The 53,646-nt window shown below is 56.8% G+C and overlaps 5 protein-coding genes across 8 annotated transcripts; 4 read left to right on the forward strand and 1 right to left on the reverse strand.

Moving 5' to 3' along the window:
• Positions 1-902: 902 nt before the first annotated feature.
• On the reverse strand, positions 903-8,493 carry CKS1B (CDC28 protein kinase regulatory subunit 1B). Its single transcript, XM_055140929.1, has 3 exons — positions 8,201-8,493; positions 4,834-4,961; positions 903-2,547 (listed from the first exon to the last, which is right to left on the reverse strand). The coding sequence occupies exons 1-3, from the start codon at positions 8,257-8,259 to the stop codon at positions 2,495-2,497; spliced, it is 240 nt and encodes a 79-aa protein (XP_054996904.1). The 5' UTR covers positions 8,260-8,493; the 3' UTR covers positions 903-2,494.
• Positions 8,494-8,608: 115 nt separating this feature from the next.
• Positions 8,609-17,833, forward strand: SHC1 (SHC adaptor protein 1). Of its 2 annotated transcripts, XM_055140927.1 has the most exons (13): positions 8,609-8,758; positions 11,745-11,912; positions 12,425-12,495; positions 12,888-12,951; positions 13,077-13,196; positions 13,381-13,434; positions 13,548-13,599; positions 13,722-13,848; positions 14,550-14,748; positions 14,824-14,893; positions 14,974-15,102; positions 15,225-15,487; positions 16,202-17,833. In XM_055140927.1, exons 2-13 carry the CDS (start codon positions 11,748-11,750, stop codon positions 16,328-16,330), a joined length of 1,443 nt encoding a protein of 480 aa, XP_054996902.1. In that variant the 5' UTR covers positions 8,609-8,758; positions 11,745-11,747; the 3' UTR covers positions 16,331-17,833. The 2 variants fall into 2 exon arrangements, with proteins under 2 accessions (XP_054996902.1, XP_004619324.1); XM_004619267.2 differs by lacking the exon at positions 8,609-8,758 and having other exon boundaries at positions 9,244-11,912.
• Positions 17,834-18,124: 291 nt separating this feature from the next.
• On the forward strand, positions 18,125-21,930 carry PYGO2 (pygopus family PHD finger 2). Its single transcript, XM_055140928.1, has 3 exons — positions 18,125-18,412; positions 18,684-18,733; positions 19,364-21,930. Exons 1-3 carry the CDS (start codon positions 18,310-18,312, stop codon positions 20,429-20,431), a joined length of 1,221 nt encoding a protein of 406 aa, XP_054996903.1. The 5' UTR covers positions 18,125-18,309; the 3' UTR covers positions 20,432-21,930.
• Positions 18,684-33,629, forward strand: PBXIP1 (PBX homeobox interacting protein 1). Of its 3 annotated transcripts, none has more exons than XM_055140926.1 (11): positions 18,684-18,733; positions 25,488-25,578; positions 27,552-27,693; positions 27,895-27,959; positions 28,028-28,232; positions 29,147-29,380; positions 29,463-29,486; positions 29,929-30,002; positions 30,084-30,209; positions 31,318-32,495; positions 32,849-33,629. In XM_055140926.1, the coding sequence occupies exons 2-11, from the start codon at positions 25,528-25,530 to the stop codon at positions 32,928-32,930; spliced, it is 2,181 nt and encodes a 726-aa protein (XP_054996901.1). In that variant the 5' UTR covers positions 18,684-18,733; positions 25,488-25,527; the 3' UTR covers positions 32,931-33,629. The 3 variants fall into 3 exon arrangements, with proteins under 3 accessions (XP_054996901.1, XP_054996900.1, XP_004619246.2); XM_055140925.1 differs by lacking the exon at positions 18,684-18,733 and adding an exon at positions 22,731-22,797; XM_004619189.2 differs by lacking the exon at positions 18,684-18,733 and adding an exon at positions 22,731-22,797 and having other exon boundaries at positions 27,552-27,672.
• Positions 33,630-42,139: 8,510 nt separating this feature from the next.
• Positions 42,140-51,504, forward strand: PMVK (phosphomevalonate kinase). The gene is made up of 5 exons (XM_004619188.2): positions 42,140-42,317; positions 43,628-43,691; positions 45,769-45,921; positions 50,333-50,462; positions 51,083-51,504. Exons 1-5 carry the CDS (start codon positions 42,223-42,225, stop codon positions 51,226-51,228), a joined length of 588 nt encoding a protein of 195 aa, XP_004619245.1. The 5' UTR covers positions 42,140-42,222; the 3' UTR covers positions 51,229-51,504.
• The last annotated feature ends 2,142 nt before the right edge of the window (positions 51,505-53,646 follow it).

Raw genomic sequence — 53,646 nt, forward strand, 5'->3', positions numbered from 1 at the left:
AGTCTCCCACACACAAGCATTCCAGTTCACTGAGCCATGGCTTTGGCCCCCAAAAATTTACTTCAACAGCCATGATTTGCATTTGTTTTTGCAAAGGTTGTGTAAGTACTTGCATAAAAATACAAAAAAATCTCCACAACAAAGCCACACCCCTTATCAATTAAGTCTGCAGGCTATGTTTAGTATCACTGATTTAGTATCACTGTAGCACTGTCTTCCCTTTGTTCATCATTGATTTGCTCTAGTGGGCACCAGTAACGTGTCCATTGTGAGGGTTGTTACTGGTGGTTTTTTTTTTTGCTTTTTGGGTCACACCCAGCAATGCACAGGGGTCACTCCTGGCTCATGCACTCAGGAATCACCCCTAGTGGTGCTCAGGGGACCATATGGGATGCTGGGATTTGAACCCAGGTTGGCCGCGTGCAAGGCAAACGCCCTACCCACTATGCTATCACTCCAGCCCCAAGTTGTTACTGTTTTTGGCATATTAAATATGCCACGGGTAGCTTGTCAGGCTCTGCCGTGCAGGCGGGATACTCTTGGTAGCTTGCCGGGCTCTGAGAGGGATGGAGGAATCGAACCCGGGTTGGCCATGTGCAAGGCAAACACCCTACCTGATGTGCTATTGCTCCAGTCTGATTTAGTATCAGTACCTTTAAAGCCACCAAGTGATTCCAGTGCTCACCTTAAGAATGACTCAGGGTGGGGCTGGAGCAATAGCACAGCAGGTAGGGTGTTTGCCTTGCACAAGGCTGACCCGGGTTCGATTCCCAGCATCCCATATGGTCCCCAGAGCACCATCAGGAGTAATTCCTGAGTGCAGAGCCAGGAGTAAGCCCTGAGCATCACCGGATGTGACCCAAAAAATGAAACAAACAAAAGAATGACTCGGCTGGAGCCATAGCACAGCGGGTAGGGAGTTTGCTCCCAGCATCCCATATGGTCCCCCGAGCACTGCCAGGAGTAATTCCTGAGTGCAGAGCCAGGAGTAACCTTTGTGCATCGCCAGGTGTGACCCAAAAAGAAAAAAAAATTGCTGAAAACACCCCAATCACTGTGTCCAATGTATAGGTGATAGGTGTGCCTGAGTCTTAGGCCGGACGGAAAGTAAGTAGAATGCACTATCACCTCTTCTCCTCATATGGTATTAGGCTTGTGTCAGAGGAAGCATCCCAGATTACAACTTTTATGTTGTTTGTTTTTGAGCAACACCAGGCTGTACTCAGGCATCACTCCTGGAGGTTCCTGGGAGACCACAGGTATGTTGGAATTATTTACTGCATGCAAGGCAAAGTACTTTTAGCTCTATATTCTCTCTCCATCCCTAGCTCTAGCCCATTTTATTTTTTGGGGGGCTCCACTTAGCAGTGTTCAGAAATTATTCCTGGCTGGCTTGGGGGACCATATGGGATGCCAGGGATTGAACCTAGGTTGGTGTGTGCAAGGCAAACGCCCTACCCATTGTACTGTTGCTCTCCATTCTTCACTGCCCCCTCCAGCTCTTTTGTTTTAATGCTATTAGCCCTATATATCTTCTCTTGCAAAGTTTATACTAGATATTCATAATAAGTCTGCTTACCGTAAAGTAGGTTAGGAGCCAGTTACCTGGATGCTAAGTTTCATGAACTAAAGAGTATATAATCAATTCAATGCTCACCCTGAGAAAGGGAAAATCTTTTGTTGTTTTGGGGCTGTACCTGGAGATGCTCAGGGATTACTCTTGGTTCTGCACTCAGGAATTACTCAGGAATTACTATGGGGCCATATGGGTTGCCAGGGATGAATCCAGCTTGGCCGCAGGCAAAGCAAGTATCCTACCCATTCTACTATCTCTCCAGTCCCAGATTTCACAACTAAGAGAATTTGTTTTTGTGCCATCTCCTGAGGTGTCCAGGAGCTACTCTCCCGTTCAGGGTTTCCAGGAGGGACCATGCTGTATCAGATCGAACCTGGAGCTTCCACATGCAGAGCATCTGTTCCAGTCCTTAAAATCACCTCCCCAGCCAACAATGAGATAATTTCATTATTAAAACTTCCTCTTTAATCAAGGCTGCAAAATGGAACAGAGTTCTTGGAGAAAAAAAAAAAAGGAAATTTTCCAATACATTGAAACACCATACATACAACACCGGGCAAGAAAAGGAAGAAAAACCCATCTAAATAGCAAGTTGATAATCCCTGTAACAGCATGGTCTGAGAGGCAGGTGCGTCCTACCCACGCTATGGAGTGTGCTCAGCCAGAGACGGTGCTTGCCGTGGCTCTCGGGGTCACACTCAGCAGAGACTCAGCCCAGGAGCATCTCTGGCTGGGCTGTGGTGCTGCTGACTCTGCTCAAGAAGCAAAGCAGCCACCAGCACATTCAAACATTGTATGGAACGAACATCCTTTAAATATCAAGGTGAGAAACAAGGCAACACAACAATGTCATTGGGAAGATGCTAGCAAATGAGGACAGCTGCGGACAGCGCCAGGCTGCAGGGTGGCTCGCCAGCTTCATTTCTTTGGCTTCTTGGGGAGTGGCCTCCGGAACAGCAAGATGTGTGGTTCTGTAAGAGTGAGTGAAATCTAAGAGCAGAGCTTCCACCACTCTACGCATGACCTAGCATGGATCCCACCTCCCAGCTATCAGCCCCCAAGATCTCGGTAACTGAATTAAGCTGTGAGTCTGTGGCCTCAGCAGCAGACCCAGAGCCTGTTATCTGAGCACAAGGCCAGCAGTGCGTGTGGTTTGAACAGCCCCAGGGCCCTTTAATTCCTTCTGCCCTGCAGTTGGTGTCTGGTGTCTTATCAAGACAAATACTTTCCTTGGCTTTTTGGGAACACATCCAGGATTTGCTTCCTTTTGTCTCTTTTGCTTTGGGGCCACACCCATCGGGTGCTAAGGGATCAGTTCTGACAGGGGCTCTGGGGACCCTATGCGGTTCTAGGAATCAAAGGGGATGGCCGTGTTTAAGGCAAGTGCCTTATCACTTGTACTAGCTCTCCAGCCAAGAAATTTGCTTTCTGATGGAGAATAAAGCAGGGGTCATAAGTTCACAACTAGGACATATATGTTCTTAGTTAAAGCATACTCTCCTGGGCTGCAGAGACAGCACAGCAGGAATGACACTTGCCTTGAATGCTGCTGACCCGGGCTTGATCCCCAACACCATATAATGTCCTTCAAGCCTAGCCAGAACTAATCCCTGAGGGCTGGAGTATTGATAGTACAGCAGGGAGGGCATTAGCCTTGCACGTGGACGACCAGGGCTTGGTCCCCATTTGGTCCCCAGGAGTAATTCCTGAGTGCAGAGATAGGAGTAACCCTTGAGCATCACCAGGTATGACCCTGTCATCGATAAGCTCAAGCGGGCACCAGTAACATCTCCATTGTAAGAGTTATTGTTACTGTTTTTGGCATACTGAATATGCCACAGGTAGCTTGCCAGGCTCTGCCGTGCGGGCGAGATACTCTCGGTAGCTTGCTGGGCTCTCCGGGAGGGGCAGAGGAATTGAACCCAGGTCAGCTGCATGCAAGGCAAATACCCTACCCGCTGCGCTATCGCTCCAGCCCAGGTGTGAACCAAAAAGGAAAAAAAAAAGTACAAGGAGTGATCCCTGAGCATAGAGCCAAAAGTAAACCCTTTAACCTGGGTTTACTATGGCAGGATATGGACCAACTCCCTCCCACAAAAAAAAAAAAAAAAAAAGTAACTGGAGGGATAGTATAGCAGGTACTATCATTTGCCTTGCAGGCAGCCAACCCAGGTTTAATCCCCAGCATTGCATATTGTCCCCTTTGCAAAGCCAGGAAGGAGTAAGCCCTGACACAGCCAGGTGGGGCCCCAAAACAAAAACCACCACCAATAAAAATACCCTCTGACTGAACTAGAGATGAAAGGACGTTTGTTTCAGAACTTTAAGACATTACTTCTGTTAACAGAGAGAGAGAATATGGGGAATATTGTCTGCCTTAGAGGCAGGGGGAGGGTGGGTAAGGGGGGGGTATACCCGGGATACTGGTGGTGGGGAATGTGCACTGGTGGAGGGATGGGTATTTGATCATTGTGAAATTGTAACCCAAACATGAAAGCTTGTAACTATCTCATTGTGATTCAATAAAATTAAAATTTTTTTTTTTTTTTTTTTTTTTTTGGTTTTTGGGTCACACCTGGCGATGCACAGGGGTTACTCCTGGCTCTGCACTCAGGAAATTACTCCTGGCGGTGCTCAGGGGACCATATGGGATGCTGGGATTTGAACCCGGGTCGGCCGCGTGCAAGGCAAACGCCCTACCCGCTATGCTATCACTCCAGCCCCTAAAATTTAAAAAATTTTTAAAAAAATTACTTTTGTTTTGGTTTTTGGGCCACAGCAGGTGATGCTCAGGGAATACACTTGGGGAGCTCAGAGGGCCACAGCCGGTAGTCCTCACCCCTGAGGACTAGTTCTGCACTCAGAAATTATGCCTGGTGGTGCATGGGAGACCAAATGACATGCCGGGGATTAGTCTTGGGTCAGACGTGTGCAAGGTAAGTGCCCTACCCACTGTACTATCTAAAGACGCTACATTTATCCTCATTTTGATCACTCCAGTTTCCCTAGAAACTGGGTAAAGAACCAGTAATACTCCATGCCTTTCTTTTTTTCTTTTGGAACCACATCAGGTGATGCTCAAGTTTGACTACTTAGATGCTCAGGGGACCATATGGGATGAAACCAGGGTTGGCCGTGTACAAGGCAAGGGCCCTAGTCTATACCATCTCCCTGCCCTTTCTTCCTGTGGATCATGCAAATTTGTCACTCCCTCAGGGAAGCAGTCATACATGGTTGTGTTCATCCATTGCACTGACCTGGTTCATGGATCATATAGTGGACCCATCCCTGACTTTGTTGAACGCCAAGATTCCGCCATTCCGACTCAGACATCAAATGGGTTTTAGGGACCAGCTTGGCTATATCCTTGGGCAACATGACATGCCTGTAAACAGAAACATGAGAAAGTGGGAATCTGCATTCATACAGGGTATGGTCCATTAGTAAAGCACCTGCACACAAAGCCACCACAAAGATCACCCTGGGGGGAAAAAAATCACCTTGGCTTTAATGGGGGTTCATACATCTTACTGTATGGTAGAGGCAGCTAGAAATAAAAGCCAAGCTATGTCAATTGTCACAAAAGCATGAAAAAGCCCAAATCAACCAAGTGAACAACAAGATCACAAGTACTTGGGAAACGCTGCCTCTCTGCTGGAGCTTACAGCTAGTCTCCTATCCCTAGCTTTTTTTTTTACAGGGGGTGGGGTGAGGGTCATTCATCTGGTGATGCTCAGGGCTTACTCCTGGCTCTGTGCTCAGGAATCACTCTGGGTGAGCTCAGGGGACTATATGGGATTCTGGGAACAAACATGGGTCGACTGCATGCAAGGCAATGGTTGCCTACCTGCAGTACTATTGCTCCAGCACCCGTTCCTAGTGTCTTTAACTGGACCATCACAACCCCACGTGGGTCTTTATCACTGAATAGGAGAGCCATGAAAAAGGTGCTTTATAGTTTTTCTTTTTGTGATGCTAGGGAATTGGAACCCAGGGCCTTACACATGCAAGGGAGGTACTTGACTGCTAAGCGATTTCCCTTGCTCGAAAAATGTGATTTTTTTTTTTTGCTTTTTGGGTCACACTCAGTGATGCACAGGGGTTACTCCTGGCTCTGCACTCAGGAATTACTCCTGGTGGTGCTCAGGGGACCATATGGGATGCTGGTGATCGAACCCAGGCCCGCCATGTGCAAGGCAAGCACCCTACCCACTAGTGTTATCGCTCCAGCCCCGAAAAATGTGTTTTAAAGTGGGACTCGAGGGACCAGAATGAGACTATGGTGGGGAGGGAATGTGCCTTGCTGGCAGCTGATCCCCAGCACCCTGCATGGTTCCCCCAAATCCTGCCAGTAATGATCCCTAAGTGTAGAGTCAGGACTTATCCCTGAGCACTGCTAGGTGTGGTCCTTTCTCTGAAAGTAAGTCAGTCTGAAGAGATAGCTCGGTGGACTGAGTGCATACTTTGCATGTGAGGGGTTCAGGTTTGCTTCCTGGCATCAATGACGCCCCCCAAAATAAAAATTTATGGTTTATTATCAGCAAATACTTGATTTGTACACCCATTTTGTATACTCAGGGCTAGGGAAAAATTTCTTAGGTGAGGGGTCAGGGGTGGTACAGCAGGGGACATGTTTTCCTTGCATGTAGGTGACCCAGGTTTGATCTCTGGCACCATGTCAGGTTCCCTGATCCCTGCCAGAGTGATCCCTGAACGCAGAGCTAGAAATGAGCCCTGAGCACCGCTGGGTGTGCCCTAACGCTAACCAACAAACCAAACAACACAACAAAGATTCTCTGGGTGTAAAGGGGTTGAAGTGGGAAGTTTAAGAAGCCCCATTCTCATTGAGTATCCTAAGGCTATTAATTTATTTGAGGTCATTCTGAGCCAGACTGTCAAGGATGGGAAAGATCATTTGTGAAGGGCTGTTAAGGAGCCACTGGGAAACAGGAAACTGAAATCTCTTATCTGGAATCTCACTGTCTCATCTCTGGAGGGATGTGCCACCAGGCTGCCTTTGGGAAATTCCATGTTTTCCTAACCAAGGAAAAGTCTCCTTTCCTGGCAAATAAATTACTCTGACTCGAATCAGACTAAGCCACAGAGACTTCCTCAGACTCAGTGAAAAGGTACTAACTGCCCTCTCTGTGACATTGAGTTATTTCTCCAAGAATCATTCCTGTCCAAAAGTCTAAAAAGAGTTTACATTTTAACAGGCCCCTGGCACTAAGCTAGGCCTCAATACCTAATGAGACCAAAATAAAACCAACAAAACTCCCAAATCAAATGCCTCTCTTTTCTCTTTCTTCTCACATATGGAGGTGCTCAGGGGTTGAATCCCAATCCCAGCCTCCCATCTGCAAAGCATATACTCCATACTCCAGCCCAATGAGTTCTCTTTCTCCAAGTTCTCAAACACCTTTCCTAAACCAAAATACCACTACCAAGACTTCCATTTCTCAGGGGATGTGACTTGTGACTACTATTCCCTGTCCCCATGTCATAAGCACAGTTTTAATTTGCTCTGCGCTGGGTAGAGGGAATCGGCGAGGAAAAAAAAGGAAAGTTAATTGTGTCTAAGCATAGCCTAGGGGCGGGGCTGGGGCTGTCCCCAAGGACACAGCATACAGATGTCATATATTTGTGAGCCCATACCCAGTTCTACAGAAGGCTCACAGTCTTGCAAGAGACTGGAGGGGAAACACAAGAGTAATATTTGCATTTTCTTCCTTCCATGGAGAAGATTCAAACTAGGAAGTCATTTTACGTAGTACAGTGAACACAGACTTGTGAAGTGCCAACGTTTGTGGCTTCCTTCCTTGATTTTCCAGTCTGGAATGAAGGATTTAGGATTAAGTGCAAACACTCTAGTAGGAGTCCTTGGGCTCCCACTGCAACGTACAGGATCATAACGCTCATCTTCTGTATTCCCAAGCCTGCCAGTATCTTGCAGATTTTCAGGTGTTGGAAGCCTTGCACTGTGGCAGGTACACCTGCAGCCTATAAGCTCTCATAACCGCTTCCTAAATAGGTTCCTTTACAGACATTTGCAAAGTCTTGCCTTCACGGTCCCGGCCAGCTTTACTCAACACCGGTTCCTCGAGGCCCCTTTTCCACGAATGAGCAATACTCAACTCCTCTGGCATTAAGGACCAGAGGCGGAAAATGCCAGTTCTCCCGTGCTTCCTTTCGGGTCTATGGTTGCGGTAATGCAACTCGTCCAAAGATCTGAGAGCTCGAGCTGGAAACCCGACTGCGGGCAGGGACTCGAACCCTGGGTTTCAGCAGTCACGCAAGGGCGAGAGTTCTACCACTGAGTTTTGCTCCCCATAGCCAGAAACCCAAAAAAATTGTCAATTTGCTAGCACTCTTACCACGCCCTGCCCCCTGCCCCCCGCCATCCCTGAACAGGCGGAAAGCCTCCAACCCAGTCCCACTTTGTTTCTCCAACGAGCAACCCAGCCCCTCTCCGCGCATGCGCCTTCCGCTTCCACGCAGCGCTCCGCGTCCCGTTAGCCTCCCGCGCATGCGCTGCGGCCTTCGCTTCCGTCCAGTCCGGTCTCTCCCGGAGCCCTAACTTGCCAAAGTTCACGACCTCGCTCCAGCCCCCCGTGCGGCACTAACCGGTACTCGAATTCCTCGTCGTCGTATTTGTCCGAGTAGTAAATTTGTTTGTGCGACATAATCGCTCCGCCTTGAGGAACTCCAGCCCCGCGACGCCAACCTCCAAGCAACTCCCAGAAGCACGCGCTCCCACTCGCTCCGGCCTCGCTTTCAAACACGCCGCCCGCGCTTCCGATTGGCCCCTGAGGTTTAGGGAGGGACAGCTCCACCTCCAGGCCTCCGATTGGTCCAACTTGGCGGCTCTTTCCGTTCCGATTGGCGCACAGCTCTTACGTGCCTCAGGAGCGAGCTCAGATTCAAAATGGGCCGGTCCCTGGCTCCCAGCGCGCTGGTACGCGCTCCCGTGCTGCTATTGGCTGCTCTGGGAAAGTGGGCTGGGTGTGGGCGGGACGCTGAGGTAGAGGGTCAGGGGTGAGCGAGGCCGGAAGTGAGTGCAATAAAGTTTCTCCTGGGAGTCCGGGCCTGTGGAGAAAGTTGGAGCAGCGACCCAGAGAGGCACTGGTGTGATCCGGAACCAAATCGGCCCGCGGTGCGGTGCGGAGACTCCATGAGGCCCTGGTGAGTGGAGTTCTTTTTTTTTTTTTCCCAAGTGACCCGTTCTTTCACCCCGGAACCCCTCTCCCTGGACCCTACTTCCGGTCTTCCTTGTAAAGCCCCGCCCCCTGAGACCCCCTCTCCGGAAGTTCCACCTCCCAGCTTCGGGGGGCTCTGCGAACCCCGACTTGTTTTGTGTGCCTCGGTCCCGGCCCCACCCCGCCTCCCGGCTTCCCTGGAAGCCCCGCCCCCGAGCCTCCGGGCGCGGCGCCCCCGGCCCCCGCCCGCTCTCCGCCAGCTCCGAGTCCCGGAGTGCTGCCCCTCCGAGAGCCGCCCCGCCCCGCCCCTTCCGCGTCCACGTCCGCCCGTCCCGGGCCCTCGTGGGCCGCGCCCCCCGCGAGCGTGACCCGGGCCGGCCCCTGGCGAACCGTGCCTTCCGCTCAGAGGACTTGCCCGGCCCGCGCTCCCCGTTTGGGCGGGGGCTCGTTTGCCCGCGGTGGGAAGTGGGCCCCCGGCTCGGACTCCGATAAGCTCGGGATTCGACAGCCCCTGCCTGGGCCGGCTGGCGTGGGCCCGGCAGCCCCACTCCGCGCGGCCCTCCTGCCCCCGACCCGGCGGGGTGTCTCTCACCTGGCTCTCCTCGGGTGCTTGGGGCCACGGGGGTGCGGGAGTTTCTGCGGTGCGGGGAGTTTTTTGTTTGTTTTAGGGGTGCTTCCCCTCCCCCAGCGCGCGTTCTCCTTTGGGCATTACTGACCGTCAAGCCCGCTGGCCTTTGGGAAACATTCCTGAGGCTTTTGCCATTTCCTGACACTTCCCACCCCTCTCCTGTCAGTCGTTGCCTCCCTGCGATGCTGCCTCTACCCCAGAACCTGATGGGCCGGCTCCCTGGTGGGCTAAGCTCTTTATTTCTATGCAGATAGAGGGTCCCCCGTCTCATTTCCAAATGTCCACACCTGTTGCTAACCCCGTCTCAGGATTCTGGAGACTTCTCCAGCTGACCCATCCCTGGAGATGAAGCTGACTTGGTGTTTGTGTGTGTCTGTGTCTATCCTGGAGGTGTGTATGTGTATGTACATGAAGCTGACCTGGGATGTGCATGTATTGAGTGTATAGATATGGCTGTCTCGGGGGTGTGTATATGTGTGTGTAGATGAGGCTGACCTGGCGTGTGCATGTAGCTGTCTTGGGGAAAGGGGGGTGTGTATGCTGAGATGGGGTCAAGGGCAGAGTCCTGGAGGAGGAGCAAGTTCCTTGGAAGAGGTGACACAACTCTCCTGGGAGGGGCAGTAAGGAGAGGTGGAAGTGGTCAGACACAAGCTAACTTATGTGCTGGTGGTGGTGACCACAGTGATCATGTGATTTCTTGCATCTTTTTTTCCCATCTGGAGTAAATCTGAAGAGAGTTTAATTCTTGGGGTGGGGGTGGGGGTGTCTGCAGAGCTCATGTGTCCTTGATCACTTTTCTCTTTTCCTCCATGGCTCTCTCAAGTAGAACCATAGCAGGATGCTGTGGGTGAGAGGCGTGGGTTGGGACTGTCCTGTGTCCAGTCTCGACCCATCTTCCATTTTCTCTTTCTTCTGCCCTTGGCTTGAGTTTTGCCCTCTGTTGCTCCATGCTCTGTATTCACACCCACCTGTTCCACCGTGTCTCTCCCACCTTGGAAACAGGAGGGCTGTGCACAGACCTGGCAGGTATAGCATGGCCTCAGTTTTAACCACTTGGCTCCCTGTTTCTACCCTTGCTTGCGTCACTAGGCCTGGGGAAGTGGGAGCGGGGTAGATGAATGCTTGGCTGTGGCTGCTTCTCGTTGGCATGGTAGGTCCATGCCCAGAGCAAGACTCTGCCAGCCAGTGTTTGGTCCAGCCCCTCCCTGGTAGTGCCCATGTGCCGCCCAGGCTGGCCCCTGTCCACCCGTACCACTTCCTTCTGACTGCATATCTTCAGCCCCTGTCCACAGCTGGTGTAGCAGACTGCTAATGGCCCAGTTCCCTGGGGCCCCCACCCCACTGTGTGGAAGTGGGGGGTGGAGGAGTCTGAGTGTTCTGCAGGACAGGAAGTGAAACGCGGGACTCAGGGATCCCTCCCTTTTCCAGCCCCCGCTGCTGGCTTCCTCCCTCATTCCTCCTACCCTCCCTCTCTTCCTGCTCCCTCTGGCCAGCCCTTGCCCTGCTTGAATCGATCTGGACCTTCTCTTATCTCGCTCCTTTCCTTCCTACTCCTCCCGGCTGCCCTCCCTTCCCACTGTGCTTCTTCCCAGATTCCTGGTGGCTCGTTTGGGGCTGGTCCCCTCGCCCCTCCTGCCCAGGGTTCCCCTCCTGGTGATGGGGCCAGGGGTGGGGGCTCAGCCTCTCCGAGCCTGTGAGTCAGCACTGTCCCCGCGATTGGGCCATCCGCTTCGTGCCCCGCCCTGGGGCGGAGCCAGGCGGCTCCTGGTCCTGCCCGTTCTTCACTGGCCTGAGAAGAGGCTCCAGGCTGGGCTGGGCTGGGCTGGGGCCTGGAGCTATGGGGGTCTGAGCCGGGGGAGTGGGAGCCGCCTGTTCCCTTTCCTTCCCCAGGGCCCCCGCAGGTCCCTGGGCCATGGCGGCCAGCTCGGGCTAAAGGACTGGGGATGCCCCCTGCCTGGCCCCCTTGCCCCCTGACTGGCAGGGGGGCCGGGCCGGGCAGCAGCCTCCCTCTCCAGCCATGGATCTCCTGCCCCCCAAGCCCAAGTACAATCCACTTCGGAATGAGTCTCTGTCGTCTCTGGAGGAGGGTGCCTCGGGATCCACCCCGCCGGAGGAGCTGCCGTCCCCCTCTGCCTCCTCCCTGGGACCCATCCTGCCGCCGCTGCCGGGGGATGAGAGTCCCACCACCCTGTGCTCCTTCTTCCCCCGGATGAGCCACTTGAAGCTGGCCAACCCAGCTGGGGGGCGTCTGGGCCCGAAGGAGGGGTCCGCACGGGCGACCGAGGATGGGGAGGTGCCCGGGGGCGCAGCCCCTCGGGACTCAGGCCCCCTGCCCCTCCTCCAGGACATGAACAAGCTGAGTGGCGGCGGCGGGCGCCGGACTCGGGTGGAAGGGGGCCAACTGGGGGGCGAGGAGTGGACCCGGCACGGGAGCTTTGTCAATAAGCCCACGCGGGGCTGGCTGCACCCCAACGACAAAGTCATGGGACCTGGGGTTTCCTACTTGGTCCGGGTGAGTGAACATCTTCTTCCCGCGCCCTCCCACATGCCTGCCTTGCTTGCTTGCTCGCTCCAGTTCTTCTGTTCACTCTGGGCTGCCAGGATCCCTGGGCACCGTTGCTGCCATCTGCCTGGCCCCTGCTCGGGTCCTTCCCTCCCTTCCCTCTCCCTGCCCACCCCACCCCCGCATTGAGCACAATGGGCAGCACTGAGGCCCCTGTGTCCTACAGGGGTGATTTTTAGTCCCTCTCTGCAGTGCCCTCATCCATTCTGGGGCTTGTCACACTCCCCCCTCCCCCCCTGCTGCCACTGCCCTGCCCATGCGCCCCTCTTCCTGCAGGCATGAGGTCGCTTCTCTGGCCTTTGCTTTCTGTAGTCCCGTTGGCTCTGGCTTGTTGTGGCGTGTCGCCACAGGCTGTGGGCAGGACTTCCTTACCCTTCAGCCTGTCGGGAGCAACCAAGGGAAAGTTGGGGGCCCTTTGTGCAACGGGGATCTGACTGTTGTGCCCTCATCTGTCCCCCCAGTACATGGGCTGTGTGGAGGTCCTGCAGTCAATGCGTGCCTTGGATTTCAACACTCGCACCCAGGTCACCAGGTCAGTGGCAGTGGGGTGGGGGTGGGGTGCGGTGTGGTGGGTGCTGCAGGGGTGAAGGGGACTGCGGGGAGTTGATTTGAGTGGGCCGAGGCCTCTCTGGACCTGGGGCTTGATGGTGGGTGGAAGAGTGGAGGATAGGGTGGATGGAAGGAGGCTGCCGCTGCCTGTGGGGGGGCAGTGGGGCCGGTTGCTGGAAGGGGGTGCGGCCTTGCCCATTGAGGCCCTAACCCAATCATCTAGGAAGCGGCCGTTCTGTGTCATCAAATATTAAAGGCCTTTAATTCAATCCAGCACGACAAAGAGCCTGAAGTGCCCGGGGAGCCTGGCCTGGCCCGCCCCTCCCTTGTGGGGGTTGGGGGTGGCAGGGGGGCTGAGTACCCCTCTCTCCCCAGGGAGGCCATCAGTCTGGTGTGTGAAGCAGTGCCGGGTGCCAAGGGGGCTACGAGGAGGAGAAAGGTACCAGAGGTCAAGGGGAGGTAGGCATGGGGCATGTGGAGAGGAAGCCAGACGGCAGTGCATGGCAGAGGGCGACTCCCCCCACCCCCGCACTCACCCTCTGCCACCTTCGCCTGCTGCTGCAGCCATGTGGCCGCCCGCTCAGCTCCATCCTGGGCAGGAGTAACCTGAAGTTTGCCGGGATGCCCATCACACTCACCGTCTCCACCAGCAGTCTCAACCTCATGGCCGCAGACTGCAAGCAGGTGGGTGGGGTGGCCCCGGCACCCCTGGATCTGAGGATGGGGAATGGAGGAGGACCCGGGGAAGGAGCCTAGTGCTGGGATGGGAACCCCAAGTTTGTGGGCCGTGGTGGGGGGCATCTGGTGGGGCGGAGCAGCCACCTGACACTGGCTGCTTCCCCCTCCTGGCCTGTGCTCCGCCCCGCAGATCATCGCCAACCATCACATGCAGTCTATCTCATTTGCGTCCGGTGGGGACCCGGTGAGTTTTAGGGAACAGAGCTGTGGGGGCCAGTGGCTATGGTGGTCAGTGAGCTGAACAGGCCCAGGGCTTCAGGGTGACTCACTGACCGGCCTTTCTCATCGTTCCCCTAGGACACGGCCGAGTATGTTGCCTATGTTGCCAAAGACCCAGTCAATCAGAGAGGTGAGGCGTGGTGGGCTTGGCTTTCCAGGAGGCTCGTGAGCAAGAAGTGGGGAACTTCCTTGGAAGGCTCCTCCTGCCCCCCTGGGGGTGGGGGCTCAGTACAATCTCTGCCGTGCCTGCAGCCTGCCACATCCTGGAGTGTCCTGAAGGGCTCGCTCAGGATGTCATCAGCACCATTGGCCAGGCCTTTGAGCTGCGCTTCAAACAATACCTCAGGAACCCGCCCAAGCTGGTTACCCCCCACGACAGGTGAGTGTATGAGTTGGGGAGGGCGGCTTAGCCCGGGACCAGAAGAGCCAAACTGAGGGGCTGAGCTCACAGGGGTGGAGGGAAGGAAATGACCTGTGCCCGTTTCCCCCTTCCGGTGATTCTTTAGTTTCCGGTGGTGGTGGGAGAGTTGAGGGCCTGGCCTGGTTCTCGCCTGCTGGCTCTACTCTTGGCTGCCTGTGCTGACATGGGGGTCCCAAGCACTTCTTGGGGCATCTGGGTTTTGTGGGTCTTAGCTGCCCACTCTGCCTGCTCCTCATTATTGCCCTTTTCTCCATCCTTGCTTTCCTGCCCTTGGAAGCCATGGAGAACTTGAGTGAGAGTCTCTTTCCTGAGATTTCTGCCTTCCCCGTTTCTTAGCTGTAGGTATTGAGTACTATACCTAGAGTGATAGTACAGCATGTAGGGAGTTTGCCTTGAACATAGCCAACCCAGTCCCTGCCATCTCATATGGTCCCCTGAGCATGCTCAGGAGTAACCTCTGAGCACTGACTGTGGCCTTAAAAAAAAAAAAAGGAATCTGGGTTTAGAGCACAGATCCACCTTCTGCCTTGGGAAGCCTTGCGAACCTTCTTTGTGGACCCTCGTTTTCTTTCTCACTGACACGGGGGAGAGAAGTGATGCCCACCTTCCTGTGGGCCGGCGACTGAGTGAGCCCCCTGAGACTGCTCTCTCCCCTTCAGGATGGCCGGCTTTGACGGCTCAGCGTGGGATGAGGAGGAGGAAGAGCCCCCTGACCATCAGTACTACAATGACTTCCCAGGAAAGGAACCCCCTCTCGGGGGGGTGGTGGACATGAGGCTTCGAGATGGGGCCCCCCCAGGCCCGGCTCGGCCCCCTCCACCCAGTGCCCAGCCTCCCAGCCATCTGGGTGCAACATTGGTAAGTTGCTGGGCTGGAGGGCTGGAGGAGGGGCTGGTTCAGGCCTGTAGTCTCACCTTGGTTTGGTCTTGGCAGCCAGTGGGACAGCCAGCTGGGGGAGACCCAGAAGTTCGCAAACAGATGCCACCGCCACCACCGTGCCCAGGTACAGAAGGAATGAAGGAGGGGTGCCAGGGGTGCAGGAGGCAGGGCGGAGTCACTGAGAAGCTGCCTTCCCCTTGGCAGGCCGAGAGCTTTTTGATGACCCCTCCTATGTCAATGTCCAGAACCTGGACAAGGCCCGGCAAGCAGGGGGTGGGGCTGGCCCCCCTCCTGCTGTCAATGGCAACACACCTCGAGACCTCTTTGACATGAGTGAGTGTCCCACCCTGCCTGCTGCTGCTTTTCGCTCGCCTCTGCCAGTCGGCCTACCCGTCTGTCCTGTATCTCTGCCTCCCCTTGACTGAAAGTGTCTGGCTGTCTCTCTGCATGTCCAGAGCCTTTTGAAGATGCCCTGCGGGGGCCCCCAGCAGCTCCAGCAGTGGCGGCAGCAGCAGTGGCTGCGGCGGCTATGGCCGAGCAGCTCCGAGGAGAGCCCTGGTTCCATGGGAAACTGAGCCGGCGGGAAGCCGAGGCCATGCTGCAGCTCAATGGGGACTTCCTGGTGCGGGAGAGCACGACCACAGCTGGCCAGTATGTGCTCACCGGTTTGCAGAGTGGGCAGCCCAAACACCTGCTCCTGGTGGACCCTGAGGGTGTGGTGAGTGCCTTGCCAGGAGGTGGGGTAGCATCTCTCTCTCTGTTCCAGCATCTCATTCTGCACCTCAGCCCTGTTCCCTTCAGTTCTGACCTGTCCTCAGATCCACACTCGTGTCCGCACATCTCTGAGCACACCTTGTCTGTGGAGGAGTGATGCTAAGTGGCGAGTGTGGAGGGGCTTGGGCACCTCAGGTCTTCCGCAGAAGGACCCAGGGGCTCCCCACCTCTACCAGACTCAGGGTTCATCTGGCCCGAGAGATAGGACTGTGGAGAAGGCATTTACCGTGCAAGCAGCTGACCTGGGTTCGGTCCCCAGTATCCCATAAGGTCCTCTGAGTTCTGCCAGGAGTGATCCCGAGCACTGAGCCAGGAGTAAACCCTGAGCACCACTGGGTATGGCCCAAAAACAAATACTCTGGCCCTATCTCCTCTCTGTACCTCTCCCCCGACTTGGGGCTCTTTTCTGCACCTGACTCTCCTCCCACACCTGCACTAGGTGCCAGCTCTGGGACGTGCTGCGTTTTTTGTGGTGCCAGGAGAACTAGAGATTCCTGTGGGCTGGGGTCCCCTGTGCCTTTCCTCTGACCCCTTGACTTGCTCATGGTCTGCAGGATGGGGACTGACCTACCCTTTAATGGATGGTGCAGCTGCAGGGTTGGGGGATGCTGAGGTCTCTGTCCTGCGTTCAGTCACGCTTTCCTTTCCTATTTCCCAGGTTCGGACTAAGGATCACCGCTTTGAGAGTGTCAGTCACTTGATCAGCTACCACATGGACAACCACTTGCCCATCATATCTGCAGGCAGCGAACTGTGTCTCCAGCAGCCTGTGGAGCGGAAACTGTGACCTCGACGGCGGGATGCCCTGAAGCTCCTCCAGCCATCCTCGGCCTCTCGGCTCCTTGGGGAGTGCTCTGTGGGCTGGGCCTTGTGGAGGAGATGGGAGAGCAGGGGCTCTGGGTTCAGCCTTCTCTTGAGTGAGAGGGTTTGAGTCAGGAGCCTGGGGTAGAAGCCCACTTCTCCCCAATTTTCACCAAAGTATTAATATACAGAGCGGCCCCCTTGCCTGTGCCAATCTGATCCCCCTTCCCCCAGAAGGTGGGCACGTGAGACCAGGGCAGTGTGCCCCTGGTACTGGGACACGCTCTCGGTGACAGGTCCGCTGGAGCAGTCTCTCTTCCAGGGATGGGGAATGAGTCACACCACCTCTCCACCCGGGCTCAGGGTAACCCAGACCTCTCTCAGCAACCCTTCCACCTAGTGTTTTTCAACTTTGTGCCTTTGACCATCTCCTAGGTCTGAAGATACTTTATGCAAAGAGGTCTTGGGCCCTCGAGGTCAAGGACAGGGGCGATGACACGTTGGCTTCAGGGTCCCTGTCCTCTCCTTGCTCAGCATCCTCTCCAGTTTAGGTTGGGAGGGCAGACCGGGAGTGGCCACTGTCCCCTCTCCCAGGGGACATGCAACCCTCAGTGATTGCCTCAGAGCCCACCTCCCACTGGGGGAGATGGACCCCCTCGGTGTTCAGTGCCTCCTGGTAGAGGCCCCATGCCTAAGGGCTCAGTCTGTGGCCTGTGAGCCCCCCTCCGTGTTGCATGCGTGTATTCTCTGCAGCCAAAATGTAGCCATTCCTCCCTGAACCACCCATCTCCCCTGATGGAGGGGTCTAGGGAGGGGAGGTGGTTTTGGGGCCTCCTAAACTCTCCCAGGTGGGTTTTTTGGAGATGGGAACTGGCCTTCAGACTTTAAAAGCAGTAGACAATCCCCTAGTACCATCTGTAGATTTGGAACTGCATTTATTTTTTATTTTATATGCGTATATTTTGGGGTTGTAGTTCTTTTCGAATTTGTTTTCCATGGCTTATTCTTGAGCACACACAAAAATGCCCAAGATGATATATCAGTTGCATTTATACAACACCTCTTTGATTTTTCAAAAGCCCCTCTATAGCTGTTGATCTTTTCTGTACCTCAGCCTGAGGGCTGCATTACCCTTTTCTACAAGAGACACCTGAGGTCCAAAGAAGCAGATGAACTAGGCAGGAGACCTTGGGCCCCTGGCATGGCTGGAAGCTGAGATTTGGCTGGATGAATGTTAGTCTCGCTCGGGGACATTAAAACCCTGAAGTTTCAGAGGACAGTGTATAGTAGCTCCCAGTGTTGCCCCCAGAGAAGGCTGGAAGGTGGGGAGGGGGCGGTGCCTTCACCTGGTTCTGGTTTAGGCCTTGTGGACAAGGGAGAATTGTCTCGGTCCTCGCCTACTTTTTTTGTTTTTGTTTTGTTTCCACGTTTTCACGGGTCTTATGATACCAAAGGGAAATAATCTTCATTAAAATCCGTATTTCTTCTACCTGGGCCTGTCCAAGCCTGTGTGCCTATTGTTGCCGCGGCCCCAGGGCTGGGAGGGGTCGGCGCTCCAGGCACTTAGCTCGGGCGCTGGGGGTCGCCGGCCGGGGTGGGGGAGCCCTCGTGGGGCCCCGGGCGGGTGGGAGAGCCCCGGTGGCCCCGCGCGCCCCCGTGCCGGGATGGTACGGCCCGCGCAAGCTGCCCCCCTCCGTGCGGACCGGGCGATTCTTCGGGCCCCGCCCCCGCCCAGTGGTGCGGTCGTGCCGGCTTCCGCTTCCGGTGGCTGCTGCCGCCGCGGGCGGGCGCTGGGGCTGCGGCGAGCGCGCTGCGGCCGCTGGGCTCGGCGCCTCCGCCTCGCCGCACCCCGGGCCGCCGCCGCCACCGCGCGGGGGCTCGCGCCGCGCCCCCCACCCCGCCAGGCGATGGTGCCAGCCGAGGGCGCGCCCGTCCCCCGCCGCCACTGACCGGGACCCACACTCCATGGCCGCCTCGGCGCCGCCCCCACCGGACAAGCTGGAGGGAGGTGGCGGCCCCGCACCGCCCCCCGCGCCGCCCAGCACCGGGAGGAAGCAGGGCAAGGCCGGTGAGAGCGCGCGGGGGGGGGGGGGGTCGGCGGAGGCGCCGGCTCGGGGGTCCTCAGCTGGGGGTGGGGGAGGAGGCCCCGGGCTGGAGGATGGCGGGGGGCAGCCCTTCTGGAGTCGGGGGTAGGTTTCGGATAGAGCATCTCAGTGTTTGGAGGCACCCGGGGTAGGGGGTCCTGGCAGGGGCCTGGGCGCGCCGTGTGTCGGGGGGAAATGCCTGAGAGCGCGGGAGAATCGCAGGCAAATGTGGGTCGCCTGTTGTTGCTTTTTCAGGTTTGCAAATGAAGAGCCCGGAAAAGAAGCGGCGCAAGTCCAATACGCAGGTGAGAGGTGGTGGGTGACTGGGGTGATGGACCAGCCCCAGGCGCAGGAGCAGAGACAGCCCGTCCATATTTCTGGTCCTCCACCTCCCAGTGGGGTGTGGGGAGATGGTTTAGCCAGAGACCTTAGGGCTGTTTCTATGCTCTGCCCCCATTTTTCCTGGCCTGGCCTCTTCACGAGCACCCATTTATTTCTTTCCTTTGAGGTGGGGAAAGGGAAGTTTGGACCACACTCCTGGCTCTGTACTTCAGGGATCACTGCTGTGGAGCTGGGGATGAAACTTGGGCCTGCTGTGTGCATAGCTAGTGCCTTAACCCCTGTCCTGTCTCTCCAGCCCTCAGCATCTTCTCAAAGGACTGGGGCTGTGCTTGCTAGCTTGCATGGGGCAGACGTGGTGCCCTTTGCCTTTCGCAGATGAGAAAGCTGAGCCCTGGGCCTGCATACCCAGGGTCAGAGCTGGGATTCCAACCTAGTTCTGCCCGGCTCATGGAACCTCATGTTCCTTCCAAGTGCCTTCTTGTCGCAGATCAGAGCTGGCTAGTGCTGGGCTCCAGATGTATGTCTCCTAAATCTGTTCTAGTTCCTCCTGTTTGATGATGCCTACCCCCGACCCCTTCTCTGCTCCCCACCAGGGCCCTGCCTACTCACACCTGACGGAGTTTGCACCACCCCCCACGCCCATGGTGGATCATCTGGTCGCATCCAACCCTTTTGAAGATGACTTTGGTGCCCCTAAGGTGGGGGGTGCGGCCCCTCCGTTCCTCGGCAGTCCTGTGCCCTTTGGAGGTTTCCGTGTGCAGGGGGGCATGGCAGGCCAGGTGCCCCCAGGCTACGGCACAGGGGGAGGAGGGGGCCCCCAGCCTCTTCGTCGACAGCCCCCTCCGTTTCCTCCCAATCCTATGGGCCCAACTTTCAACATGCCCCCCCAGGGCCCTGGCTACGCTCCCCCAAGCAACATGAACTTTCCCAGCCAGCCCTTCAACCAACCTCTGGGCCAGAACTTTAGTCCTCCTGGTGGGCAGATGATGCCAGGCCCAGTCGGGGGCTTTGGCCCTATGATCTCACCCACCATGGGCCAACCTCCCAGAGGGGAGCTGGGCCCCCCTTCCATCCCTCAGCGCTTTGCCCAGCCCGGGGCTCCTTTCGGCCCTACTCCTCTCCAGAGACCCGGACAGGGACTCCCCAGTCTGCCCCCCAACACAAGTCCCTTCCCTGGCCCAGATCCAGGCTTTCCTGGCCCTGGGGGTGAGGATGGGGGGAAGCCCTTGAACCCACCTGCTCCTACAGCTTTTCCCCAGGAGCCTCACTCGGGCTCCCCGGCCGCCGCAGTTAATGGGAATCAGCCCAGTTTCCCTCCAAACAGCACTGGGCGTGGTGGAGGCACCCCAGAGGCCAACAGCCTGGTACCCTCCACCAAGGCCGGCGGGGGCTCTGGGCCCCAGCCACCCCCAGGCCTGGTATACCCCTGCGGAGCCTGTCGGAGTGAAGTGAATGATGACCAGGATGCCATTCTGTGCGAGGCCTCGTGCCAAAAATGGTTCCACCGCGAGTGCACGGGCATGACTGAGAGTGCCTATGGGCTGCTCACCACGGAGGCCTCAGCTGTCTGGGCCTGCGACCTCTGCCTCAAGACCAAGGAGATCCAGTCCGTCTACATCCGCGAGGGCATGGGGCAGCTGGTGGCTGCCAATGACGGCTGATCAGGGCGAGGTGGCAAGGCAGCACGCACATCCCTCGGCATGCCTCTAGAATGATCGGGCATCTCTGTTTCCAGTGGCTTCCCAGCGCCAGTGGGGGCCGGAAGAGGGACTCTGCGGGGCAGGCCGAAGAGCCAGAGCACTCACTTTTCTGGAAACTAACGCTTTGAGATCTACAGGGATCCAAGAAACCAAAACCCTGTGGTTGTGTCTGGAGGCCTGGGCCAGCGACTTGGAAGAGGAAAGTGGCAAGAAGAGAATCTGTTGGTCCAGGCCGCCCCTTCCGGGCCCGTGCCCAGCATTTGGGTCTCACCCATAGCACCGGCCTTGGGCTTTGGAGTCAAGTGTTAAATGTTTGTGGTCAGCGTTGTTGGAGACTGTTCCCATCTCTACCATAGCCCTTTTTGGGAGCTGTGGGTGACAGCTTTAGGGAATAAGGGGAGCGTCCCCTCCCTTTCCCTAACTTCCCCTAGCCTCTGAGATGAAGCAGAGGAAGCAGAGATCTTAGCTCTGGCAGTGATCAGGCCATAAGAGATGCTGTCAGGACACAGCTCCCTCATACCAAAGCTTCTGGCCTTTCTCAGCCCCTCATACTTGGCGCCTGAGGACCACTTTTTTTTTTTTTGGTGGCCAAAATAATTGGGATATGTGGTCCGACAGCAGAATCATTGACGTTTGGACTGGCTTGGCAGCTTGGATTCTGGCTGTGCCTCCAGCCCCCCACACCTTTTGCCCATCTGTTGCACATTTCTTTGAGCACTAGTTTCCAGTTGGTATGTCTGTCCTCACCTGCCCCTGGGCCTGACTGAGAGCAGCTTGAAAAGATGCAGAGCCCTGGTATACCTCATTTTCCCTCCTGACGAAAGGATCCCGCGAGGCCCTGCCGTGCTTTGGGGGGAGGGGTGCACCGGTCTCTTCCCTCACTGTCATACTTGCAGCTGAGGACAGGGAAGGTCTTTGCTTCCCTCTCCCCACCACTTTTTCCCTCCTCCCTGCCAGAGCCCTGCTTGGATTTGATTTGATTTGCAGTTTCAGACAGCATTGCCACATACGTAGCTGCTGCTGCTTCCAGTTAGCACACACCGCCCTCAGGTGGGTGGGGAGAGCCGCTCTGCCCTGCAGGGTCCCCTGCCTCCCTTCTCAGCATCTCTTCGCAAGAGAGATGGGGTATAGTGCAGAACTCACCCACCTCACCAGCAGATGCCAGCAGCCATGAGGAAGGGAGGAAGCCAGGGCCGTGGGCCTCTCCCCTGTGCCCCCTGCCCGGCAGTGTAGGTGGTGCCCTGCCCGGCTGTCATGTTCGGGCTGTTTGGCCCCTCTGCAGTCCATTGCTATTTTTGTGTTGTGTCCCCACTGCCGCGTTTTGTACAATGGCTCCCGAGGGAGAGTCTGCCCAGTCCCTCTCGCTCACTCCACTAATTTTTGGAAGAACATGGGGTTGGCGGAAATGTGGGGGGGTCTTTTGTACGGTTGGATTAATAAAATGATTTGAAAACCTAAAAGAGGACTCCCTGCCATATTGTGGGCCAAGGTTGAACTGGGCTGTCATGTTGGGGGTGAGGCTACGTGGGCCCTCCCCTCCCTGCCAGAATTGGGAATGGCAGGATTAAGCAGAGCCCAGGCTGCTGGGCAGCCCTCCCTGCCTGCTGTCCTGCCCAGGAACTGAGTTTCTTTTCTGAGCACATTCCTAGGCCAGGCCCGCAGCCAAGCGCCAGCTTTGGCTCCAAGGCCACAGAGGACAAGTGCCTTTAGTGCTTCTGGGTTCAGGGCCCACCTCCCCGACCCCTTGGGCCCAGGTTGGGCTAGGGGATGCCCCTGATACTGGCAGGTTTCAGAGTCAGAAATCGGAGGTTCTGCATAGCCTCCCCCGTGTCCCCTTTCCCCCTTTTTTAATGCAGCAACAACCCCTGGAGTTGCTTGGACAATGGCAAGACAGCTGTGTCTATGCCCTCGTCACCACTTCTCTCCCTCCCGAGGCTGCACCTGTCTCTGTCCATCCTAGGGCTAAGCTGGTCCCTTGGCCTTGCAGACTCCGGGAATCTCCCGTCACCTTTCAGTTTCGGGACCTCTCTAGAGAAACGGTTCGACACTGGGAAAGTGGGCAGAGGACCAGCAGCTTTTTGCCCCGCAGGAACCCTCTCCCCAAAGGTGCTTGAGGGTAGGGGTAGGGGTAGGGGCTGTGTCGCAGGCCCGGCGGTGCCCTGGGGCTCAATCCCTGCTCTTATTGGCCCAAAGTTTCCGCCCCCTCAGGGAAGCTGGCTTTCTATTGGCCAGTGCTCGGTCACATGACCCTCCCTCCTGGCTTGGGCAGGAACCCAGGGGAGGCAGCAACAAGTTGAGCCGAAGACTGCAGGCGAGCGCCGGGTCAGGTACTGGGCTGACCGGGGAGGGCCCCCGACCCCGCGCGAATGAGAACGAGGCTGAGGAAGTCTGAGCCCGGGCCTAGGCTCGCGGGACGTCTGCGGAGCTGCTGGTCCCTGCGGGGCGCGAGGGGAGGGGGGGCGGGGGTACGGGGAACGCCTGGGCTGCGTGTCCCAAGCAGAGTTTGATCTGAGTTCCGCAGTTCTTATGGGCCCAGGCCCTTCGCCTGGATTTGGGGGAGCAGCTATTGAAAGGGGTTGAATGGAGCCAACCCAGACTTAGGAACTTGTGGAGTGGGATAGCTCCCTCTTAAGCTGTGTCTGAGAAATAGCAGCGGCTTCTGCCTATCCGTAAGGGATGTTTTTGTTGAATGCCGCCTGATGGAAGAGAGGGGGTGTTGGCGAGGCGGTGGAGGTGGGTTTTCTTCCGGAAGGTCGGTGAGAAGAAAGAGATCTGAAATCAGCGCGGAAGGGGGAAGAGGGCCACAGAAGGAACTTCCTAATAAGGCCGTGAGATGCTGGCTTGCAAGAAATGGGGTCTCCTGGAATCCTGGGTGAACCCAGTCAAGAGATCAAGTGGCATCAGGTCTTGGGACCCCAAGTGCAGGGATCCCAGATCACCCCCTCTTTGGGTCTCAGAAGTGTCTGTCTTGTTGACCCACATACCATTGCTAGTTTCCATGGAGACAGTCTGACATCACCCTGGTTGCCATGGTGCCTGATTCTAGAGGACCTGAGCAGGCTGTACGCAGCCCGGGATAAACAGGGACTTCAGCTCAAGCTGCTGCCACTTCCTTCCTGCCACCACCTGTTAACAGTCACATGCAGAACTGGGGATGGGGAGACGATGACAACAGTGGGGGAGGGGCTCTGCTTAGCATGGAACAGAAGCTGGCCAGGCCTCCCCTCTCCTGTAGGATGAGGCTGTGCATCCACACCTGGTGGAGCTTGAGGACGGAGCCTAGAGGAGCTCTGAGCCTCACTTCCTTTATGCTGTCTCTTGATTGACCAAGGCTACAGAAAGGTATCAGGGTGCTGTGTTCCTGCTCAGAGAGACAGGCCCAGGCCAGGGAAATAGGACAGGGGGAAGGCACTTGCCTTGTGGCCTACCCAGGTTCAATCTCCAGCACCACATAGGGCCCCCCAGCCCCACCAGGAGTGATCCCTGAGCACAGAACCAGTAGTAAGCCCTGAGTACTGCCTGGTATGGCTCAAAACCCACCAGGGAGCAGTGCAGGGGCTCCTGAGGGGGCTGGGGGACTGCTGTGCTTTGCTTTCCTGGGTTTCCTTGTGAAATCCTTGTTCACACACTCCCCTTCCTGTTCCTAACAAGTGCTTCCACTCCACCTGGGGGCCCCCCTCAGTGCTCCCACTCTGCCCAGCCCTGTTCGATGTTGCTCTTGTCTTGACCTTGGTCCCTTCCTTCTCACCCCACACTGTGTCAGGCTATTTTTTTTTTACTGAAGTGGGGGGGGGAGACTCCCATACAGTGCTCTGGAGGGACAGGAGGCCAACCAAGCCAGACAGCTCAGGTCTTGGGTCTGGTGATGTCACGATGCTCAGGACCAGTGATGTTGGGGGCCACCAGGGCCACCCTGGGAATGCAGGGAGGGGCTGTGCAATGCCAGCAATTGAAGTCAGGGCCTAGTGCTTATAAAGAAGGCATTCCTGACCTCTGACCTCTGACCCCAGGCCCCTGAGCTAGTTCCCTGGTCCAGGCAGAGCTGGGGCTCCAGAGTGACTCTTCCCACTGATGCTGGCCGGGTCAGAGGACATTAATAGGGTCAGGGACACCGCCCAATTTGTGCCTATATTTGGCAGACTGTAAAGTGCCTTATACAGGGTGGTTGGTCCTAAATCCCTTTTTCCAGTCACCTTCAAGTCCCCTAGAGAAAACAAAGCAAAACAAACAGAGGGGAGGCTGATTCAGTGGGGAGAAGAGTGACATCAGTGGAGCCAGTTGTTCTCAACCCTGGCTGACCGTGGGAACCATCTGAGAGATTTTTTTAAATGCCCCAAGTGTGGGCTGGGGTGAGCAGCCAGTGTGCTGGCGTGCAGGCCTGGCATTCAGGGTGGGAGCCCGCTATGGCATGGCTCCCTAGGACCCATGCGTGTCCCTGAGTCTGGAGCTGGGGGTAGCCCCTGAGTGCCACCACATGTGAGCCAGAAACCAAATAAAAGAGAACCCAGCACCCTGGGACCTCTGAACTAACGTGTGTGTGTGTGTGTGTGTGTGTGTGTGTATGTGTGTAAGAATACAGTCATGCAAACATAGATGCTGCCAGGTCCTCTCTTCCCAGCCCTGGGGGTACAGGCAAGTGAGGAGAAGGCTTCTTTTTCTTACTTTTCTTAGCACAATGGCAAAGTCTTTGGCAAGTCAGGCCAGTCGGCCTTTCTGGGCTTTATTTTCCCTGACTCTGATTGGAGGGTGCTGGCTCTTTCCCAGAACCTTTCCAGCCCTTGACCTCTCAAGATCATTTCTGGTTCCCAAGGCCCATTGGCAGTCTGTAACTTGCCAGGCAAATGTGATCCAGAGTTGTCGAGGTGTCGGGGACCCAAGCACTGGCGGGTAAGGGTTACAACCTGGATGCTGTCGAGACCTTTAAATTCCCTTTGAACTGGGGGTGTCAGCTGAGCCTCCCCTCTGCCTCTGGTCTCTCCTGGAGGCTTCTGGGGTCTGATGAGAGCTTTTTCTGCAGGTGACTGCTGTCGCTGCCACCTTAGGAGACCTCAGAAACCATGGCCTCCTGCCCAGATGCGGACAATAGCTGGGTGCTCGCAGGCTCAGAGGTAGGGGAGCAGCCTCGGAAACCCAGGGACAGGTCCCGGTGGATGCCTGGTCCAATCCTGAAGACTTAAAGGGGTGCGAACTCTAGTGGCAGGGAGATCAGGCCCCAAGGAACAGGGTTTGAGGATTGGATCTGGCCTTGAGAGAAAGGAACCAATAGCATCAGTTATAAGAAGTTGGGACAGAAATTCTGGTCGGACAACCAGCACAAGCAAAGGTCCTGAGGCCACACTAGGGAAGCCATTTTATGGCAGGGGGTGGGGGGTGGGGGAGACAAAGGAGGTTCAGAGCCGGTTTTGGAGTAAGGGCATAGAATTTGGGGGTCCCCTGGAAGAGGCCTACAAAGGCTGAGATTGTGGGGGACGGGATGCAGGTAGGCTCTGCATTTGGGCCTCATCTCTGTGAGAAATCCCTGAGGGCGGTGGGTGCTGGTAGTAGAGTCAGCCGCTTCTGGGAAGAGTGGAGCCTGTGGGCTACTGGTACAGTGGGGTTGGAAGGTCCTGCACCCAGGAAGCTATTGGTGGGGGCAGCTGTGGACTTCTGTAGCCACTGAGAAGAGGGTAGACAGAATAGGGCTCTGGCCACTGTGGGGTAGGTAGGAGGTTTGTCAGGGAATCAAACCCCAGGTGATTTGCACAAGTGTCTCCTTCTGGAGGACCAGGAGCAAGTCAAGAGGAGGAGGAGAAGGGGCGGGTGGGGGGCCGAGGGTAAGGGGAGGAAGAGGAGGAGGGAGTTACGGAAGTATTTTTGTTTAGATCCTTGGTCTCCAGTTGGGCTTTCCTTGCCTCTGTGCTCCTCTGTTAAGCGGGGCTGCTGATTATTATACTGTGAATGAAAAAAAAGTTATGGAAATTTCAAGGAAACATAGTAAGGTTAAGAATGAGGGCTTGATGGGGCTGGACCGATAGCACAGCAGGTAGGGCGTTTGCCTTGTACGTGGCCAACCCGGGTTCAATTCCCAGTGTCCCATAGGGTCCCCTGAGCACCGCCAGGGGTAATTCCTGAGTGTTCCTGAGTGCAGAGCCAGGAGTGACCCCTGTTCATTGCTGGGTGAGACCCACCAAAAAAGTAAAAAAAAAAAAAAAAAAAAAAAGAAGAATGAGGGCTTGATATGACAAACTCAAACTCAAAGTTTTGTAACTGTATCTCACGGTTGGATTCAATTAAAAATAAAAAGTAAAGAGAATGAGGACTTGAGGGGCTGGATAGTACAGCGGGGAGGATGTTTGCCTTATATGTGGCTGACCTGGGTTTGATCTCCTGCATCACATATGGTCCCTCAAGCACTGCCAGGAGTAATTCCTGAGTGCAGAGCCAGGAGTAACCCAAGTATCTCCTGGTGTGGCCCCCAAACAGACAAAAATTGAATGATGGCTTGGTTTTGTCCCTGACACCACCCCCCCCACACACACACAATTAATCTTGGAGGGGTACCAAGAGGTGTGGGTGGCATGGGCCTGTGGAGGGGCTTAGAGGCAGAGAGGAGAGGCTGGGCATCACAGATTGTTGGTGGGTGAAGGGAAGATCTGAAGTGAATGGCGGTTGATGGGCGCATGACTGTGCCTTGCTCTGTTTTCTCGTGGCCCAATCAATGACATGGTCCTTCATCAGGAAGGTGGGAGAGAAGTGTTGCTGTTGGTGGAGGGAGGAGACCCTGTTATTTATTTATTTATTTATTTATTTATTTATTTATGGCTTTAGGGTCATTCAGGGCTCTGTGCTCAAGGATCTCTCTTGCAGGGACTTAGGATGCCCTAAGTGGGGTGCCAGGGATCTAAGGAAGCACCGTGACTCCTGTGCTGTTTCTCTGGCCCCTGTTCAGAGACTTATCCACAGGGCCTTGATGACAGTTCTGGGACGGGCCATCTTTTTGTGAGACGCAGCCTGGGGTCTGAGCCCCATAGCCAGTTCGGGATGTTGGCGGAAGCAACTCATGCTCCTGATTTTGTGCTCTCTGCTTGTGTCCCTTCCCCAGAACCTGCCCGTGGAGACCCTGGGCCCAGAGTCTAGGGTGGTCCTAGAAACTGAGAGAGCTCCTCCAGCCCCTCACAGCCCCTCACGGTCTGCTGCTGAAGCTGGGGTCCCAAACGGCCCAGGTAGCATCCCTGCTGGCGGGGGTGCGTGGGGCCTCACCTCTGGGTTCTGGGGTGTCTGGTTTCTTCGGAAATGGGGGCTGCTTTGTCTGTTCCCCTGCCCCATTGCTCCCAGCCCCCTGCTGCCCACCCACCCCCCGCCCCTTCCCGCCTGGCCGGGGCTGCAGCGGCTCAGGGACCACGTGGAGGCTCATCTCGGTGTTGTTCCGGCCCTTCCGCCCACAGTGACCGTCTCCCAGAGCTACGGCTCCCAGGATGGCTCGGTCCCACCAGGGGAGGCCGAGGCCCAGGTAAGGGGCTGCCAGGGCTCAGGGAGGGCTGCCAGGGAGTGGGGCTGCTCACGGCCATGTCTGGACAGGGCGTCCTGGAGGCCAAGGACCCTGATGTGGAACCACCTGGCCCTGGAGACACGCAGCTGCCAGGAGACTCGGAGGAGCCCCCCTCGGAGAAGCCCCCCATAGAGGAGCACTCTGCAGAGGCAGACTCAGATGTAGCCATCCCGGAGGGGCCACCCGTATCTGGGGACACCGTGTCCCAGAGCCAGCCCCCCCTCCACAAAGCCGGTGAGCTTCTGGTCTCCTGCCTCTGTGGGCAGCGCTCCGGCCCCGACCCCCAGGCTCAGCACTCAGTTCCTCTCAGTGACTTCCGTGATCCCTCCATACTGCCCCCAAGGACTCGAGGTTCTGCGGGTTGGGACCGGGCTGTGGGACCTTCCTCTCTGCCCAGGGCCTTGGCCCCTTGGAGAGTCAGACCCTGGTCCCCGAGTCCCCCCTGTGTGGGCCTGAGAAAGCCAGGGATGGGGCTTGCGGCCATCTTCAGCCCTGAGCTGAGATGCCAGCCTGAGCAATGGGCGTGCAGGAAAGCAGGGGCCTTAGGGGGTTTTCTGTGCAGGGTGGTGGTCCTGTGGGTGCGGGCACAGGGGAAGGAGAGGCAGGACTGTGTGTGTGGCGGGCCTCACAGGAAGAGACATTTGCATGGGAAATGAGCAGAGGAGGCCTCTGGCAGGCGGGCAGGAGGAAGAGAATGTTCCAGGCCATGCTGCAGCCAAGGTGGGCAAAGGCCCCACCCCTTTCGAAGGTGGTGTCAGGGCCGTGTGTGGCTTCTCTATGGGGATGGGTGGCAGGGAGGGCGGAGGCCATGTCTCAGGCCTGGCCAACTGGGGCCCGGGGCTGGAGAAGCCACCTATGCCATGGCAGCATGTGTGGTGACAGGCGCCAGAGCCTGAAGTGGTGCCCGGGAGATGTGGGGGTGGGGGCACGGAGCCGCACCCTGAATCAGGAAGGCACCAGGAGGGCGATGCAGGACACTCACCCAGGGTGGAGGGGGGCGGGTGCAGTTGCTCGAGGAAGTTGGGGAGGAAGGGGCCGGTGTCCGCCTCTGGCCTCCAGGGAGATGTGGCCGAGTACCCCCGGCCCCACCTGCACTGGGGTGGGCTAGGGCCTCTGCCCGTGATGCCTCACTGACTCCCGACCCCCAGAGTGGTTCAGGACAGGGGCCCAGCGCTCCAGCAGCGACGATGACACTGATGTGGACGTGGAGGGCCTGCGCAGGCGGCGGGGCCGCGACCCAGGACCCCCTCGGCCCGTGGCCTCCCTGGGCATGGCTGAGCCGGCCGGGCAGGAAGGAGCAGGCGGGGAGCTGGGCATCTCCCTCAACATGTGCCTCCTCGGGGCCCTGGTCCTGCTGGGCCTGGGTATCCTCCTCTTCTCCGGTGAGTGTCCGCTCCCCCGGCCCGCGGGCCTCCCCAGCCCCCGGGGCCCCGGGCCTCACGGGAGCATTGTCTCCATCCTCAGGTGGCCTCTCGGAGTCTGAGAGCGGTGAGTGTCCCGGGCTTGTGCTGACCGCAGGGGCTCTCTGGATCAGGGAGGGCAATGCTGAGAGGCCCCCTCGCCCCCTGTGCACCCCCAGCCTGTTTGTGGCCCGGATCAAGTGACCCGTGGGCTGGAGAGACAATCCAGCAGGAAGGGTACATGCCTGCTCTGTGGCTCACCCAGGGAACCCCAATGTCCCATATGGTCCCCGGAGCACCATCAGGAGTAATCACCAGTGCAGAGCTAGGAGTAACCCCTGAGCATCGCTGGGTGTGACCCAAAACCAAAACAAACAAAAAGTCAAACAAAGGAAGAGACCCTTCAAGGGTGGCCGGCGCCAGGCACCCACCCTTTAAATCAGAGGGTGGGTGCCGGCCAAGAGGGCAGCTGTGGGTGGGGGTGGGGAGGACCAGCCTGGGGCCATGTCAGGATTTCTCTTTCCCCACAGGGCCCACCACGGAGGAAGCTGAGGCACAGGCGTTTGTGAACTCTGAGGGGCCGGATGCCAGGGGGGCCGGGCAGGTGGGTGTGGGTGTCTGGTGGGGAAGGGCGAGGAGGCGGGGCTGCTCAGCTCAGGTGGCGTAACTGGTTCTCTGCCCTCAGGTGGGGCCCAGTCAGCAGCCCTCAGCAGCCCCCGACGGTGCCCCTAGCCTGCAGAGCATGGCCCTGCTCCTGGACAAGCTGGCGAAGGAGAACCAGGATATCCGGCTGCTGCAGGCACAGTTGCAGGTTGGCACAAAGCGAGGGGCTGGGCCTAGCGTCGTCTGTCCTTACATTCCCGAGACAAGGGTCCTCCCTCTGCACGTTTCCCCTTCGCCGCTACATCCAGACCCTCTTCCTAGGCCTCGCCTCAGGGCTCACTGTCACTGCTTCTCTCTTTTCATTTTGTCCCGGCTGTGTTCAGGGCTCACTCCTGGCAGTGCTCGGGGGACCCTGTTGGTGAAAAGTGCTTTCACCTTTGTACTATCTCTACTGCCGCGGCTTCTCTCCTTGTGTCCTTCATACTGAGGTGTTTTTTTCTTCTCTTTTTGGGGTCACACGTGGCGATGCTCAGGGGTTACTCCTGGCTCATGCACTCAGGAATTACTCCTGGAGGTGCTCAGGGGACCATATGGGATGTTGGGAATCAAACCCGGGTCGGCCATGTGCAAGGCAAATGCCCTACCCGCTGTGCTATCGCCCCAGCCCCCATGAGTTTTAAAGCGGGTTTAGCACCCGTCCCACATGCTTGTGTGGGAAGGCTGAGAGGGACAGGCCGAGGCTCGGTGGGAGAGAAGTGCTGGGATTGACTTGTCATGTCTGCATGACATGACAGGAGCTGGGGCAGGGTGGGGTGGCGGGGTGGGAGCTCCACAGGGTGGGGCAGGGTGGGGCAGCTGGGTGCTGAGCACCAGGCTGGCTCGCCCCAGAAGGACAGAGAAGGTGAGGCATGTGATGGGATTTGGGAGTTCTAGGTTCCAGAGCAGAGAGCAGACGGTGAGGGAGATGAAAACCAAACTCTGTGCATGTGTGTGTTTAGGGGGCTTTCCAAGCAGTGCTTGGGGGGGCCCTCCTGGTAAGGCTGGCCAGCCTGAATGGCCAGTGCTAGGGCCCCGTAATGCATTGCTGCTTGGGCAGCAGGTCAAATGCAGCTCTTGTGCAGACAAGGCAAGTACCATCTCATCCCCTCTCACCTCCCCACCCCCAGCTGCGTCCCTGGCTCGAGAACCACATCCTCTCAGTCTCCCAGAACCATACAGGGGCGCAAGCCACCTGCCAGGACAGTGCAAGGGTACTGGGGTAGAGAGCCCCGGGCCCGTCCTGCTCTCTGACCCACCCACCTGTGACCCCACTGCAGACCCAGAAGGAAGAGCTTCAGAGCCTGCTGCATCCGCCCAGGGGGCTCGAGGAGGAGAATGCACAGCTCCGGGGGGCCCTGCAGCAGGGCCAGGCGTCCCAGCGGGCCCTGGAGTCGGAACTGCAGCAGCTGCGGGCCCGGCTGCAGGGCCTGGAGGCCAACTGTGAGCGGGGCACGGACGGGGTGTGCCTGGGCCGGGGCGCGGGGCCTCGGGGTGGCCCGGTCCCCCAGGAGCCAGGCCCCGGCTTCGTGGAGCAGAAGGGGCGGCTGGAGGCCGAGGCCCAGGCCCTGCGGCGGGAGCTGGAGCGGCAGCGGCAGCTGCTGGGCTCCGCGCGGCAGGACCTGGAGCGCGGCCTGAAGCACGTGAGCAGAGGCGACTGGGCGGCGGCCGACCTCGCAGAGCTGGGCCTCAAACTGGCCCGGAAGCTGGAGGGCCTGCAGCACTGGGGCCAGGACTCCGGGGGGCCCGCGAACGCCTCGGAGCGTTGGCGTCAGGAGCCCGGGTCCCCGAGCGCCAAGGAGCGGAGTGGCCGGGAGAAGTGGCGGGACAGTCAGGGCCACCGGCAGGCCGAGCCCTGGAAGAATCAGAAGGAGGAGTCGGGCTGGGAGAGGAAGAAGGGCTGGGGGGGCCAGGCCGGGGAGCCGGAGGGGAGCTGGAAGGACGGCAAGCGAGAGAGCCAGCGGCAGCGACCCCAGGAGCCCCCCAAGAAAAGTGGGAGCCCCCACTCCTCTGCGGAAAGACAGAAGCATCCTCGGTGGAGGGAAGAGGCGAAAGACCGGCACGACCGCCCACTCTGGGCAGAGCTGTCCAGGCGCAAGTACCGGGCCCCGCAGGGCTGCTCGGGGCTGCGCGACTGTGCCCGGCAAGAGGGCCTGGCCCTCTTTGGCACCGAGCTGGCACCCGTGCGGCAGGAGGAGCTGGCCTCGCTGCTAAGCACCTATCTGGCGCGGCTGCCTTGGGCCGGCCCCATGCGGCAGGAGCTTCCCCTGTCCCAGGCTTACTTCAGCGAGGATGGCTTCTTTCGCCATGACCGCTTCCGTTTCCGGGACTTTGTGGATGCCCTGGAGGACAGCCTGGAGGAAGAGGCCATGAGACAGACGGGGGATGACGACGTGGTGGATGACTTTGAGGACTTCATCTTTGGCCACTTCTTTGGGGACAAAGCACTCAAGAAGAGGTGGGCAGCGGTGGGGGGAGGGGGCGGTCATGGGGCTGAGGAGGAGGCGTGCTGGGAAGTCAGTCTCTAGCCTCGAGAGGCCATCATCTTCCGCAGAGGGTGGGAGCCGCCCTGCCCGGGTCCCTGTGCATCCCCTTGTGAGCTGAAGGACTTTCCCTCCTGACTCATGGGCCTGCCTCTGCCTGCACGGGCCTGGGGGCAGGGCAGGAGCCTGGCGGGCAGGGGCAGATCAGGGCTGGTCCTGAGATGGGGTTGGGGTGGGGGCAGCCCTGAGTGGGAGGCACAGGGTGGCCTCTCCCCAGGGGGCCCCTGGTCCTCCTCAGGGTTTTGTTTCTCTCCCCACCCTCCTCCAGGTCTGGGAAGAAGGACAAGAGCTCCTGGAGCCCCCGAGTGGTGGGGCCGCGTGAGGAGCACAGCCAGCACCGCAGGGGCTGAGGCCTGCAAGGGCCACTTTCGGGTTTTGGATGGCTGGGATAGCAGAGCCAGTGGGTAGCAGAGCACAGCCCGAGCCAGCAGCACCCGGCCTGGGCGACTGACCTGGTGGACTTTGCAAATATATGCAAATACAGAGCCTGTGTGTGGCGGGGAGAGCTGCCCAGGCAGGGGTGTGCGGAGGGGGGTGAGGGGTGGCCCACGTGGCCTTCCTGTTCTGAAGCCAAATGTTTTCCTCCTGTGTGTATGCGCGCGCGCGTGTATCCCCGTGGGGGCCCCGGGACCCCACTCTGGCCAAGCGTGGCTGGCTGGAGGCTTCCCTGGGGCTGTCTCTAGGTGATCAAGTCCCCTTCTCACCCAGCTCTCACATGGCCTCAGTGCCCTAAGCCTCCCGTCCCAGGAAAACGCTGTTTGGGCTGTGGCATTGGGGGATTCCTTGGCCCATGGTGCCCCACACCACCACTATTCTAGACACTGGCACTCACCTCCTTTCCCTCACCCAGGATGCCCCCGCCCTCTGGGTGGTGCTCCCCACTGGTGCTCAGTGACCTGGGCTGCACCTCCCCGCTCTGCAGAGGCAGGAAAATGAATGCGAGTGTTGGAGTCTGAGCTTCGGGCTCAGTGATCTGAGCCACTTAAATCGGGAGCCTTGGGGTTATGTGTTTCAGAAAAGAGAATGAAAATAAAACCGTGTAAACCTGGCCTGGCCAGTGTCTCACTGTCTGACTGGGTGGCAGGGCATGACCCCCTACCCACCCCGCCAGGATTCTGGGAGTGGGGAGCTGCAGGAGCCACTAGGTGGCGCCCTGGCTCCAGGTTTGCTCAAGACTTCCCCCTCCCCCCATTACTTCATGTCTTGAGGTCTCCCACCACCCAGTGGGCTGGCAGCTGCTCCATGGTCAAGGTCCCCCAAGAAAATATGAGCTCCAGGACTGGAGCGATAGCACAGAGGGTAGGGCATTTGCATGTACGCGGCCAACCCAGGTTCGATCCCTGGCATTCCATAGAGCACCGCCAGGGGTAATTCCTGAGTGCAGAGCCAGGAGTAACCCCTGAGCATTGCTGGGTGTGACCCAAAAAAATAAAACAAACGAAAAAAGAAAATATGAGCTCCCCTGCACTGCTCTGAAAAGGTCCTTCCTGACCACACTCCCTAACTGCCCCAGAAATGTCCCAGCAAGTGGGGTGGCTTGGGGAGGATCACAGCAGAACAAAGGGCCTCACACTGGTGTTCAAGGGGGAAGAGGGGCTATCATTGATTTTTTTTTTTTTTGGTGGGGGTGCTCAGGGATTGCTCCTGGCTCTGTGCTAAGGGTCAGTCTTGGTGGGGCTTGGGGCATCCTGTGAGGTGCTGGGGATCGATCCCGGGTTGACAACGTACAAGGCAAGTGTCCTACTCTCTGTACTCTCTGACCCCACTTCTGTTTTTTGTTTGTTTTTGTGTGTACTCAGAGCGTCACGGGCTCCCTTCCCAGTGAATCCCAGCCTACAGAGCCCGAGGGTTCCTGCAGTGTGATGCTGCCAAGGTCCAGTGGTGCTGGGACCATCAGGATGACGCCCAGTGGTGCTCAGGGGACCATGCAGTGCCAGGGACTGAATTTGACGCCTTGGCACATGCAAGGCACATGCTCCAGCTCCCTAAGCTCTCGCCCTCTTCTTTCTGGAGAGGGTTAGGCAGTGAGAGGACCGGTTGGGAGGCTGGTTGGCCTCCCTCTTCTGTGGGTCACTGGCTCCTGGAGGAAGATGCTTAGCCCTAGGCACCACTGTGCTGTCAATCAAAGGCTGATAAACTGGGTTTCCAGCAGGGGTTGAAGCTAGAGGGCAGGCAGGACTCAGGGTGCTGGGGGGTGGGGGCTGGACTGCCAGAAGGGGCACACAGGCTGGCCTCCCTGGGGATGTGTAGGCCGCAGGGTTTAATTTTGGGGGCTCACTTCCTTCATTTGCATAACGGTTTCAGGGAGGCTGGGAAGCACCCTCTGAACCCAAGTCTGTCTCACCTATTCCGGAAGTTTCTGAAGCAGCAGACTCGAGACAGAGCTGGGAACCCCAGGGGTTGTGGGGGTGGGCCAACTCAGGGGTAGGGGGCACTGGCAGTTTTGATCCTAGTTCCCCCTGCAACAAACAGGTACTCGTGCATGCACCTTCCTCATGCACTTACCACCTGCCCACAGACCTACTGCATGCATGCACCCACTGCACGCTCATGCACCTCCTGCACGCTCTCATGCACCTCCTGCACACATGCTCCTCCTGCACACGCTCGTGTACCTCCTGCACACATGGCACCCACTGCACTCTCATGCACCTCCTGCATACATGCTCCTACCCTCTGCAGCACACAGAGCGCACACCTGGGTCCCTCCTCACAGGAGCCAGGAGAGGTGAGAGATGGGACCCAGGAGAGTGTGTGGATGGGGCAGGGCCGGGGCTCCCCAGTATGTACTGTCCAGGCCCCGCTGCGCCTCCAGGTCACGGCTGGTCCCTCCTGCTGGAGTACTTGGACCACTGGGCTCTTCTGCTCCTTTCCCTGGGGACATGCTCAGCTCGGAGGCTTAAGGCAAGTGGAGGGGCCCGGTGAGGGTATCTCTGTGGACTGTGACAGAAGGAGGGCTGCCCAGGGCAGTCCTAGAATCTCCCCCCGCTCCAGCTCAGACTCACCCATATTCCTTGGTGTCTGCCCTGCCTGTCCCACTACCATCCTGGAGAGGGGGGGCAGGGGCGCCCCCTTCAGGCCTGTGCCTCCCCTGTAAGCTCCTTCAGGGTCAGAGGCAAATGTTCCTTGCCAGACGGGCTCCCAGTGTGCTGCCCCTGCAGTTCCAAGGATCCCCCCATGGTGTTCCAGCACCGTTCCTAGAAAGGGGCCTTCCCTCATCTTGTGGCTCATGAAGCCCCTTCACCCCTCCCATGGCCACAGGCAGGTACAACACCCCCCACCCCCAGTTCTCAACTCTTGGGGTTCCTGAGTGGAAGGGGAGGCACCGCACAGAAGGTCTAAGTCGGAGGTCCCAGGGTGGGGACCCCTGCCCTGCCGAGAGGGAGGGCTCAGTCAGCACTGTGGAATCGGGTCCTGCTGCCCTTCGAATACCCCGGTGGCCACTCACTGGGTGGCTGTAGGGAGACACCAGCGCAGGGCCACATCTGCACAGCAGTCACCCCTTTATCCACCCGGACCCTGTTCTCAGGGCCAACTCTGGCTCTACACTCAGGGGTCACCCCAGCGGGCCCGGGGACCTTTCAGTGTCAGGAATTAAACCCCAGAAGCCTTGTCCCCTTCCTTCCTTCCTTCCTTCCTTCCTTCCTTCCTTCCTTCCTTCCTTCCTTCCTTCCTTCCTTCCTTCCTTCCTTCCTTCCTTCCTTCCTTCCTTCCTTCCTTCCTTCCTTCCTTCCTTCCTTCCTTCCTTCCTTCCTTCTCTTCTCTCTTTGTTTGTTTATTTGTTTCTTTCTTCCTTCCTTCCTTTCTTTCTTCTTTTTCTTTCTTTCTCTCTTTCTTTCTTTCTTTCTCTCTTTCTTTCTTTCTTTCTTTCTTTCTTTCTTTCTTTCTTTCTTTCTTTCTTTCTTTCTTTCTTTCTTTCTTTCTTTATCTTTCTTTCCTTTTTCCTTCCTTCTTTCTCTTTCTTTCTCTCTTTCTTTCTTTCTTTTTTATCTTTCTTTCCTTTTTCCTTCCTTCTTTCTCTCTCTCTTTCTTTCTTTCTCTTTCTTTCTCTTTCTTTCTTTCTTTCTTTCTTTCTTTCTTTCTTTCTTTCTTTCTTTCTCTTTTTTATCTTTCTTTCCTTTTTCCTTCCTTCTTTCTCTCTTTCTTTCTTTCTTTCCTTCCTCTTTCTTTCTTTCTTTCTTTCTTTCTTTCTTTCTTTCTTTCTTTCTTTCTTTCTTTCTTTCTTTCTTTCTTTCTTTCTTTCCTTCTTCTTTCCTTCATTCTTTCTGTTTTCTTGCTACACCTTGTGATGCTCAGGGGTTACTCCTGTCTCTGCACTCAAGAATGTACCTGGCAGCGCTCAAGGAACAATATAGGATGCCGGGGATAGAACCTGGGTTGGCTGCATGCAAAGCAAATGCCTTCTTCGTTGTACTATCTCTCAGACCCCTAAATGTCCCTGGTATGGTGAGGAACCAGAGAGAGGGAGGAGGTGATTTGCTAGGCAGTGGCAGTGGAGGAAGAGGACAGAGGAGGAACCTGTGAGCACCCTGGGCCAGGGTCTCCTCTGTCTCCCACCCACTCTGTCTCCCTCTGCTTCTATTTCCGCTCCTGTGGGGCATTTCCTCTGCCGCCCACTGCCACCTTGTGGGCCCTCATGTGTCTGCATCAGATCCTTCACGAGAGCCAGCCTGCCTCTTGGCTGCTCTTGGTGGAGAAAGGTGGCTGTGGGGGCGGTCTGCAGCAGCTGGTGGGCAGGACAGGCTGTCCCCGGCACCTTCCTGAGCTGCAGCGCTGACCCTGGCCACAGAGGGCAGCAGCAGGGCCGGGAAGTGGGATGCAGCACTAGGAGCGGCTCCAGGAGCCGAGGGACTTAAAGGTGCCTCAGGGGTCCCTCCTAGGGCTAGGTGGTGAGACCCCTTTGTGTTTTCATTTTATCAATAGTCTTAGGAAACACGAGAGGAGAATCCCACAACATCACAGGAGGGTTGGAGCGACAGGACAGTGGGTAAGATGCTAGCCTAACCTGCAACCAAACTGGGTTCAATCCCCAGCACCGCCAGAAGTGATCCCTGAGTGCAGAGTCAGGGGTGACCCCGAGCACTACTGAGTATGGCCCAAAAAGCAAAAGCAAAGTCCCGGGAGAGATGTTTCACCCCCAGGCTGGGCCCCTAGTGAGAAATGAAGAGTGTTTGTACCATATAAGCACTGGACCTGACCCTCCATGGCCCTGCTCACCGGCTCTCGGGTTTGTGGTGGGTTATTCAGGGATTCTGGGTTGGAAGGAGGGGAGAGAAGCCCCAGGAAGAAGGGGAGACCGGACTATCCTGGGGGATGGAGGGCCACAGAGAGCTTCCCTCAGGGACAGGTCAGGACAGTCTTAGGGGCCAAAGCAGGAGCCTGAAGCTGTTCTGGAAACGTCAGCTGCTCTCTAATAGGGGGTGCTCATCACCTCTGCTCCCGTGAGCCCACCATTGATGCTTGCCACAGCCCTGCCCAGGGAACAGCAGCTCTGGAACCCGACAGACCTGGGTCCACTGTTGGCTGGAGAGACAGTACAGCAGAGAGACAATGCTTGCTCTGCTTCTATTTCCGCCACCCCAAGTGGTTCTTCCCCCGGCCCCACCAGCTAATAAAGGAGGTAGAGTCAGGTGTAGGGGGGGTACTCCTTGGCAAGGAATTTCATAAAGTCATAAAACTCAGAAGTGTTTGGGAATTATGCTGCTGCAGAACATAAACACCCAGATTCCAAGGTTACACCCCAGCAGGAGACAATTCACAAAGGCCCTGATAACACTGAGAATTAAGGAGACCACAATGCTCAAAGTCCTTTTCCCTGACGTTTCCCTAGCCGTGGATTTTGGCCTGCGCAGAGCTCTAAGCTAAGAATGCTTGGAGGGACTGAGGAGAGAGGATAGATAGCAGGAAGGGTGCTAGCCTTGCACATGACCAATCTGGGTTCAATTCCCAGCACATCTCATATGGTCCCCTGGTACCACCAGGAATAATCATACGAGTAAGCCCTGAGTACCTCTGGGTGTGTCCCTCCCCACATAAAAAGATGGCTTGCAAAAGGACCTAAAGAATAGGATCAGATTCTCAAAGCAACTCTGGGCACTCCACTCTGGGACCTCCCACACCTTGTGCTCTAGGCAACATTTTCCTTGTGTGGTGGTGGAGGGGGGTGGGGTTGAACCAAGGGCCCCATCTCATGCAGCTGCTCAGCTGCATTCTTGTCCCACTGATATTTTTTCTTTTTTGGTTTTGTTTGGGGCCATACCTGCAATGCTCAGGGCTTACTTCTGGCTCTGGGATCAGCCCTGGTGGTGCTTAAGGGACCATAATGGACGCCGGGGATCAAACTTGGGTCAGCTGTGTGTCAAGGCAAGTGACCTATCTTCTGTACTATTGCTCCGGCCCCACTAATATTTTTCTTTATGGGCCTCTCATTTTTCCTCAATAAAATGATTCTATGTCACTTTCTTCTCGTGCATTGTTTTCCGTGAGACACAAAGAAGTTGGGACTCAGGTGCAGGCTGGCACTGACCCTTTTCCCATGGAGATCCTCATCTTGTTTCAACCGAGAACCACAGCTCCCCAGAAGTACAAGTGCTGAGAACCAGCTTCCACACAAGAAGTGTTTCCATCAAGCAGATTTAGGTCTAACTCAACGGCTGCGTTAGTGAGCCGCAGAGGACCTTGGTGTCTTTGCCACACAGGAGATTGCAGACTGGGCCAGTAGTGACCTTCCCAGGCATTCACCCCACTGGACCACGGTGGTGAGGTAACACTCTTGCACTGATCTCCTCCTACTGCACAGCAGCACTTCCTGATTTCGTTTGGTTTTTGGGTCACACCTGGCAATGCTCAGGAGTTACACCTGGCTCCCATGCTCAGGTATTACGCCTGGTGGTATTTGGGGACCATATGGATGCCATGGATTGAACTCAGGTCAGCTGCATGCAAGGCAAATGCCCTACACGCTATACTATCACTCTGAGTCCTAGAGGCAGGTATTTTCACCAACTGATATTAATAGTCATATTACTTAAATGTTATTAGGCTAGAGAGTTAGCTCAATGGGCTAAGCTTAGGTTTTGCGTGTAAGAGGCCCAGGTTTGATCCCTGGCATCTATGGTTCCCTGAGCACTGCTTGGTGTGACCCCCAAACAAGTTACCTTGACTGTACAATACTCACGGGGCATTCCCAGATCCCAGCTTGGTGTTCACTTCTGGCAGTACTTGAGAGATTATGTGGTGCCAGAGATCAAACCCGGGCCTCCTACACTCAAAGCATGTACTTATCCTGATGAGCTCCCTCTCCACAAGCCCCTCTTTAAGTGGTCGAGCCTTTCACTGAGGGGTGATTTGCAGGGGTACTTGTGTTTCTGAGTTCTGGGGCACTTCTCTCCCCATATTATCTTCCCACCCTCGACTTTTTGTTTATGGTTTTGAGCCACACCTAGCTACGCTCAGAGCTTACTGCTGGCTCTCTACGCAGGGATCACTTCTGGCGAGGCTAGGGGAGCCATGCAAGGCAAGCCGGCCAGGTTTGGGGGTTGGTGCATGCAAGGCAAGTAGCCAATCTGCTGCTGTTCTCTCTAGCCCCTCCACAGCCCTTGGAATAGCAGTGTTTGGCCTCACAGGCTTCTGGTTTCTACCACATCATTCCAGATAGTCTCTGCTCCTGTTGGACAATCTCACTCCTCCTCCTTTTCCTGAATACCCATCCTTCTATCTTAAAGACTGCCTTGAGGGGCTGAAGCGATAGCACAGCCGGTAGGGCATTTGCCTTGCATGAGGCTGAATCGGGTTCGATTCCCAGCATCCCATATGGTCCCCTGAGCAATGCCAGGAGTAATTCCTGAGTGCAAAGCCAGGAGGTAACTCCTGTGCATTGCCAGGTGTGACCCAAAAAGAAAAAAAAAAAATAAGAGTTTGAAAAAAAAAAAAGACTGCCTTGAGGGGCCATAGACAGTAGAGTGGGTTAGGGCACTTGCCTTGTACGCACCTATCCAGGGTTGATCTCCAGCATCCCATGTTGCCCAGGAGCATTGCCAGATATGGTCCCCAAACCAAAATCCAACAAACAAAAAACCCCCCAAAACCTACGAAACAAATCCAACTGTGCCTTGGGACTGTGGTAAGCTCCAAGATAGAGCATAAGGGCAGAGACCTAGCCGATGTGAGGTCTGAGTTTGATCCCCAGAACTACCTGGCCGCATCAACAGGACCTTGCAGCCTGTCGGCCAAGTGTGGCTGGGAACAGCCCTTGGTCCCTCTGAGCATTGCTTGGGAGTCCCCCCAAACAAACAGGTCTAAAATCACTAAGGGCTAAGAATCAGTAACTCCTTACATTTGGATGATACTTTAGTGTTTACAAAGCACTTTATGGTGTTTTATTCTATATATCTCATTTGTTTGATTGCAGCCCTAGGAGGTGGACACTACAGAAAACAGGGACTAAGGTGACTTTCTTGTAAATGTCAAAGACAGAATTGAAAGTCCGATACATTGTTTACCAGACATGAGTTCAGAACTTTCAGAAAGTCGCTTACAATTAAAAGAGACTTCCAGGGGCTGGAGTGATAGCACAGCGGGTAAGGTGTTTGCCTTGCACGCGGCCAACCCGGGTTTGAATCCCAGCATCCCACATGGTCCCCTGAGCACTGCCAGGAGTGATTCCTGAGTGCAAAGCCAGGAGTAATCCCTGAGCATCGCCAGGTGTGACCCAAAAAGCAAAAAAAAAGCAAAAAAAAAAAAGACTTCCTGAATCTTGTTCTTTGAGCATCTACCTTCTTTCCTTAGCTGCTGCTGTGCTCAGGGAAAGACCTCCACCCCTCCCCTTTTCTCTTGCATTGACCTTATAGCGCAAAAGATGCAAGCAGTAATGTGGGCGCTGTTTTGACAGGCTTAGAAAAATGCTGGGCAGCCAGTCCTACCCGAAGACAGTCTCCCAGACTCCAAGGGCCCAACCACAGCCGCCTGTCCAGTTAGAAAACCCGTTTGACAACCAAGTAGGCAGTTCGCCTCGGTCCGCCCCCTCGTGACGTCAGCGAACACACCCTTCGGCTGAAGCTTTCTCTCCACCTCTAGGGAGCTCCGTTTTCACCGTGGGGAGGAAACACATGCGTTTTCGCACAGACATTATGCTACACACAGACGAAGGGAGCTCTGGAGATGTATTCAGCACCGTTATCTCTCTGCTTCCTCCCGGCCAAGCGTAGACGTAGAGACGTGCGGAAAATAACGCGAGGCCCCTGCGAGGCTAAGGCCCGCCCCCTGGGAAAGTGGTCGCGTCTCATTGGGTCTCGGCGCAGTCAGTTCAGAGGCGGTCCATGACGTCACGAGGGCAGGACCGGATGGTTCCAAGTGTACCATCTAGGAGGGGAGCATCCTCGGGGGAAAGGGCAGTCCTAGGGGTGCACCTTCTTTATCCCCGACTTCAATTATTTAGACATTTCCCTCTTTACACGTTTCTCAAGGCGTGCTGGAGCGCGGATGCGGGCTTGCCGTTTTCTCCGAAGCCCTGAGGATGGAGGGGCGGGGTTCCCCCCTGCTGCCGAGTAGTGTCGTCCGCGCGGTACCGGCCGCTGGTGGCCTGATGGCTAATGCTGGAATAAGAGGCGGCTGCGGTGGCCGCCAGCTGGCGGCTTCGCGAGCATGTCCCCGGCGGGAGGTGCCCCGCGGCTGGTGCTGGTGTTCAGCGGGAAGAGGAAATCCGGGAAGGACTTCGTGACCGACGCGCTGCAGAGCAGGTGTTGCGTGGGGCAGGGTAGGAGGGACGGGACCCCGCGGCACGTGGCCCGCAGGGCTGGGCTTGCAGCGCGGGGTAGCGGGCTCTGAAGCGGGGGGCTCCTGGCACTGCAGGGGCCGGGCTGGTGTCACCGCCGAGCACCGCGGGCTGCGGGTGCCCGACTTGGAAGAAGCCTTTGCCACCTTTCCAGTCTCCCTCATCTGGAGCTTTCGCTCCAGTAAGCATTAACAAAAGTTTCTGCCCCGACTTTTTTCACGCTGCCGTGCCTAACCCTTACATTGGTGTTTTCCTCAGTACCAGGAGACTGGCAGGGTCTCCAGTCCACCCCCCTCCCTTGTATCAGACTCCTAAAATATTGCCCAGTAGCCGCGTTTATTGAGCCTTTCTGTAGATAGATGCGATTTCATTCTGCCCTCACAAGCTCTGGTAGCATGTGCTGGTATTAGCTGTTCAGCATTTCACAGGTGGAGAAAGGGAACTGCGGAAAGGTGAGAAACAAAGGCAAAACCCAAACTTGTCAGTTTGGAAGTGGCACCAGTAACGTGGCAGACCCAGGTTTCGGGTTCAGCTTACCCTGGCTTGGCCTGTATGAGGTCCCACTTTCCATCCCGGGCGTGGTCTCCTTGCCTCCAGGAGCATCCCCTGAGCACAGAACTAGGAGTAGGTCCTGGGCATCACTGGGTGTGGTCGCAAAACACCTTCGCTCCCCTCACTTAAACTTTTTTCTGTTTTTTTTTTTGTGTGGGGGGGGCAAACCTGTCCAGCCCTCAGGGATCACTCCTGGTGGGGCTCATGGAATCATATGGGGTGCCAGGAACCCAATTTGGCTCAGCTGCTTGAGCGGTAGCACAGCGGGTAGGGCGTTTGCCTTGCACACGGCCAACCAGGTTCGATTCCTCGTCCCTCTCAGAGAGCAAGCTACCGAGAGTCTCCCGCCCGCACGGCAGAGCCTGGCAAGCTACCCATGGCGTATTCGATATGCCAAAAACAGGAACAAATTTCACAGTGGAGACGTTACTGGTGCCTGCTTGAGCAAATCGATGAACAACGGGAGGACAGTGCTACAGTGCCTGCAGAACAAACGCCCTACCTGCAGTCATGTCTCTCCAGCCCCTCCTGAAGCTTCTCTACAAGCCCTTGGGCCCTGGGACATGCTGGTACCCCATTTTACAGATGAGCAGTTAGGAGCAGGGAAGTGGAGAGCTGGGCAAGTGACCCACTGACCAGTAGCGTGAATGGACCTTTGGGCTCTTTCTCTGGGCCTGGCAGCTTGGGGTTAACTGGCTTCAGCACTTACTCCCTGTCCTGCAGACTTGGAGCTGACGTCTGTGCCATCCTGCGGCTCTCAGGTCCACTCAAGGAACAGTATGCCAAGGTAGGTGATGGCCCTCTGTGTGTGTCCGTGTCTTTGTGTGTGTTGCGTGTGTGTGCACGCGCACGTGTGTGCTTGTGCATGTGTGTGTGTTAGGGGGATTGCAGAAAGTCTGCTTCAGACCTTTCATTGCTCTGCCTGTTGCTTGAGTCCCTGTGGCTCTGGGTTTTCTGTGGGTGCCTTTTTTTGGGGTGTGTGTGCACACCTGGCGATGCTCAGGTATTGCTCTTGTTTCTGTATTCAGGAATCAGTCCTGGTGGGCTAGGGGGGCCATATGGGGTGCCGGGGTTGGAACCTGGGTTGGCCTCATGTAAAGCAGGTGCCCTACCTGCTGTGCTATTGCTTTGGCCCCTGGCTCCTCTTTTTTTAAAAAAAATTTTTTTAAATTTATTTTTTATTTTTATGAGGGCTCCAAGCAGGGTTCAGGGAACCCACGTGCCATTCCCTGTGATATTTGGTCAACCAGGCCCCATAGGTCAGTGCTCAGACCCAGCAATGCTCTGCTCTCTTCTCCTTTCACTCCTTCTCTTGTGTTTGGATCACAACAGGCAGTTCTCAGGGGCTGTTCCTGGGGCATTGCTTGGGAGTTGCTCCTGGCGGTGTTTGAGGGACCTTGTGGAGCTGGGGATCAAACCCTAGCCTCATGCATACAAAACATGCTCTCAGACTTTTGAACGGGCTCCAGTGCACTGCTTTTTTTTTTTTTAATTCATATCCAGTGGTGGTCTGGAGCAATAGCACTGTGGGTAAGGCGTTTGCCTTGCATGCGGCTGACCTGGGTTTGATTCCTCCATCCCTCTCTAAGAGCCTGACAAGCTACCAAGAGTATCCCTTGGGATAGCACAGCCTGGAAGGTACCCATGGCATATTTGATATGCCAAAAACAGTAACAACAAGTCTCACAATGGAGATGTTACTGGTGCCTGCTTGAGGAAATCCATGAACAATGGGACAACAGTGCTACAGTGCTACCCAGTGATACTCAGGGCTTACTCCTGGCTTTGCATTCAGGGATCATTCCTGGCTATGATTGGGGGATAGACCAGGGTCTGCTGCATTCAAGGCAAATAAATATCTTAATGTATACCCCTTAATATGGCCCCTGTGTGATGTCAATTTCTATATGTTGATTTCTTTCTGTTTGTTTTTGTTTCATACCCAGCAGTGCTCAGGGCCTAATCCTGGCTTTGCACGCAGGGATCACTCCTGGTGGTCTTGAGGGGCCACATGGTGTGCTGGAGGTCAAACCTGGGTTGGCCGCATGCAAGGCTGATGCCCTCCCTGCTGTACTATTGCTCCGGCCTCTCTGTGCTGATTGCTAAAGTCACCATGGGCGATCTGACTGACAAGCAGATTGGGATGCCCCTGGGGACCCTCCTTTTCTGGTGGTCCAGGTCTCCGAGAAACCAGTTTGTATGGAGGTAGCTGCTGCTGCACCTGAGAAGTGGGTAGGGGGGTGCCCCGGGAGGCTGGGTCAGGGTCCCTGAGTTTGTAGTTCCAGGCTTGGTTTGCTGAGAACAAAGGGATGCTGGGATCTGATCTGGGGACACTTCGATTCTGCTTGTGGCCGTCCCCGGTGGTCCGAGCAGCCCTTTCTGCCCAGGGTGCACTGGGATAGGTGGTTCCCTGGAGTGCTGGGCCCAGGGAGAGGGACTTTGGTACAGGTGCCAAGGCCTCTGGGGGCGAGCGTCGTGAAGGGCAGAAGCAAAGTCCCCTGGGATGACTCTGCTTGAGCAGTCCCAGGAGGATGTGGGGTGCAGAGTTTTCCCACCGCCCCCTTCAGTTGAGAACCAGGTTTGTGCTAGAGATGCAGACGCCTTTCTGGAGTTGTTGACCCCAAGTATCTGGGAAGCCCTGTTGCAAAGGGAGATAGCTAGGACAGACGGGGACAGTGTCTGGGTTCCCCAAGTCCTTCCTTCTGTTTTCACTCTGGGATTTCTCTTTTCTCGCTCCCTGTCCTCCGCTGAGGCCCCTGAGCTGTAGAACCCCGAGAGTCCCTTGTCCTGCCTGGGGAGTGGGGTGAGGGGCACTGGGAGCTGCCATGGGAGAGGTGGGACATGGACGGACTGTGCCCCTGCAGGATCACGACTTGAACTTCCAGAAACTCCTGGATGCCTCCACCTACAAGGAGAGCTACCGGCAGGACATGATCCGCTGGGGCGAGGAGAAGCGTCAGGCTGACCCCGGCTTCTTCTGCAGGAAGGTGGTGGAGGGCGTCTCCCAGCCCGTGTGGGTGAGTCGGTGCGTGCGGCTGCAGGGAGATCCGTCTCCTCAGCCCTCCCTCTGCCCTGCGCATGGCCCATCTCTGCCCGGCCGAGCCCTCCTCACACCTTGTTGGTCATCAGAGCTTCTACACGGGGCCTGCCGTGGACACTCCTCACACGGCAGCTATGGTGAAGCCACTCCTGTTTAGCGCCTCAGTCCCGCTGTGGGAGACCCGGGTCAGACCTTCACATGCGCTTCTGGGCGCCTCCTGCTGCCCTTGGGGTATCTGTGCTCCTGACGCTGTAGCCTTCTCGAGAACCTCAGGTAGACCAGGCAACCCTTCTGAATCATCAGGGTTCTTCTCTGCCCAGCTGCTGGGTGCCCTTTCTGCCTCCATTTTGTGTGTTGGGCCAAACCTGGAGGTTACCAGGGGCGAGTCCTGGCTCAGTGTTCAAAGGTCTCTGCTCTTGGTTTTTTGGGGAAACCTGTGGTTCTGGGGAGTGTATTGGGGGCTCCTGCATGCAAAGCCTGTGCTTCAGCCTGTTGAGGTATTTCCTGGGCCTGGCTCCCCATTCTCTCTCTTACCCAGGTTTGCTTCAGTTCAGCCACCAGGGCACCTCTGCAGGGAAACCTTCTCTCATAACCCAAGTCTTGTTCTTTTCTTTAAAAATTCAATTTTTAATGATATTAAAGTTGTTTTCTTAAATTTTTTTTAAGGCACCTTGTTTGGCAAAGTTGCTCATAATGGAGCTTCGTGCACAGTGTTCCAGCACCAGCCCCACCGCCAATGTCAGTTTCCCTCCACCAGTGTCCCCAAGTTCCCTCCCACTATTTTTCTTCTTTTTTTTTTTTAAACTTTTTTTCTTGGTAGGAGGGGGAGGGAGGCACACTTGGCAGCTGAGGGCTCGGGGGACCAAATGGGGTGCTGGGATTGAACCTGGGCGGAGCTGTGTGTGAGGCAAGAGCCCTACCTGCTGTCCTGTCTCTGGCCCCATATCTCAGTTTTGTGGTTGTGGTGGGGTCTCATGCTTTCCGTGGTTGACTCTGTGGCTTATATATATACATATACCTCGCCTCTGCTACCCGTGTGCCCACAGCCCTGCCGCTGCCACCTTCTGACTTCTTCTTCCCCTTTGATTTCTTTCCTTCCCTGTCCTCCCATCACTATAATCTAGGGTCCAGAATGACTAGGTATCGCCCCTTTGATACCTTGCATTTCCTCGTCCTGTTTTCTTTATTCCACAGATAAGTGAGGCCCTCTAGTATTTATCCTTCTTCTGACTCACTATGTCTTCCAGTTCCATCTAAGTTGTAGCAAGTTGTGTGATTTCACCAATCCTTGAGGCTACATAGTATTCCATTATGTATATATATTACACCATCGTTATTCTCTCATTTATCATTGGATACCCTGGTTGATTCCATATCCCAGAACTTTACCCATTGCTGCATGTCCTTTTGGTATACCAAGGCTTGATACCTTTCTCCCTTTTTTTTTTTTTTCTTTTTGGGTCACACCTGGCGATGCACAGGGGTTACTCCTGGCTCATGCACTCAGGAATCACTCCTGCAGGTGCTCAGGGGACCATATGGGATGCTGGGAATCGAACCCGGGTCAGCCATGTACAAGGCCAACACCCTACCTGCTGTGCTATTGCTCCAGCCCGCTCCCTCCCCCTTTTTATTTAGGGAATTTTTTTTTTTTTTTTTTGCTTTTTGGGTCACACCCAGCAATACACAGGGGTTACTCATGGCTCTGTACTCAGGAATTACCCCTGGTGGTGCTCAGGGGACCATATGGGATGCTGGGATTCAAACCCGGGTTGGCCACATGCAAGGCAAATGCCCTACCCACTAGGCTATTGCTCCAGCCCCTAGGGAAATTTTCTTAGAGAAATTTGAGGGGAGAGAAAAACACCAACTTCTACAGAGCAGGTAGAAAACCTTGATCAGTGTTTTGTTTTTGCTTTGGGGATGGCCGGTGAAACTCAGGGCTTACTCCTGGCTTAGGACTGTATGTTGTGTAGGGGATTGAACCCAGGTCAAAGGCGAGCATCTGACTGCTGGACTGTGGCTCTGGCCCCCTGACTAGCTTTCACCCATGGGTTCATATGGATTATATGAGTTTCTTGGCATACATGAAGGTTAGTCTGACTGTTGTCAGGAAAAGGCTGTGAGTCCACGTCTTGGGTTGAGGTGTGGGTGAGTCTGCAGCGTGGGAAAGCATTGTCTTAACAGGTTGGTGCTCCCTGGCGGGTGCTTCCCTGCACCATCCCCTATCCCTCCCTCTGTTTGCTGCCCCCAGCATTCCCGCCTGGCCCAGGAGCTGGGATGCATCAGTGCAGAATGCAGTGACAGTGATGCCGTGCCGGCAGGGAGCTTACTTACCCACAGCGGCTTGATTGTGAATGAGTATGTGACGTGCCAATATTCGTGTGGAGAGAAAGACTAAGGAACTGGGGAAACAGGTTGAAGAGCGGGGTGGGAGGGGAGGGCTCGGGTGCTGCTTCATGTAAGCGTGTTAGGCTGCCTCCCTGGTGGGCAGCATTTGAAGTGGACCTGGAGCAAATGAGCCAGTGGATATCAGGCTACTCACTTTTCAGGAAGAGGAACAGCGTGACTGAAGAATTGGTCAAGGGATGGGTGATGGGAGCCAGAGCAGTGAGAAACTTCTCCGTTTTGTTTTGTTTTTTTGGATCACAGTCGTACCCAGGTGATGCTCAGTGGTTACTCCTGGCTCTGTGCTCAGGAATTACTCCTGGAGGTGCTCAGGAGGCCATGAAGGGGGCCAGGAGTCAAAGCTGGGCAGCTGCATGCAAGGTGACCCTACCAACTGCACTCTCACTCTGGCCCCAAGAAGCCTTTGAAGAGCTGGGTTTTACTGAGCGTGGCGTGGATTCACTGAGTGAAGGGTTTTGAGCGGGGAGAGATGGGATCTGGGACGGGGCGGGAAGCTCTCCTGGGGCCCGGGGGCCAAGGCTGCACTGGGCCTTGAGCACCACCAGGAGTGAGCCCCGAGTGCAAGCCTGGAGTAACCTGGATGTTGCCCCAAAACAAAGATTGATAAAAGACCCTGGCTGCCAGACAGACTGCAGGAGTTGAGCAGAGACAGCTTGGGGTCACAGGGGGTCGGGGGCTGGCAAGCCGGGGTGTTTGCTGGTGTGTTGCCGGGACAAGCCATGGCCCCAGGACTTGGTGCTAAGTAGCCACATGGTCACTCCGCCCCGGGCACTGGCGGCCAAACTGCTTGCTGCCTCTGCTCCCTCTTCCCCCCACCCCCCAGCCCAGGCTCCCGTTTCCAGACAGCCTATGGTCTCACACCAATGAGTTCTGAGAGGAAATGAGGAAACGCAAGGGTCTGGGCTGATCCTCTGACTCTGGAGGGAGGCAGGAGGATGGGGAGGGGAAGGGAGGCAGGAGGATGGGGAGGGGGGAGGGAGGCAGGAGGATGGGGAGGGGGAGGGAGGCAGGAGGATGGGGAGGGGGGAGGGAGGCAGGAGGATGGGGAGGGGGGAGGGAGGCAGGAGAATGGGAGGGGGGAGGGAGGCAGGAGGATGGGGAGGGGGAGGGAGGCAGGAGGATGGGGAGGGGGAGGGAGGCAGGAGGATGGGGAGGGGGGAAGGAGGCAGGAGGATGGGGAGGGGGGAGGGAGGCAGGAGGATGGGGAGGGGGGAGGGAGGCAGAAGGATGGGGAGGGGGAGGGAGGCAGGAGGATGGGGAGGGGGGAGGGAGGCAGGAGGATGGGGGGGAAGGAGGCAGGAGGATGGGGAGGGGGGAGGGAGGCAGGAGGATGGGGAGGGGGGAGGGAGGCAGGAGGAGGGAGAGAGGGGGGGAAGGAGGCAGGCAGGAGGATGGGGAGGGGGAGCCAGGGGAAGGAGAGGGGAGAGAGGCAGGAGGATCAGGTGGGGGAGTCAGGAGAAGGAGGAGGGAGGGAGACAGGATGGGGAGGAGGAGCCAAGGAAAGGAGGGGGAGGGAGACAGGAGAAGGGAGGGGGAGTCAGGAAGGAGGGGGAGTCAGGGGAAGGAGGGGTGAGGGAGGCAGGAGGATGGGGAGGGAGGAGTCAGGGGAAGGAGCGGGGAGGGAGGCAGGATGGGGGAGGGGGAGTCAGGAAGGAGGGGGGAGGGAGGCAGGAGGATGGGGGTGTCAGCAGAAGGTGGGGGCAATCAGTTGGTTGGGTGAGAGTTTTGGAGTCCATCAGGAGGATGAGACGTGCAGGGGTGGGTGGAAATTGAACTTCCGGTTTATTGTTTCTGGGGCCACACTTGACTGCTTGGGCTCTCTCCTGGTAGTGCTTGGGGGATGCTGGCTCATGCAGGGTTGGCGGGGAACCTCACGCCTGTCCTGTCTGGCCCTGCTCCTGCTCATTTCGGGTGCTGGGCCCAGCCTTTGCTCCTTGCACCTTGTGGTTGCTCACTGGCCATCTGTGTCCCTCCCGCAGCTGGTGAGCGATGCCCGGAGGATGTCGGACGTCCAGTGGTTCCAGGAGGCCTACGGGCCGCTGATGCAGACGGTACGCGTGGTGGCGGAGGAGAAGAGCCGGCGGCAGCGAGGCTGGGTGTTCACGCCAGGTGCGGGCTCTACGCTCCCCTCTCTGCACGTGCTGGGGTCCTCGCGAGGGGCTGTGTGACCAGAGGGGGCCTGGCGCTGAGGAGTACCACCCGGCACCCTCCCCTCGCCTGGCCTGGGCTGGGCTCTCAGGGCCACTGAGTTTCCTGAGGTCCGGCAGGGACCCAGCCTGTGGTTCTGGGACTGGAGAGAGAGTCCAGCGGGGCCGGGGCGGGGGGGGGGGGACCGGGTGGTGTGGCGCTTGCCTTGCATGCAGCTGACCCAGGTTTGATCCCCTGGATACTCAGGGAACCCTTCAGGCTCTGGGGATCAAACCCAGGTCGGCCGTGACGAGGCAGGTGTCCTGCCCACTGTCCTGTCTCTCCAGCCCTGAATTCACTTCTGGTCATTGTGCTCTCCGTGAACTTTCATGGTGGCCAGCTCTTTGGGGGCTCCCACCTTCAGGTCCATGACCTTGGCCCCCGTGTAAGAAGCTGGCCCTTTCACCTCTGTGTGGAGTGGCAAGGAAAGAGTTAAGCCAGCCCTACTCTGAGGGTCTCAGAGGCTGCCCTGTTCAGGGGGTGGGAGCGCACCCACCTGGGCAGGGGGAGGCCAGACCTGACCGCATCTTCTGTGTCCGCAGGGGTGGACGATGCCGAGTCTGAATGTGGCCTGGACAACTTTGGGGCCTTCGACTGGGTCATTGAGAACCACGGGGACGCACAGCACCTGGAGGAACAGTTGAGGCTCTTGACGGAATTTGCCCAGCGAATGGTGGCAGGGTCCTAGGAGCCGTGGGACAGCAGGATCGATGGTGGAGGCCGGCCAGTGGGGCGCCATGGGGGGGGGGGCTCGCCTGCAGATGCCATTGCTCAAGCGGACTGGACTGCAGGGCTGGCCCATGCGTGAACATGACTGTCCTTGCCCCGGCGGAGGCGGCAGTGGACTGGCTGGGCCCGAGGGACCCTCCCCATTCTGGGTCCCTCTCTGGCTGCTTCTGGCACCTGTTCTGGCCAGGAGCGCAGTTTCCGAGTGGGCACTAATAAACCCGGGCACACGTGCGGACTGGGCAGTGTCTTTCCTGGACATCGGTCCTGCCTGCGTGGGGCTTCTCGGGGCCGGGCTGACCCTCCTGCGTCCCCACGGCCCGGAATGTAGCTGCTCACCGGCCCTGGCCTGTGGCAGGGGGAGGGGGGACTGGGGGGGGGTCTTCTCTTGGGAATTGGCTCCAGGAGAGACCAAGAGTTTCACTGAAGGTGCCCCCAGCCAGTGCTCGGAGGGACGGAGGCATCAGGTGTGGCTATGTGTTACCCCTGTGAGGCCACATCACAGTGCTGTCCATGGCCTTCCCCCCTTTCCTTTTTTTCTTTTTGGTTTTGGGGGCACACCTGGGGTGCTCAGGGATCTCTCCTGTTGGGAATCAGAGATCACTCCAAGTCAGCCATGCCCAAGGCAGGGCCTTCCCCCCTGCCCCATTTCTGCAGCCCTTCACCCTTCACCCTTTTATTTCTAGAGCCTTAGTAGTTTCTCTGTTTCTTCCTCACCCCCCTCTGGAACTGGCCCTCAGAGTCCTGTGCCTTCTGCTGGCTCTGAGATGCTGAAGCTTGGAGAAGCGTGGACACCTGCTCAGTGGCGAGGGCAGGCATCAGATCCCCTCCTGGTTGCCTGACTGAGCCCCTTACGCTTTGGGGTGTGGCACAGAATCCCCAGACTGGGCTGGACACCCGCTTTTTTGTTTTTCTTTTTGGGCCACACCCAGTGATGCTCAGGGATTACTTCTGACTCTGCACTCAGGAATTACTCTGGTGGTACTCGGGGGACCGTATGGGATGCTGGGACTAGAACCCGGGTCGGCTTCGTGCAAGGCAAACACCCTACCTGCTGTGCTGTTGCTCCAACCCCGACACCCCGGCTCCAGCTCCGTCTCAGCGCCCCTCCTGCAGTCTGCCAGAGGGTCTGGCCTTGGTTGCGGCATGACCCACACTGACCTTCGCTCGGTCCTGCCCAGGTCTTTCCCTCCGGGTGCTGCCAGCCCTTGCACCACATGGCCTGCACGGACTGCCAGTGTCATGTGAGCCCTCAGCCCACAGCTCCCGTCTCCCTGGACAGCGACCCCTGATGCTCTGGGCCAGGGCTGTCCTGTGGCTGAGCTCAAGGGCCCAGGATGAGAGCTAGAAAAGGGTGTGTCCAGGGTGGAAGCCCTAGTCCAATGTGGGGAGGGCATTTGCCTTGCATGTGGCTGACCCAGGTTCGATCCCCAGCATCCCATATAGTCCCCTGAGCACTGCCAGGAGTGATTCCTGAGTGCAGGGTCAGGAGTAACCCCTGAGCATCACCGGGTATGACACAAAAAAGACAAAAAAAAAGGGGGTGCATGTGCGTGAGATGGGTCACAGTGGGTGTCCTGGGTAGGGTCCATGCGGGGGTCCCTCCACCCCGCCCTCCACCCACCGTGGCCTGCTGGCTTGGAGCCAGGACGTTGTTTTCCAGTGCAAAGTGTTGGGGGCTCACAGGTGTGGGGGCTACCTGTGAGGCCTGTCCCTTTCCCTCATGGCTTGATCCTCACCCCAGAGTTTCATCTGGGACCCTAACTTCAGCTCCTCTGGCCACAGGGGCTTTTGTTGGCTCCAGGAATAGAATCATTTCATTAATTCTTGGTTTTGCGGCCACACCTGATAGTGCTCAGAGCTGACTCCTGGCTCTGCTCAGAGATCACTCCGGGCAGTGCTAGTTGTACCTGGGATTGAACCCAGGTTTGTCGAGAGCAAGGCAAATACCTGCCTTACCTGCTGTCTTATCTCTCTGGCCCTTATTATTATTATTATTGATAGTGCTGTGATTTACAATACTGTTAATGACGGATTTAATGTGTACAATATCCTGACATCACACCCCACCAGAGTTATCTTCTTCCCCCAAGTTTACTTAAAATGTTGATGCGGTAGCGTATTCCTTCCGACCCAGGGCTGGAGCGTTAAGGCCACACTCTGTCACTGAGCCACATCCCCGGCCTGTTCCCAGTTTCTTTAATTGGGGGAGGGTTGGTTCCCCAGCAAGGCTGTGGAATCCCTGGCCCACCTGTGGTTTGAACACACAATGTGTGCAAATGCACAAACACAGACGCACACCCATGAAATCCCTGAGTGGCCAGACGACACCAGTACCCATGGGCATCACGGGGACCAAGTCTCAGCTTCACGCATGTGA

Source organism: Sorex araneus, chromosome 5 (genome assembly GCF_027595985.1).
Source record: "Sorex araneus isolate mSorAra2 chromosome 5, mSorAra2.pri, whole genome shotgun sequence".
NCBI classification, from domain to species: Eukaryota; Metazoa; Chordata; class Mammalia; order Eulipotyphla; family Soricidae; genus Sorex; species Sorex araneus.

Excerpts from the sequence above, each read along its gene's own strand:
- PBXIP1 (XM_055140926.1), top strand. The coding sequence starts at position 25,528 with ATGGCCTCCTGCCCAGATGCGGACAATAGCTGGGTGCTCGCAGGCTCA. Across the intron at positions 28,233-29,146 it reads GCCCCCCCTCCACAAAGCCG|AGTGGTTCAGGACAGGGGCC; the intron begins GTGAGCTTCTGG and ends CCCGACCCCCAG. Across the intron at positions 32,496-32,848 it reads GACAAAGCACTCAAGAAGAG|GTCTGGGAAGAAGGACAAGA; the intron begins GTGGGCAGCGGT and ends ACCCTCCTCCAG.
- PYGO2 (XM_055140928.1), top strand. The coding sequence starts at position 18,310 with ATGGCCGCCTCGGCGCCGCCCCCACCGGACAAGCTGGAGGGAGGTGGC. Across the intron at positions 18,413-18,683 it reads GAGGAAGCAGGGCAAGGCCG|GTTTGCAAATGAAGAGCCCG; the intron begins GTGAGAGCGCGC and ends TTGCTTTTTCAG. Across the intron at positions 18,734-19,363 it reads GGCGCAAGTCCAATACGCAG|GGCCCTGCCTACTCACACCT; the intron begins GTGAGAGGTGGT and ends GCTCCCCACCAG.
- CKS1B (XM_055140929.1), bottom strand. The coding sequence starts at position 8,259 with ATGTCGCACAAACAAATTTACTACTCGGACAAATACGACGACGAGGAA. Across the intron at positions 4,962-8,200 it reads GACGAGGAATTCGAGTACCG|GCATGTCATGTTGCCCAAGG; the intron begins GTTAGTGCCGCA and ends TTCTGTTTACAG. Across the intron at positions 2,548-4,833 it reads CTATATGATCCATGAACCAG|AACCACACATCTTGCTGTTC; the intron begins GTCAGTGCAATG and ends TCACTCTTACAG.
- PMVK (XM_004619188.2), top strand. The coding sequence starts at position 42,223 with ATGTCCCCGGCGGGAGGTGCCCCGCGGCTGGTGCTGGTGTTCAGCGGG. Across the intron at positions 42,318-43,627 it reads ACCGACGCGCTGCAGAGCAG|ACTTGGAGCTGACGTCTGTG; the intron begins GTGTTGCGTGGG and ends CCTGTCCTGCAG. Across the intron at positions 45,922-50,332 it reads GCGTCTCCCAGCCCGTGTGG|CTGGTGAGCGATGCCCGGAG; the intron begins GTGAGTCGGTGC and ends TCCCTCCCGCAG.
- SHC1 (XM_004619267.2), top strand. The coding sequence starts at position 11,418 with ATGGATCTCCTGCCCCCCAAGCCCAAGTACAATCCACTTCGGAATGAG. Across the intron at positions 11,913-12,424 it reads GGGTTTCCTACTTGGTCCGG|TACATGGGCTGTGTGGAGGT; the intron begins GTGAGTGAACAT and ends CTGTCCCCCCAG. Across the intron at positions 13,435-13,547 it reads TTGCGTCCGGTGGGGACCCG|GACACGGCCGAGTATGTTGC; the intron begins GTGAGTTTTAGG and ends TCGTTCCCCTAG.